The sequence below is a fragment of the Anabrus simplex genome, chromosome 8 (assembly GCF_040414725.1).
Source record: "Anabrus simplex isolate iqAnaSimp1 chromosome 8, ASM4041472v1, whole genome shotgun sequence".
Taxonomy (NCBI): Eukaryota; Metazoa; Arthropoda; class Insecta; order Orthoptera; family Tettigoniidae; genus Anabrus; species Anabrus simplex.
In genome coordinates, this window is record NC_090272.1 from 177,882,981 (window position 1) to 177,955,069 (window position 72,089).

Genomic DNA, 72,089 nt, shown 5'->3' on the forward strand with positions numbered 1-72,089 from the left:
CCTAGCCCTTCCTTGTCCCATCGTCGCCATAAGACATATCTGTGTCGGTGCGACGTAAAGCAACTAGCAAGAAAAAAGAGTATTAGATACACCACCAACAACTGCGAATCATTCCACAGGAAGACAACTTGTCTTTTCAACGCCAGCCATCCAAAAATAATTATCACTTCATTGAAGTTCTTAAACAAATACAGAGCGACACCTACTGTATGTGTCAATTAGAAGCCAGGGTGAAAAGAATAAATCCGTGTTTGTGCAAAGAATTATTTTTACTTGCGCTTCGGAAAAAAACAGATTATCCTCTTTGAGCTTTAAGGCCCATTTGTTTTAAATTCCTCCCTGTTTAAGGTACACATTTTAAGTTCTATGGTGAAGTATTTCTAAGTCTTTCTATTCTACGACCGCAAATACGTTCCAAGTACCGGGATTATCCCGGATTTGAGAAAAGAAAAATTGTCGCGGCTAGTTCAGTAAAATTCATATAAAAGTTCCGGATGTTTTCAATTTTCGCATTAGTTGTGTATTATGATACGAAATATGTATGTATGTATGTATGTATGTATGTATGTATGTATGTATGTATGTATGTATTATTATTATTATTATTATTATTGCCAGTTGTCCGACTCATTGGCTGAATGGTCAGCATTGAGGCCTTCGTTTCAGAGGGTCCTGGGTTCGATTCCCGGCCAGGTCAGGGATTTTAATCCCGAGTGATTAATTCTTCTGGCTCGAGGGACTGGGCGTTTGTGTTTGTCCCAACACTTTCATCTTCATATTCAGACAACGCACTACACTACCAGCCACCACAGAAACACGCAATAGCGATTACATCCCTTCATATAGGGTTAGCGTCAGGAGGGGCACCGGTCCTAAAACAGAGCCAAATCCACATGTTCGACACAGTTCGGACCCGCAACCCCACAGATGTGGGGAAAAGCGATAGAAAAGAAGAAGATTATTATTGCCGGTCGTAAATGAGAATAGGCTATCCTTTCACAGGAAAAAATCCTGTAAAATTTTGTATTATAATATGATATAAATCAAACTTTCATCTAGAGTCACTTTCCTCTCCATTCTCGAGTAATCAATCTCATGTTGTACAACAGATGCCAGAAATACCATTGCCGGATCCGCTTGGAATACCATTTCCGATTCGGTTTCCTCTTTGCTTGATGTACGTGTTGGTGTGTAGATTCCTTTGTGTGAGGTCCATACGTGTACTTCTATTTATTATGAGAATAGCATAAGAGTTTTATGTCTATGAGAATCTTTTAAAGATATGTAATAGCTTTAGAAGGAAAGACAATATTTAAGGATGATTGCATGCAAGAATTTCCGTCAGTAAAGAAGGAAGAACACAGCTCGAACTAAGATACCTATTGTGCAAGTAAGTTTATCCCTGCTGCAAAACACGTGAGTGCTGTATTCATGTTTTTAGTGTGAAAGAGGTTTATTTTTACTACTTCACTTGCAAGAAAACTCTTTCGTCAATAATCCGTCGACTTTTGTTACGTATATTCCATTTAGTGTGTAAGATGAATGATACAGGAGAAGTGCCATCCTATTTTAGGTAGAATGTGGTTATAAGTATCCCTAAGAAAGCAGGTGCTGACAAGTCTGATAACTACCGCACCATTAGTTTAGTAACTTACGCCTGCAAAATGTTAACACTATTATTTACAGAACAACGGAAAAACAAGCTGAAGCTGAATTGGAAGAAGATCAGTTTGGCTTCAGAAGAAATGCAGCAACACGTGAAGCGATCCCCACTTTACGTCTGATCTTAGAGGACCGAATTAGGAAGGACAAACCCACGTACATGGCGTTCGTAGATCTAGAAGCGACATTCGATAATGTTGATTGGACCAAGCTATATGAGATTCTGAAGGTGATCGGGATCAGATACCGAGAAAGAAAAATTATCTACAATCTGTACAAAAAACAGTCTGCAGTGATAAGAATCTTTTTTTTTTTTGCAAGTTGCTTTACGTCGCACCGACGCAGTTAGGTCTTATGGCGACGATGGGACAGGAAAGGGCTAGAAGCAGGAAGGTGTGAAAATGGGAAACCACGGAAAACCATCTTCAGGGCTACCGACAGTGTGACTCGAACCCACGATCTCCCTAATACTGGATACTGGCCGCACTTAAGCGACTGCAGCTATCGAGCTCGGTGTGATAAGAATCGAGGGTTTGGAAAACGAAGGAGCAATCCAGAAAGGAGTGAGGCAAGGCCGCAGTTTTGTCCCCCTCCTTTTCAATGTATCTATAGAACAGGTGATAAAGGAAGGCAAAGAGGAATTTGGAAAGGGAACCCAAGGAGAGAAAAACAAAACCTTGAGATTTGCTGATGATATGGTTATTTTATCTGAGAAGTTGGAGAAGTTGTTGAATGTCATGGAGAGAGTCTGAGGGAAGGAGCACAAGATGAAAATAAATAAGTCCACAATAAAAGTAATGGAGTGTAGTCGAACGAAGTCAGGTGATGCAGGAAATATCAGATTAGGAGATGAAGTCTTAAAGGGATATACTTCGGTAGTAAAATAACTAATGATCGCAGAAGTAAGGACATAAAATGCAGACTAACACAAGCAAAGAAGGCCTTTCTTAAGAAAAGAAATTTGGTCACTTCGAGCATTGATATAGGAATTAGAAAGATGTTTTTGAAGACTTTTCGTCTGGAGCGTGGCATTGTATGGAAGTGAAACATGGACGATAACTAACTCAAAAAGAAAGAGAATAGAAGCTTTTAAAGTGCGGTGTTACAGAAGAATGCTGAAGGTGAGATGGGTAGATCAAATCACGAATGAAGAGATACTGAATCGAATTGGTAAGAGGAGATCGATTTGGCTAAATTTGACGAGAAGAAGGGATAGAATGATAGAACACACCTTAAGACACCCAGGACTAGTTTCATTTATTTTTGAGGGCAGTGGAGACGATAAGAACGGTAGGGGTAGACCAAGGTATAAATATAACACGCAGATTAGAGCACATGAAGGATTTAGTAGTTACGTAGAAATGAAAAGGTTAGCAAAGGATAGGGTGGCATGCAGGGCTGCATTAAACCCGTCTATGGACTAATGACTCAAACAACGACAAGAACAACAACTACAACTACTACTACTACTACCACTGTCCCGATTTTGTGGAAGAGAATGAAAATGTGATTACTAGGGCTCGGATGTTTAGGAAAAGTCATATTTCTTCTTTGTCTCTATTTTCTTGCCTGACTGGATTTTGGTGCAATTCAGGTGAAAATCATCGCAATTAAGTGACTTTTATTTGTCATATAAATGCATATTTTGGCTATTTTTTGTCAAAAGGTCATATTTTGACCTATTTTCGTAGAAACGTCATATTTCGGTCACATTTCGGCGGTCTGACGACAGATACAGCTGTGCAAAATCATCTTCAACTTATCGAATGCGAACTAGTGTTCACAAACTGCTTCTCGGTATCACATCTGCAGTTAATACAAGTGGAGTACCGTTTGTATAGAATGAAGGCCATAGACTTCACTGCTCCTTTTACATGATTTAAATATGCACCAATAATCTTGTGATATAGAAAGGAGCTTCTGTTCTTACAAGAATGTGTTAAGTGATAATCGGAGGTCACGCCTGATTATTTGAAGATTAATCTTGTCATACACTTCAGTTCTCCCTACGGAGAAGAATGAAAAAGGTATGTTAGTTTGCACTATAGGCCCTGCCGCCCTACCATAATGTATTGAAAGAAATCTACTTAATTCGTTTTGTGGTGCTCTATTTAAACTTAAACGCGTGTAATAATATTAATGAAATCTAGGCTTGAACGTTCCAAAATTTAAAAAATAGATTGATTTCTAGTTTTCTCGTTTGCAAACATGTTTTGACTTTTAAAATAGTGTGTGATCTGATAATCTTAGCACCGGTACTTTATAGCTATGTATTCACAAATGTTCGATAAGTGAACCAAGGACAATTCTTTGTAGGCTGTGAATAACTGCTAAACATGTATATTCAGAAAACTAGTATAATATGAAAGTAAGAACAAAGAATTAAGTTAACAAATATGTATCAAAGGAATTGCCCTTTCGATTTATAATTTATTAAAAAATGTCTATATTAGGTTAATAATTTTCCGGTCATATAAAAGTCCTGCGTTGATGGGGTGAAAGTTCCCTTTGGGGATCATTGTAGTTTTTACGTCATATTTCTCCACTTTTGAGGTCATATTTCGTCTCTTTTGAGGTCATATTTCATCACTTTTAAGGTCATATTTGCTTGCTTATTTGCGCTATTTTTAGGTCTTAAACATCCGAGCCCTAGTGATTACAATAGTGCTCGTACAAACGGGAAGTATGTTCGCTTTCGTAGGTAAGGAAGAGGCGATTTACGTATCGTAACTCATGTAAACAGCAGGCAATTTACGGTTTTTCTTTTTTTTTTACCTGGGGAGTTAATTTACCGTCTTCGCTTCGAACTCATCACTTTTCAAATGCAAGCCTACAGTACTAGACGCGTACCACGCAGGCAACTCGTTCGGCAAGATTTTTAATGCAATACATGTTGTATCCTGTTCCTTGGCTGAATGAACAGCATTGCGGCTCTCAGTTCAGAGAGTACAGGGTTTGATTCTCGGCCGAGTTGGTTAATTCCTCTGGCTCGGGGACTGGGAACACAGGCCCTACACCTCCTCATTTCCATGTACACATCACATTGACAGCTACCACAGGAACACGCAACCATTGGACACACCCCTCCACTTAGGCTACGTCCAAACAGGAACCGTTCCGCTGCGTGCAACAACACGTCATGATGCGTTTTATACAACAGCGTCTTATCAGTCATATAAAACACAGGATCAGTCATACGTTTTGTCAGTCTTCACCAAGGATAGGCCGGAGGTTATTGCTCTTTGAAAATGTTGAACTGAAATTAATTTTGTGTGAAGAAAGAAATAATGCCGCCTCTGTAGTGTAGTGATTAGTGTGATTAGCTGCCACCCCCGGAGGCCCGGGTTCGATTCCCGGCTCTGCCACGAAATTTTAAAAGTGGTACGAGGGCTGGAACGTGGTCCACTCAGCCTCGGGAAGTCAACTGAGTAGAGGTGGGTTCGATTCCCACCTCAGCCATCCTGGAAGTGGTTTTCCATGGTTTTACACTTCTCCTCCGGGCAAATGCCGGGATGGTACCTAACTTAAGGCCACGGCCGCTTCCTTCCCTCTTCCTTATCTATCTCTTCCAATCTTCCCATCCCCCCGCAAGGCCCCTGTTCAGCATAGCAGGTGCGGCCTCCTGGCCGAGGTACTGGTCATCCTCCCTAGTTGTATCCCCCGACCCAGAGTCTGAACCCCCAGGACACTGCCCTTGAGACGGTAGAGGTGGGATCCCTCGCTGAGTCCGAGGGAAAAACCGACCCTGAAAGGTAAACAGATAAAAAAGAAGAAGAAAAGAACTATGCCTGGTAGTCGCCCATGCCATCCTCCTGTGGGTGGGGGCGGTAGAATAACACCCACGGTATCCCCTGCCTGTCGTAAGAGGCGAACAAAAGGGGCCCTAGGGGCTCACAACTTGGTAACGTGGGATGGCGAGCATGGTGCACTTAGTTGAGTCCTGACATTGCTTCCACTTACTTGTGCCAGGCTCCTCACTTTCATCTATCTTATCCGACCTCCCTTGGTCAACTCTTGTTATTTTCCGACCTAGAGAGTCTTTCATTTTCACGCCCTTCGTGACCCTGGTCTTCCTTTGACCGATCTCTTCATTTTTCCAAGTGTCGGATCCCTTCCGTTATTTTCTCTCTGATTAGTGTTATATAGATGATGGTTGCTTAGTTGTACTTCCTCTTAAAACAATAATCTCCACCAAAACCATCACCCGTATCAGCAACACATCACACTACCGACCACCACAGAAACACGTAATAGTGAATACATCAGGGTAGCTTCAGGAAGGGCATCCGGCCATTAAACGGGGGCAACCCAACAATTTTCGCCGACCCAAATAAATTGGGTGAAAAAGGCCCTCAAGAAGAAGACGAAGAAGATTACTTTCATTATCTTTATCAAATCTTCTCAACGTAAAAAAAGGAAATGTTTCTGGTGACATCGTAAACAACCGAGCTCATGGGGAAAAGGACAATGGTGTCAATGGTGCTGGTGAAATTACTCTTGAGGAAGTGGAAAGGGTGGAAAATAAACTCCATTGTCATAAAGCAGCAAAAATAAATGAAATTAGACCTGAACTGGCGAAATATAGTGAGAAGGAAGGGATGAAATGTCTTTATAGAGTAATAATATTAGCATGGAATGTTAGTGAGGTACCTTCTGATTGGACGAAAGCTGTATTTGCACCAGTCTTTAAGCAAGGGAACAGCAAGGATTGTACCAACTAGCGAGGTATTTCATTGATGAGTAGGCTATACCAGGCAAGGTGTTCAATGGCAGTTTGGGAGGAAGAGCACCATTTACGGTTGAGACTAAGTTGGATGAAAACCAACGTAGTTTCAGACCACAGAGAGGCTGTCAGGATCAGATTTTCAGTATGCGGCAAGTAACTGAAAACTGCTACTAGAGGAATAGACAGTTATGTTTAAGTTATGTTTCGTAGATCCAGAGGAGGCATATGACTGAGTAGCGAGGGGAAAAAATGTTCGCCGTACTGGAGGACTATAGGATTAAGGGTAGATTATTAATAAACAATCAAAGACATTTAGGTTGACATATTGGGCTTCGGTTATAATTGATGGTAAAATGATTTCTTGGTTCAAGGTACTTACAGTGGTTAGATAAGGCTGTAATCTTTCACCTTTGTTGTTCATAGTCTACATGGATCATCTAGTGAAAGGTATGAAGTGGCAGGGAGGGATGAGGTTAAGTGAAAAGGTGGAAAGGTGGTAAGGAGTTTGGCCTATGCCGACGACTTGGTCATACTGACAGATTGTGCTGAAAGCCTGTAGTCTAATATCTTGGAACTTGAAAATAGGTGCAATAAATATGATATGAAAATTAGAAGTAGCTAGAATGATCTGAATGAGATAAAGGCTGTTAGGAATGAACTCGCTTGTTGATGCTGTACACACAAACCGGCTTCGGTTGTGGGGTCATGTGAGGTGAATGGAGGAGGATAGGTTACGTAGGAGAATAATGGTCTTGGTCATGGAGGGTAAGAGAAGTAAAGGGATACCAAGACGACGATGGTTAGACTCAGTTTCTAATGATTCAAAGATATTAGGTATGTAAGTAAACGAGGTCACAGCGCTAGTTACAGAAAGAGAATTGTGGCTGTGTTTAGCAAGTTACACATAGGTTTGCAGACTGAACGCTGAAAGGCATAACACTCTATAATGAAGATGTATGTTTGTATGTATGTATCATATTTCAGAATATTAGGTTAGGACTGGTAAGTGTATTATATAGACTAAATGAAACATATTTTCTTATCTTAACAGTTGCCATCTTTCTTTTGTCGTGAGGAGTAGGCTTACAGACACTCTCGCTGTTAACGTCAGTTTATTTGATGCAGTTCAGTTGTCCTTAATTTTCTCTAAATATTCCGGTGACTCTTGTAATTTCAGCGCTGGTAGTTGCAGCCCTAGTCAATCATACTCGTGAAATGGAGTAAACCCTCATTTTTCTTCCTTGCGTTTTCCCTATTTATTGGGGACGGCACTTAATGTGAATCTGGCCCAGTTCTACAGCCTGACCAGCCAGGGAATCGAACCCGGAGCCTGCTGAACCGAAAACCAGAACGCTGAGCATCCGGCCAAGGAACTAGACTGAGTAAACCCCGTTGTAAACCCTGAAAACTTCCTGCATGTCCATGTTAGAACTCATTTTCTACAACTCTGCATAGTACAGTAATCATGGGAAACAGACAGGAACAGAACGGTACCAGCATACCACATGAAACTCTCTGTTACCGGTATATAAAATGTTCAAAATGCGCACGGTTAGCACTGATATGATCTTGTACCTGCATCAACCGGTTACATCAGCGCATCAGGGATTCAATACGACAGTGGGTTGATGCATATATCGATGCTAACAAAGGGCACGTTGGACATTTCAAACATTGTAAATACGTAATATTGCATATTGTTTATTATTATTATTATTATTATTATTATTATTATTATTATTATTATTATTATTATTATTATTATTATTATTATTATTATTATTATTATTATTATTATTATTCATCCAGTCATTCACTTATTCGTATAGACCACTAATGGACCACGTCAAGCGTTTTCTTGATGTGAGATTTCCTAAGGCGCCACAACTTCTTTCATCTTCTGACTGTGTGCTTTCTTCCTTTCTTCACACCAAGTTGTTCCAGTCTTCAATTCCTTGACCTCCCGGCCCACTTTCCACTTACGTACTTTTTGTCTGAATATCCGTCTGTCGTGTATGTCCGAATCTGTGATGCCAGAATCCTTCAAGTCTTCTCTAACTTCGGCGATCCACTTCATGGTCTTTACGCTTTCGGTGTATTCCAAGATGTGTTTAGTCAGCCGATTGTCCGGCATTCTCTTGATGTGACCATAGAATTTCAGTCGACGTTTCATCATGTCGTGTACTATGTTGGATATCTGCTCAGTCTCCTGTCTGCTTTGCAACCGGTATCCTTCTTGTGTCTTTTTGGGTCCTAGAACTTTCCTGACAATTCCTCTCTCTAGTTTCTTGATGTTTTCTAGTTCACCTTTTCGATTAAAGACCAATGTTTCAGATGCGTACAGGGTTTCAGGTTTGTCTCACTTTGGTGTTACGTGATAGACATGATTAATTGTAGATGTTCCCAGTCTTCCAGAATGCTCTGGTCATCTTTTGTCTTCTCTGCTCGTAAGCTGATTTCTCCATCTCATTTGCCTGTATCATCTCTCCGAGGTACTTGAATGTGTGAACCCTCCTGATATTCCCGTATTTTGTTTTAATTTCATCCGGCGTCCGACCCGTTGGCTGAACGGTCAGCGTACTGGCCTTCGGTTCAAAGGGTCCCGGGTTCGATTCCCGGCCGGGTCGGGGATTTTAACCTTAATTGGTTAATTCCAATGACACGGGGGCTGGGTGTATGTGTTGTCTTCATCATCATTTCATCCTCATCACGACGCACAGGTCGCCTACGGGAGTCACATAGAAAGACCTGCACCTGGCGAGCCGAACCCGTCCTGGGATATCCCGGCACTAAAAGCCATACGACATTTCATTTCATCCGGTGCGTCTTTCAAGTTCAACAGACATTGTGTTTTCTCGAAGGAAATCTGTAGACCCACTTTCCCAGCCATCTCTTTCAGAACTTCGATTTGTTTTGTTGCTGTTTCTATGGTATCTGCAAGTATTGCTAAATCATCGGCAAATGCTAGACAACTGATATCTATTCCCTTGTTCTTTCTTCCTAACCTGATGGGTTTGTGAAGTCATTATTATTATTATTATTATTATTATTATTATTATTATTATTATTATTATTATTATTATTACTATTATTAGCGAGCGAGTTGGTCGTGCTGTTAGGGGCGCACAGCTGTGAGCTTGCATTCGGGAGATAGTGGGTTCGACCTCCACTGTCGGCAGCCCTGAAGGTGGTTTTCCGTGGTTTCTGATTTTCACACCACGCAAATCAGTCAATCAATGATCTGCATTTAAGGCTGTCGCCAAGGTGGCAGATTTCCTATAAATTGTTTACCTCATATTTACATTTATTTACAATCGTTTAAGTTATCTAGGTTTTCCTTGAATATTTTCTACGAACTTGGGAATGTATTGAAAATTGCCCTTGATAATTTATTCCAATCCCTTACTCCTCGCGCTGTTTCCCCCTGTGGGTGGGGGCAGTAGAATAACACCCACGGTATCCCCTGCCTGTCGTATGAGGCGGCTAAAAGGGGCCTCAGGGGCTCTGAACTTTGGAGCGTTGGTTGGCGACCACGGGGCCCTTAGCTGAGTCCTGGCATTGCTTCCACTTACTTGTGCCTGGCTCCTTATCCGACCTCCCTTGGTCGATTCTTGTTCTTTTCCGACCCCGACGCTATTAGGTTTGCGAGAGCTAGGGAGTCTTTCATTTACACGCCCTTCGCGGCCTTTATCTTCCTTTGGCCGATACCTTCATTTTTCGAAGTGTCGGACCCCTTCCATTTTTTCTCTCTGATTAGTGTTATTTAGAGGATGGTTGCCTAGTTGTATTTCCTCTTAAAACAATAATCGCCACCACCACCTCGCGCTGTAAATGAATATTTGCCTCAATTTGTCCTCTTGAATTCCAACTTTGTCGTCATAATCTTTCCTACTTTTAAAAGGTCCACTCGAGCTTATCCTTCTGCTTTGTCATCCCACACCAACTCACCATTGACAGCTCGAAACATACCACTTAGTCGATCAGCTCGTCTCCTTATTCCCAAGTCTTCCCAGACCAAAGTGTGCAACATTTTAGTAACACTACTCCTTTGTCGGAAATCGCCCAGAACAAATCGTGCTGCTTTCCTTTGAACGTTTTACAGTTCTCGTATCAACCAGTCCTGCTGACTGTCCCACACACTGAAGCCATACTCTAACTGCGGTCTTACCAGGGACTTATAAGCCCTCTCATTTACATCCTTACTACAAACTCTAAATACTCTCATAACAAGAGAAAATGCTGGGGCTGTACCTTAATTAAGGCCACGGCCGCTTCCTTCCCACGCCTAGCCCTTTCCTACCCTATCGTCCCATAAGACTCATCTGTGTCGATGCGACGTAAAGCAAATTAAAAAAAAGAAATTATTATTATTATTATTATTATTATTATTATTATTATTATTATTATTATTATCTAATCTGTAATTGGAATATTACTCTGTTATTGATAAACAAATCAAATTAAAATCAAATAACCTGCTTTTGAAAAGCCTAAGCTACACTGATCCCAAACAGCAAAATCGAACTGGAAACAGAACGATGTACGAAAAATTCCTCCAACGAACTCGGTTCTTTCTTACAAAATATTAAAATTCCGTGTGGCAAATCGTTAACAATCCATCAAATTCATGAAAATCTCTACTCTACCGGTATGAAAAAAAAAAAAAAAAAAATCTGTCTGTAGGCTGGATATCCCAGAATACAGTACATAAAGATGGCGCCAGGCTACAGCCAGAAATTGAAGAGTAATCATCAAGCTTTCAATGGAGATTGAACAGTCAAATGGAATGTCATCCAACAAGTTCCTAACAATAGAGCGATGACAGTTCTCTCCTCCCCCGTCCAATCACTAAACCCCACCACCCTTGTGTGGTTAGATTTTTCTCTTCCGCCTCTCCAAGATTAATGTTTTAGGCTGGTTTAAGTTAATTATCACTTCCCCATGCCCGCACTGTATATAACGTAGACAACAGCTCCTCACGCCACGTGTTCTGACGCCCCAGTAGAGCATTGTTCACTTTGAAGTGGAGCGTGCGTGGTTTGCCTCGCCAGAGCCATCTGTTGGTTGTATGTGTTTGCGCAAGTAAGACATTCCTCCGCATGGTAGCAGCCCACTACAAGCACGCTCATTGAACACTGCCAACTTCATCACCATTCCCCCGTCAGAGTGTGATACAATAACCTCTTTTTTTCCATTACGAATATTAACTGATGATAACAGAAATACTGTGACTTAACATGAGTCCTTTACTTAATACAACATTCTTTCCGTTCCACGGTGTGGAAATATGTAAATGTGTGTGGTTGTTAACATATCTTCACGTCCTTTAATAATAACTGTATATTGAATCTGTTCTTCCATCCCCAAGTCGTTGAGATTTGATGTGTATATTGCCCGTGGAAGGTCCGTGACAAAAAGGCACATTCGTACAAGTCTGTATGTCACGTAAGAAATTATATATCACTAAAAAGTGAAAGGATTGTGATATGTTGTTCTTAAAAGATGTTACGTTTCCCATAAAAAGCTTCCTTATGATTTAAATCTTCACTGGTCTTCACTGAGATAAAAAAAAAAAGTAACCGACTTCTTATCGTCCATTTTACTAACAAAAGTCTCACAATAATCAACTAATGAACATATTTCGTACAAATTGAAAGTTTATTTCTAAATTATTGACGAGTCTCGAATACGTCTACTGAGCTATACCACGCAGTAACAAGTAAAAACTGAAAGATTATGAAGGATACGAACATCTTCATTACGGACCGTTATACCTTACAGCGTTCGGTCTGCAAACCTCTGTGAATTCATTAAGCGTCTCTACATTCCTTTAGTGGCTTCGTTTGGTTCCACAACTCTTATCATTAAGTCGTTAAAAAAATGAATCTAACTATCGTCGTCTTGGTGAATCTCTATATCTCTCAACCTCTATGGCCGAATTCATTATTCTACTAGGTAACATAACCTCCTCCATGCGCCTCACATCGAAGCCGATTTATGCGTACAGCCTCATTCATCGAGTTTATTCCTAACTTAGCCTTTATCACCTCATTTCAAGTACTTTCCTGGCATTGTTCCCACCTATTTGTACCAGCAAACATCTTCGTTACTTCCAACTTACCGGTACGGGATATACTGTGTCCATCCGGTTTCAGTCCCGAACAGCAAAATTGGTCTGAAAACAGACCTATGTAAAGAAAATTTCGTCCGATAACTCACTCCTTCAGAATTATTTTGTTTCCTTTCTCTCGAAGAGCAGTTTCAACAATATTTTCCTTCCAACTGGAGAAGTCTGGGATCAAATACGTAGCCTCTAACATCGAAGTAACAAAGGCACTTACATGAATAGCGTATCAAAACATTATTATTATTATTATTATTATTATTATTATTATTATTATTATTATTATTATTATTATTATTGGAACCATTTTGGTTGACTATCGTTGTCAAAAGAAGAGTTTGTTTCTTAATGAAATGCATTTATTAAGTTTTCAACAACGCACTAGTCCTTATAACAAGAAATGAAATCTGCGGGAGGTTCTCAGCATCTTCTGGCAGCATGTATCTTTGTCCTAAAATAAAGAAGGAACTGTGGAGGCAAGACCGACCTCCTACACGTGAACAAGAAGACATGTGATCCAGTCGCCAAGGCCATAGGAGCACGGCGCAACCAACCAGAAATAATCTCCAACGTGCTTCTTCCCTACTTCCAGCGCAACGGCTTCTTCGATTCTAGGCGGCGGTTACTCTTCAAACTGAGAACTTTCAAATCATTCCTGTTATTTCCAGCTTCAATGCAGAGACATATTTGCTCGAACACCTGATAACAGAAGGAAAAAGAGCAAGACATTCAATCGCATGTTGCCCGAGTTTGTTTTAGAAGCGGCACTGACAAATGTTACGTAGTATATAGCAATTTTTACAAATATTTGCGGTTGTATATCACTTCCTTTTATTTGAACAACATGTAAAACCGAAGTGCAATGTGCATGTGCTTTAATTTGCTTTTTTGAGATAAAAGAAACGCCAACTTATTTCTTTTTAAAAGGCAATGTTTAGATTTGGGATAACTCTTGAAGATTTTGTCCGTAAAGGCTGATTCTCAAATAATATGGACTAAATATAAAGTTGCAGATGCTACGACGAATGTTTGGAAAGTTCGAATAGTTATAAATCAGACCTCACGGCAGTTTTAGAACCGTCATTGTTTACCTCTGAGGTAGCGGAGGAAGGCCTTCGCGAATCGTTACATTCTTCCACTGTTGGCCTCGCTTCAGATGACATAAAAGTATGTCTGAACTCAGACAGTTCTAAAATCCTGTACTTAATTCCTTCAATGTAATCTGCAGATAACTGCGATTGTTGCGATTTTACATCCTAAGAGAAAAAACTTTTCCTAATAAGTTTTCTCGTAACTGAAAGTGTATCCAGTGACGTTGGGATATCTACAGCTATTTGTCTAAAGAAGCTTGTTATTAATAGTTGCCACAACGCTCCATAATATTTTAATAAAACTATTTCTGTTATGTAGTAAGCTATCACTCGCTTCTTTTCGCTTGATACAGTTCACTGCAAGATTTTGGGGAGGTGTCGTTGGAGGGCTAAACCAGCCATAAATGTAAATACTAACAACATACAATATTATAAGAATCAAGGTTATGAGAGGAAAGAATGATACTAGAAGAAATAAGTATTCACAAACAAAAGTAATCAAAATAATAAAAGATAATATTACAGAGATGCAGACGGTATGTTATCCTAAAACCTCGTGCAAGTTAACAGATTCCATGTAAAGCTTCAGATTTCTAAAGAAAGAGTAAAAAAAATAAACACCTGATAAAAACAAGATCTTCACCGCTTGCTAATAATATCTGGAGCTCCAATCCTAACGTAAAGAATTCAGTGTGTTTTGCTTTCATGGTCCTGCGTTGAATGGTATTTTGAGATTATTTGTGAACACTTTCGAGGAACCAAACCAATGCTCTTTGTTAAGAAATGTATGTTTATTTACCTACGCGTGTACATTACTTGTTTCTGGCTATCACCCTTGTTCACACTTTGTTATCTACTGTTAATAACTTACAGTGGCATTAGTGAAGACCAGATTTTTCTACAAACTGATGACATTTGTTACTGTGACCTGAAACAGATTGGTCAATTGCCTTATCAAGATCCTATTCTTCCACTTTATATAATTAAAACGGAAACTACTTTTTGTTCTACATTTGAACTCATTCACGTGTGTGTTGGGTGAGGAGATAATATTGACTTGAATGCGCTAGGTAGCGAGCGGGCCAGCGAACCAGTTTCTCTCAAAGTTCCAGTTTCAAACGTTGGCTGCCCTGCTTCTTGAGTGGTTTGTACAAATACAGTTTAAGGATTGGGGTTGTGGCTGGGTTGAGTATTGTCTGGTTATATCGCCGCGCCGTGCCGTGTGCTGTAAGAAAGAATAGACGAGAAACCTGCGAAGCAAGGAAGGAATGAAGGAGAGAGAGAGAGAGATGAAAGAGAGAAGGAATAAAACAAAAAAACAAATAGGATTAGATCCAGGGTGGAGGGACTCAGCGATCAAGCGTGCGAGTCAAGGCCAACAGAAGTTCAGCACACAAGCAAGAGTGGGGGAGGCAAGGGGGAGTGTTACGGATGAGAATACCACGCCCCTCTTTCCCCCTCTCTGCCCCTCTTTTTTACCCAGGGCAAAGTCCTCCCCCTCTCATAGGCCTATTGCTCGTTGACGTCACACTAACTTCGGCTGCGTTCGGAATCGTTTACTCGGGCGAGTTCGTATGGACAGCAGAGCAGTGGCTTTCGGTTCGTGTAGAGCAGCAGTACTAACGCGTACCTCAACATAGGAGATTGTGTTAAGTAACACAGGTGAGAGAGAGAGTTACAGTTAATGGAGGAAAAAAAGTGTAGTGTTTACTATTATTATTTCTCTCTATTTTACGTCGCGTGTGAGTGTTAAAAGTGTTTTTAAAATGTGGGGCTAACGTTTAAAAAGTATGAGCTCCACACTGAGTGTTCCACAGTGGTTCGGGGCTGGAGATCTTTCACGCCACGCCCGTGAATTTGGATTTACGTTTGTGGGTGATGACGATGACCTAGTGAAACAGGAATATCATCCTTCCCTGCCTCCAATCCCTCCGCTTATTCCATTGGGGGAGGCCGGTAGGATGAAACAGGTCAGTGTGGTTGATAATAACAACATTGATTCTGACGACAGTGGAGTTCGGTTCAGTGCGGACGAACCGGGGAGCTATGGTGGTGTTATAATGGTGAATAGTAGTGAACATGGAGGTGGTGTCGAGGAAGAAGAAGATGCCGAAAAACTACTCCGTTTATTCGGTGGTGGTGATGTGAGTGACTCGAGTGTGTGTAGTAGTGCTACTGACGGTCATCATCATCATCATACTAATAATAATAATAATAATAATAAAGTACCGTGTGCTGATGGTGGGAGTGGTTGTACAGTGGTTTTAAACACTCTTCCGACAGATTTATTACGTTCTCTTAGTACGGACGGGCGCATTAGTGTTGAACGGCTGGGCCGAACCAGTCTGAACGGTGACCAGCCGAGTGACAGTGCTAGGGAGGTGCGCTCTCTCTTGCAGGAGTTAGTGAGTGCTGTGGAGCGGGGAGAGAATAACCAAGCGGAGGCGACAGGCGCGCGCCAGCGGCGGAGACCGTTACTAACGCAACACCACACCAGGATCGATTGTGATGACGAATCACGTGATTCCTATTCTTCTCATCTCGCTGGTGTGGCGGCAACGACAGTAGCGACAACGGCGGTAGCAATAGAAACTCCAACGACAACAACTCGTGGTGGTAGTAGTAATAATAATAATAATAAAGTGCGTCATCGAAAATCAGACTCGCCGCGAAAAGCAATAAGGAGAAGAAGGGAACGTAGGTCGAGTAGTAGTGGGGGTAAAAAAAGACGAAAAAGATCAACATCGTGTTCGACAACTTCTTCAAACTGTTCTAATGCTTCAAGTTTGAGGCATCATCATAGGCATCATCGTAAACATCGTCACCGTAGGCGTAGCCCTGAGGTAGCTATCGAAGAACCTCCCCCTACCCCTCGTGTCAATCCAATCTTCGTGTGGATAAAACAGGACGATACACGTATTGTGGAAGTTTTATGTGAAGATTATGATAAGAGGAATCGTATAAGACTAACTAAAACTGCGCATGGGTGGCGAGCTATTCCGCGAACGGAACGTTTGGCTTCAGCTTCTTCAAGTGCGACCGTGGTTAGTGACGAACAGCAGCCTCCTGCAGTGGCAGCAGCGGCCGTCGTGCCCACTGCAGCGGAGAAGCAGCCGCGAGCGTCCGAGAGTGTACCTGCCCCGGCAGCCTCCAGCGGTACCGACAGTGGCCGCATAGAGGCGCCACCAGCTGAGGAGCAGCAAGTTGACTGTTCTCTCACAGATGGCGAGACCGCCGATCAAAACAATGACGAACTAGTCTCAACCATTCATGATAATCACATGTCAACCGTGATGGAAGAAGATGAATGCGATAATCAGGATGAAACCAAAGAAGAAGAAGATGAAGGAGTTTGTGAAGATGAAGAAGCTCTTCCTGAAGGTGATGAACAATTAATGGAAATGGCCGAGGAAGAAGAGCATTTTCCAGATGAACTCATGGAGGGAGAAGAGGAAGATGACATGACTACTGAAGAACAAATTGTAAATAACTGCGAATATGCTGATGGCGAAGGAGAAGCTGAATTTGAAGAACCTGTTATGGATGAAGATTGCGTTGAAGAAGATCTCACCCCTACCGATTTAAGTATTCCTAAAATCCGTGATGATAACCAAAGCACTCCTATACCTAAAATTATCCCTCGTTGTATGTCTACTGTGATCCCTCCTGTGGTTCAGTCCCCTCAACCCAGGCTCTCCCCTAGCCAGTCATTCCCTCCCGCGCCGGCGCATCAGCCTAAGACGCTACACAAATCCATGTTCCTCGAATCTCTGCTCTCCTCGCCACGGAAGTGCCATGAGGCGTCCCGACGACTCAGTTTGGATGTTGATAAGGGTCCAGAACCTCTCGACCTTGGAGTATCCTCCGCCAGGGGCGCAGGCAGCCCAACCGTCAGCTGTTCGGATGAAAGTAGGAAAACTGCTAGGCCATTGAAGGACTCACCTGAGGGCGAACCTAAACCTAAACGCCTTAAGGTGGAAGATATTACTTTAAAGAATCTCCTTAGTCGGCAGCCTAATGTGAGTTTAATATCACCTGAAATTGAACTCACTTTGGCTAGTAAAAAGGAAGAAATGACTGAATCTGGAAGGAAATCTCGACTCTTAGAACTGTTGACTTCAGAACCAGCACCTGCGTCTATTTCACCCAGCCCTACTCTGGATCCTTTAACACAGCTGAAGAAAGTTCTATCAGATCCAGACATTACTGTACCAGACCCGTTATTGGTACCGAGAAATAGGTTACAGGAGCTTGTAGCTAACCCTGCGAAAGAAATTCCTAGGCTATTAGCTCTGAGGCCTGAATTGCGACTACCAGAAGCGCTTGCGTATCCCACACTCCTTCGGGATCCCGACCTGCTGGTTGTATCACTTTCGCATTTACAACATCTTCTGCAGAAACCTGATAAGAATAGCAAAGAGGATGACACATCAACTTATAGTACTCTTGGCACTTTCTTGGAATGGCAGAGGTATCAGAACCAGCAACAGGCAGCAGCTGTAGCAAAGGAAATTCTTGACTCTCAGCTTAAGCAGCAGCAGCATCATCAACATCAACATCAGCAACAACAACAGCAGCAACAACAACAACAAGAACTGGATGCTGCTACTGCTGCAGCTTTAAATCAGATGTTGTGGATGCCATACCTGAGTCAACTAGAAGCAGCAGCAGTTCAGTGCGGGAATAATCAGGAATTTCTTGCTATGCTAAATGCTGTTTTTCCTTCTAATTATCCTTCTAATTCAGGGCAATATCCATTTGTTGCTGGCGCGAACCCTGCTGCCTTTAATATTGCATCTACTGATTATAAAAGTCAGATGGAGCTACAGCAAGCTTTAGCCTTATGGCATGAGGCTATGATTCAAGCGTCTGCTAGTGCTGCTAACAATAACAACAACAGCAGCAGCAATAACAATAATATTAGACTATCAAAAGCAGCGCCTGTTACTAACAACGTAGGTAAAAATTTTACTAGCAGTGGAAGATATCCTCAAGCAGCAAGAAAATTCAATTCCTCGTCTGCAAGAACTAGTCCTGTAATCCACAACAACTTCCATTCTTCACATCCGTTGCCACAACAACAACAACAGCAGCAACAGCGAAATGTCGGGAATAACCATCTATATATGCCATCGAACGGCTACGGAACTGCATCTCAACTGCACCAACAGTACAATTTACAAAGGTGTCGAACGAACGGTGGTAGTAATGCCAACTTAGCCGCTGCAGTGAAACATCTTAAACACGAGGACAAGAGTGCCACTCCACGATCATCAGTAAATGGTAGTTCGTTAATGAACGTGTTATCTATTCCAAGGCGACAGGACGTTGTGTCATCCCAACATCAGTCGAAGCAGCAACAACAACAGCACAGCCACTTGTTAGCAGCGCTTGGTAAATCTAGCAACTTACATCAGCAGAATAATGATGGCATCCCGCAGTTGGTACCCCTGCCACAGCCGCTCGATCTGTCAGGGGCGACGCCGGCGCCGTCTCGAAAGCCCGCTCCGAAGTTGAAAGTGAAACAACATCTGATCGACCCTTCCATCACCCCTAAGTTACTTCTCAAGGACGACCCACCGCCTGAGGTTGGCAGCACGACTAATCATCCGCACCTGTGGCATCCACTTTTTGGGAGGTGAGTACCTACAACATTTCAGCATGTCTGAAAATCTTGTTTACTTCACATTATTAATCTTAAATTTCTTCTCATTTTAGTATCTGAAGTTGAGTGTTGTAGGGTTCTCAGTTTAATTATGCAGTTGTTCATCACTCTTATCTGCATTGCTGTAGTGTTTGTTGCTTTGTATTGTGTAGGAGTATCAATTCACTGTAGTTTGTGTGATTATTTTTATACCTTCTGATAGATTATAATTTCCATGCGATAATTATAAAAATAGTCTCATCATTCTTATTTGTGAAAGGTCAAGCATCAGGGAATTTAACAACTTGTTTTTTAACTGTTCAGTTATAGACAAAGGGGGATAACATTAACTTTTCAGTTAACTTACTTGATATTATTGCATAGAATTTACTATCTGTAATGCATAATTTTCCCGTGTATTATTATTATTATTATTATTATTATTATTATTATTATTATTATTATTATTATTATTATTATTATTTCCGAACTTCAGTGTTGTTGTAGATGTCAGTCAGTTGTATCTATTATACTTAGTTCAGACATCATATATTTCATTTGAATGGAGAGGATTTAAAAGTGCTGATTTCTTTAAAAGTTGGTACTCAATGGTTCTGTGTACTGCCATCTCAAGTCTTCATTGGGAAGGGTGAAACATGATTATTTTTGGCCTTTTATTTGAGTAAAGATTATCTCCCATTGTAAATATCACAAGTCCTCTTTTTGTACCTGAGCTTATGGCACTTTGATTCAGCATGGTATATTGTTCTACTCTTGAATGCCTGTCATTCATTTTAACATGTGGATAATTGGTTTTTAAAATTTCTGCTGTTAGAAACTGATCATGACAACAATGTCTTATCATCCCTTGACAATTTATTTGAAAAGACCTTTAAAGTATCTCATTTCTTGATGGTATGTTTTAATTAACGCTTTTGTATGACCTTCATATTCAATTTATTGCATAAAATGGTTTAATCATTTGCGACCACTTAATGCTGAAAGTAATGTAAAAATATGAATGCCGAAATTAAAGTAAAATGTATATAGATTATAATGAAAACATTAGGCTTGTGACTTTCTACCCATATTGCCATGTAAGCAGATCTGTTTTCACAGCAATACATCTTTCAGGTAGCATTTGGGCATCGATAGGTTCATTTGTCGAATTTATCTTAATATATCATCAAAAGAATTGTGTTATAATTAACATGTAAGTTCTAGTAATCAATAAGTAGGGCCTATGCTGCTTTGTCCAGGTTATTGTATTACACTTCCTGATTACGGCAGCAAGCTAAAAGAAAACGTAGGGCCATTTTTCATATATAAGCTTACATGGTACTATTATTTTGGATGTTAACGATACCCTTTACAATTCGTATTTTGCCTATCGTCTGTACTCAGTGTGCGTGTATATTCTTGTGCCACCAGTAACTTCCAATGTTAAAGGTAACATCCCGACGAAATGTTTAAGTTCTTTGAATTTCATTTTTATTCTAAAGGCTCTCCATTGCACAGCACATGGCTCTTGAGATTGTTTACCAACAAGTCTGGGACAAATGAAAGTCAAGAGTGGGGGAAGGGGCGGGGGGAGACAAAAGACGGTCTCATAGCATGGTGGCGCTGGCAAACGAGCGCTCTGTGAACTACTCATTCTGCTCTCCTGTGAGACGTGAGCATGTCAGGTTGGCGATGGGATTATCAAACGTTCTAGAAAACTATAATATACCGTTTTGAAACAATAGTCTGTAAAGACTGCACGAGTTTTTAACCAATAATAGTATGTTGTTATGAAAACTTTACACCACCCTGCGAGATATTCTTTCTTAGTCAGTTTGAAAATGAAAACAATATTAATAAATGGATGTAGCTTAGTTACTTGCTTTCTTTCCAGACAGCCAAAGTTCGAATTCAATTCTATCCTTTGGTGAAATTTTCACTTGAAAAGTCACATGGTGTTAGGAAAAGCATCAGGTGTTATACACCACCGACCAAGGTCCAAAATGAGCCTCAGTGGTTCAAGCAACCTCAAAAATATCTGGGATGAGGTAGCATTATATTTTTTGGAATATGGCTGTTGTAGGAATGCTAACTGACGTTTCTAGGTAATTTCTTTAAATATGTAGCCATCTGAATGAAGTACCTGAGTCTTGTTTGGGTACAGTTTTGAAGCTTTTGATGAAAGTGCTGAATAGTTTATCTCACTTCGCAGTTCATAAGAGGATGGAGTATTGAGTGAAAACACACATCGGTCACTGTATGATAATTATTTCACCAGGGATGACGTAAAATGGCATTCGTTGTTGCTCCATTTTCTCGTCGTCCAATTGACCCAGTGCTAAGTATTGTTCTGTTCCTACTCCTGCAATATATACTATGCAGGATATTATTTAAATTATTCAGAAAAAATGTTAGGAGGGTGACGATCTCAATCTTTTTCTAAACTTCTTATGAAAAGTAAATGTTAGCCAAGAAAATTGTAGTCAATGGAAGTCAAAATGCGGAACTCCCATATTTGGGGTTCATATGATCTCTTATCATCTTTCAGTTCATGGACAGGAACTGAATCATGAGCGGAGATTGCTATTAATAATATGTAGACCTAACTGAATTTATACATGAGAGTTGCAGAGGAAATTTAAAACTAAAGTAGCGTGTAAATATGTTGGATAAATTTACCTTAAATGCCATAACATCAAAGAATGCTTTGTATCGAATATATTAAGACTACTTATTAGGATTAATCATTCAATTTGTTCTGTACATCTGTTGACAGTGAAACAGTCCATGTGAAGTAAAACACAGTTCGTGCTATTCTCGTATTTGTTCAAAAAATTATAATAAACTAAATTTTCCACGATCTGGAAGTAACTGCCTTATCAAGAATTAGTGTCGTCGTTTGTAGTAGGCTATATCTTGAATCTTCGGCAAGAGCAAATCCGTTAACTGACCTTTCAAGCCGAGGACGGTCAACTTGTTGAGATATTCACTTTTGTTTCTTTCTACTAATTTCGTTTTTAGTTGATTTTTTAAAATAGCGTTTCAGGTTTATGTTGCCATTTCTAAAGTGTTTTACCTATTTAGAACATTATAAAATAAAACTGTAGAAAGCAAACACGTATAAACAATAAAAAAACTTCGTGTGGCTGTTCTTAGCCTGGTGCAGCCCTTGTAAGGCAGACCCTCCGACGAGGGTGGGCGGCATCTGTGATATATGTGAAACTGCCTGTTTTTTACGTCGCACCAACACAAATAGCCTATAGGAAAGGCCTAGCAGTGGGGAGGAAGCGGCCGTGGCCTTAATTAAGGCACAGCCCCAGCATTTTCCTGGTGTGAAAATGGGAAACCGCGGGAAACCATCTTCAGGGCTGCCGATAGTGGGGTTCGAACCCACTGCCTCGTGGATGCAAGCTAACAGCTGCGCGCCCCTAACCGCCCGGCCAACTCGCCCGGTGCGTCTTATTGTAGCACAGGGTAGTGTTGTGCGAGTTGCAGGGATGTTGGGGAAAGTACAAAGATCGAGTCCCCGAGCCAGGGGAATTTACCAATTAAGGTTAAAATCTCCGACTCGACTGGAAATCGAACCTGGGATCACTACGCTGACCATTCAGCCAAAGAGTTGGAGATAAGCAAAGCTGTGTTAAAATGATAAAGTACAAACCGTCTTTTTTATAGTGGATGGATACTAACTTCGACACTGGCCGAAGAATTTTTTTTTTTTTTAATGCATATTCCATTCCCAAAAAATTACTCAGCAGGAGGAGGTAGACGTAGACAAGAACATTCTAAGGACATCAAATGAAGTTAGACAAGTTTTTATTCCAACTACAAAATAGGTCTAGTGTGGAACGCATTAACCAAGGAGGATAGTCTCTAGTCTCTTACCAGTCTCTGTCACTGGAAGTGGATTTTTTTTTAAAATGAAAAGTACCGAGCAACTTGACTACGCGATTTGGGTCACGTAGCTGTGAGATTGCATTCAAGAGATAGTGGGTTCGAACCCCAGTATCAACATTCTTGAAGATTTCGTGGTTTCCCATTTTTACACCGGCCAAATGCTGAGGCTGTACCTTAACTAAGGCTACGGCTACTTCCTTCCCAGTCCTTGTTCTTTCCTATCCCATCGTCGCCCTAAAACCTGTGTCGGTGCGACGCAAAACATACAGATAAAACTTAATAAATGAAAAGTCACGCCTGTGTGGTTCGAAATTCGGATAACGTTGGAGATTCCGTGGCTATGAACTTTATATCACCAGTCACATAAAACATAAAACTCAAAATGATCCGATTCTTTCTGTTTGAGTAATAAATCACTGAAACGTATTTTCGATCGTGTGACCCGGTCAAGTGCAGTGAAGTTTAGGTGATCTTCTTCTTCTTCTTCTTCTTCTTCTTCTTCTTCTTCTTCGCGTTTCATTGGGATTTTTAAAGGTATCTTGTGACCACTGTAACGTGAGGTAGACTATGCTTCAATGGTCGCAAACCGCAGGTAGGCTGTGTGTTAGTGAATGCGTGGACCACATCACAGGACGGCGCCACTGAGCCAAGTCTCAGATGTGAGAGAAAAATTTGAGCTAGATTAGCCTCAGAAGGAGAATGGCTACATCGCAATTTCCTATTCACTGCTTGCTTTCTTTTCCTTCGCAGTACAATGAACTGAAAATGACGATGCCTTGGGAGCCTTGACTTATAAATTGTTTAGTACAAGACAAACACTAAAATAAATCTTCAACGAATGCGTACATTGTTAATTTCGATCAAGAATATAGTTTCTGCATTCTAAGGGTTTTTGAGGGAGAGCACTATTATTTTCATGTCTCGCCGTGCCCTTAGTTTCGAAATTGCATTTCAGCATAATTTCTATCAGTAAATTAAATATTACGTTTGTTTTTAAATTATCTACTGTCAGCTGCAGAATAGAAGCCAGACGCAGTCGTTGGGCACTTAAAAGAAGTTCGAATCTCCTGTCAGCAGATAGCACCTTACAAGGGGAAAGAGTCAGTCTTACGTATAGTTCGTTAATTCATAATGACTGACACATCTGATTAAAACTGGTAGATGGGATGGTGAGGAACTCGTCTAGCTCTTCCAGGTTAACAAGCTTGTCACGTACATAATCAGCACAGAAACAAATTTTTAAAAGAGGTTCATCGTAAACCGAAAGAAGTGTTGCATCTGTACGAGTTGCTTGTTTTAATATCATTAGCCTATTGAATATGTACTGAAAGTATTGAACCACTAGATCATTTGGAGTTTTCCATTTCTATAGTACCGGTATATGCTTATTTTTACTGCTCCAAATTAGTTGAATAATCTTGAAACAGAACAGCCAAAGGGAGTTAAACATATAGCATTATACTGTATTGGATTATTAGGCAATTAATGTGTCAGCACAATGTGCAGATAGGTTCTGCACTGTTTCCCACCTTAAAACAACAGTCACAATCTCTTTGAAGATGAAACAGGAAAGTGTTAGTGAAAAGTTGTTAATATCCGAGCTCGATAGCTGCAGTCGCTTAAGTGCGGCCAGTATCCAGTATTCGGGAGATCGTGGGTTCGAGCCCCACTGTCGGCAGCCCTGAAGATGGTTTTCCGTGGTTTCCCATTTTCACACCAGGCAAATGCTGGGGCTGTACCTTACTTAAGGCCACGGCCGCTTCCTTCCCACTCCTAGCCCCTTCCTGCCTCATCGTCGCCATAAGACCTATCTGTGTCGGCGCGACGTAAAGCAAATAACAAACAAGTTGTTAATACCTCAAATTCGTAATCATTGTTCAATCCAGAGGGTTGTATGCTCATTAGAACCATGTAAAGTTCAGACGCTATCCTAGTTTCATTCTCAGTATTCGGTAGATAGTGGGTTTGAATCCCACTGTCGGCAGCCCTGAGGATGGTTTTCCGTGGTTTCCCATTTTCTCACCAGGAAAATGCTGGAGCTGCACCTTAATTAAGGCCATGGTCGATTCTTTCCCGCTCCTAGCCCTTTCCTTTCCCATCGTCGCCATAAGACCCGTGTGTGTCGTTGCGACGTAAAGCAGTTTGTTTAAAAATAATAGTTTCATTCTCTCCACGTTGTCCGGGTTTGATGTTTTGCCGATGAGACAGTTTGGAGAAAAGTGTGTCTGGCCCCCAAGATACCTACCTCCAGTAACAAGAGACAGATACTGTGTTATTAACAACTTTGCCGTGACGGAAAAGTATGAAAAGGTTGAACTGAGCATTCGATCAGCTGCGATCAACGGTATTCTGTCCGGCTCCATGGCTAAATGGTTAGCGTGCTGGCCTTTAACCACAGGGGTCCCGGGTTCGATTCCCGGTCGGGGATTTTAAGCATCATTCGTTAATTTCGCTGGCACGAGGGCTGGGTGTATGTGTCGTCTTCATCATCATTTCATCTTCATCACGCGCAGGTCACCTACGGGAGTCAAATCAAAAGATCTGCACCTGGCGAGCCGAACATGTCCTCGGACACTCCCGGCACTAAAATCCATACGCCATTTCAACGGTATTCTGTATGAGTTCTCGGACAAAATTATCCTTGCATCGGTCTGTTTTCCGACTGACTTTGCCGTACGGGAGTGAAAGCTGTGTGAAATGTGGATAAATCGGTTTCGGTGGTAGGTTCATCTGAGGCGAATGGAGGAGGTAAGAGAATCAGGGGGTGACTAAGATGACGATGGTTAGACTAAAATAAGAATTTCCTGTAGCCATTTTTAGCATGGTGTAGTCGTAAGGCAGACCCTCCGACGATAGTGGGCGGCATCTGCCGTGTATAGGATATTCCGTGTTATTGTAGTGGAGGATAGTGTTGTGTGTTGGTTGCAGGGATGTTGGGGACAGTACAAACGCCCAGTTTCCGGGCCAATTTCAGGTTAAAATCTCCGACCCAACCGGGAATCGAACTCGCGGTCTTTTGAACCGAAGAGCTCTACGCCAACCATTCAGCCAAGAAGCCGGACAGACCAAGATAAGACGTGTGAACTAAACGAGGCCAAAGAACTAGATGCAAATAGAGGATTTTGGAGGCGATTGTCTATATACAATGTGTTGCAGACTCTACGCTGTAAAGCATAAGTGTCTTTAATGAAGTTGCACGTAAGATGTTAGGCCTGCTTAGCGAATGGATATATGTAACAATCCTCACATCAATCAACAATCAAATTAATTGACTTTTTGTGCACCAGCAGTACACGTATTCAAGACTAATTATATACCGAGATGACAATTAAAAAGAGACTAATATTAGACTTTAAACGCAACTCTAAATCTATCCCATAAAATAGTAATGCCATCATCATCTGGTACAAAGATTACTTTATATCCGCTGCGGTAAGACGATCGTGGTTGTTATGATATGATAGGAAACCGCAAACTTGGCTATCTTATAGTGTGACCGCAAACTTGTTAAACCTACTTTGGAGATAGGAATGAATTCAGAAACGTGTTTTATCTCAAATTTCCCGGATATAAGTCTGATTTTTTTTTAGCATTTCGTGGGACGTGTTAGCCAACTTTGGCACTGGTTTGTGACCAGGACGGCCGCGGTTCCAATCCAGACTAATACATGTACGATTTTAAAATGAAAAACGATGTTCCGGTTTCTAGAGTCAACGTAAGAATTGCGATATCAATAGTCACGTAAAACTTTCCTTGAGCATAGTGTACCTGAGGAAATGTATTCATAAGGCAGTTATTACATGTTGGTAACTTCAATTTACTGGCACGTAAGAGAACTCCTGCGGGACTAAATTCCGCCACCTCGGCTTCTCCGAAAACCGTAAAAGTAGTTAGTGGGACGTAAAGCGAATAACATCATTATCTCCCTTTCAATTCGGAGGATCGTGATCTCCGAGGAGGCTATTAGTCAGTCGTCTCCATCTCTTGAGGTCCTCAACCAGACATACTGCACCAGAGATGTTCAACCCGGTTATATTCTTCATAATGTTCACCCATTGAGTGGGAACTAATTGTGGTATAAACAATTGGTAGACTGCTGAAATTGAAAAACTCTGGCGTACCCTGCTTAATTTTCAAACTAGAGCACATACATTTTACAACCAGATTTTTTCATACGTTTCACACACATTAAGTATTTGGAACTAATGTCGTTATTGTCCCTAACTCCTTACATGTAAAACCAGAACAACCTTGGAAAACCACCAACATTTTTAATTAATACTTTTTTTTCTGATCTACAGTAGTTTAATTGTGACAGCCTCCCATATTCTTACCCCCTCATGGGCCTCTCTCTCTCTCTCTCTCTCTCTCTCTCTCTCTCTCTCTCTCTCTCCCCACCTTGAGGCGCCCCCGTCCGTACATTAGTGCCATGTGACACCAGACTAACAGTCCGAACATCCATAAAGATTTTATGGCCTGAGCTGTGTTGTTGGTTCGTGTAATTCTCTTTTGTAGTGTATTTTGTCGCCGGTGAACAGAAGTCTTGTAACGACACAAATGATGTCACCCTTCGACTTCAGGTCGTTGTTGTGGATGGAAATGAGACCCAATTACTTTTTATTTGTTTCAGGGGCATAAAGTCATTGGTGCATGATATTTTTGTATAAAGGGAGAACGAGGATCACATGGAAAATGTTGGACTACAAATAAAGAGATAAATGAATCATGTTGGTGACAGGAGGAAGCTTTCGGCCAAATTTGACCAAATGAAGAGATAGATTTACAGGATACATCTTCACACACCCAGGACTAGTTCAGGAAGTGTAGACGGTGTAGAGGTCAACGATGGCCTGATAATGACAACCAGATTGGGTTAGATTTCGAATGTAGGGTAGTTATGTAGAAATGAGAAGATTAGCACCGGATAGGGTGACATGGAGAGCAAAATAAACTTGTCTATGGACTGATGACCCAACATCAACAAAATTCACTTACAGCTCAAGGCGTTTAGGAAGAGGGGAAGGTAAAGACTTCCGTTATTCGTTAGCCTCGGAAGTAAGTGAGATAACCATGATGCCAAGTCCTCTATTAAAGCAAAGCAAAGTCACCTCCGTACAGGCCATTAAGGCCCTTGGAGGAGTGGAAGGTAAAGGCTTCCACCATTGTTAACCTCGGCACGTGATGGGGTAGAGTGGTTAGCTCTACACCCGGCCGCCTTTGCCCCCAGGAATTAACCTGGTACTCATTTTTGGTGTAGGCTGAGTGAACCTCAGGGCCATATGCACCTCCGGAAGTAGAAATCTTGTTTCTTAAATTTTACGACTTCCTGACGGGGATTCGAACCCACGTCCTTCCGGGCGAACCGAGCACGCCTTTACCGCCTCGGTCATGCAGCCACCAGCTGAAATTATTTAACACTGTGCCTTTAGTTCTTTCTATGTTCTTTTTCTTTTCTTGCTATTTTGCTTTACGTCGCACCGACACAGATAGGTCTCATGGTGACGATGGGATACGGAAGGCCTTACGAGTGGGATGGAAGCGGCCGTGGCCTTAATAAAGGTACAGCCCCAGCATTTGCCTAGTGTGAAAATGGGAAAGCACGGAAAACCATATTCAGGGCTGCCGACAGTGGGATTCCAACCCACTATCTCGCGGATGCTGCTATGCTCTTGGTATTTGCTGTTTTTCTTACTCTTCTTCATTTTTTTTTAATCCTTGTTTTCTGGAGCCCTGACTAATTGCCATGCACTCCACCCCCCTCGTTTACACTCTCGTGGCATTTCAGAAACTATTACGACGTTATCTGCTGCGTATCACCTCGCACATGCTCCTACGTCCTTGTTCGATGTTTTCAGTATCGCCGCTGCACTAGATTCCCTTTCAGATTCCGTTAAGGCAAACAGTTTTCCATCTCTTCGCTCGGGAACAGTCGTTGCGTTGCTAATACAAATCATTCAGACTTCATTACAAAATATAATAATAATAATAATAATAATAATAATAATAATAATAATAATAATAATAATAATAATAATAATGTTATTGGCTTTTCGTCCCACTAACTACTTTTTTACGGTTTTTGGAGACGCCGAGGTGCCGGAATTTTCTCCCGCAGGAGTTCTTTTACGTGCCAGTAAATCTGACGTATTTGAACACCTTCAAATATCACCGGATTGAGCAACTCCCCCTGTGGGTGGGGGCGGTAGAATAACACCCACGGTATCCCCTGCCTGTCGTAAGAGGCGACTAAAAGGGGCCCCAGGGGCTCTGAACTTTGGAGCGTGGGTTGGCGACCACGGGGCCCTTAGCTGAGTCCTGGCATTGCTTCCACTTACTTGTGCCAGGCTCCTCACTTTCATCTATCCTATCCGACCTCTCTTGGTCAACTCTTGTTCTTTTCCGACCCCGACGCTATTAGGTTTGCGAGGGCTAGGGAGTCTTTCATTTTCACGCCCTTCGTGGCCCTTGTCTTTCTTTGGCCGATATCTTCATTTTTCGAAGTGTCGGATCCCTTCCATTTTTCTCTCTGATTAGTGTTATATAGAGGATGGTTGCCTAGTTGTACTTCCTCTTAAAACAATAATCACCACCACCACCACCACCAGGATCGAACCTGCCAAGTTGGGGCCAGAAGGCCAGCGCCTCAACCGTCTAAGCCACTCGGCCCGGCACAAAATAAAATTAACTTGTAACAGAATCCCTTCTTTCTTTGGCATACCATCTTATCGGGATTGTAAAACTTGTCAATGACTGTTGCAAGGATACTGTCGGATTTTGGATTTTATTCTCGAGTTGTAGACTAGGCTCAACACTGATCTACGAAACTTCAAAAAACCCTGATGGGTGGGCGGTCAAAGTAGCCGAAGTCTGTGTGAAATCACCGGAAATAAGAGATAATCCGATTGGGCACGTCTTGAGGGATGAAGGACTTTTTACTTAGAAATCCGATCTTGGAATAGTAGACGGGGACAAAGAGACTGAATATGTTACCCGGATTATTGAGACCTTATTGAGAATCAGCCATGTGGTAGACAGTCAGAATGAAAGTGAAAGATTTCAACAAACTGATAAACAAATTAAAGACTGGAACTCGTAGACAGTCTTCTTTTGTCAGTTTCTTGGCGGGAATATTTTCCTTTTTATGAGTAGCTTAACGTTTGTTGACTGCGGAAAACCTTAGAGGTTTTTGTAGCGTGGAAGATCAATGAAGGTACCGGTTCAGTACTTTTAACAAATGTGTTCAAATCTATTTCTGGCTTGGAAGGCTTCTCCAGATCCGATTCCATAACACTCTCTGCTGAATGCCCCCATTGTTAAATCGGGATTAGTGATATAATATCTATCTCAAGAAACTTTGCCTGACAGGATTAATTTCTGAGCTCCTTTTCAAAGATACTGCCATTCGGGAACACAGATGTGACTTCGGCCAAAAATTAGTACCAATGTATTAAAACATATTTATGAGTAGGTTTACGTCTTTATAGCAAAAATGAATTGAGGGGGAAAAATACAGATTTCAAAAATGTATTATATAAATGAACCTCTTATTATTTTAAAAGTACTTGCTAACAGTAATCACCTCAGTATTCTGTCTATGGAACTCCAAGTACAGTGAGCAAAATTCAAAAAGATTATACAGTACAACTTTCCATTTTTGTTCTTATTAGAGCTAAGAGAGGAAGGTTATCTCATTGTACTTGCCTTTAAACAGTTACCAGTCACCTTCACCTGGCTGAGTCTGACAAAGCTTCCACGTACTTACGCCACGCTCCGTACTGTCGTCTTTCCTGCCCAAGCTTTGTTCTCTTCCGACCCCTTCGAAACTCTTCCATTTTTTCCTCTTATTAGTGTTTGTTGGGGATGGTTTTCCTTTTGATCGCAACCTTAATGCATGTCTCCTGAAGTCTCTATTGAAAAAACTATTATATAGATACACTGAGTATTATCATTTAACTGTGACAATAATGCCTTGTTATGTGTATTTTAGGTGGTGCGTCTTGTTATATTGAGCCTCGGGTTGTACTAAACACTTTGGCCTTGTCCAGATTAATTCTAGATAAGATAACATCTTATCTGTGTTATGGAATGACCGAATGCTAGGATCGAGGGACTGGGAACGAAACGAGATTCCACTTTGAGATGAAGGCTTCCAGAGGAGTCTACATCAAGCTCGCTTTCTTCCCAATATTCGTCTACATTTCGAAGATACAGTGCGTGGCTGTTTAGACACACAAAACACTGGGTACATAACCTGTTTCTCTTACACAGTGGGCCTAAGTTACAGGCTAATTGCCTCAATATTACTAAAACCTATCTGAACCGCAACTGATATTCAGTTGGTACAAAATTGCAAGATAAATATTGCACGTAATTTGATTATTGTAGCTTGAAGATTGGTGATGAAGCTATGTGTTCAGCAAACCCCCATCGGCTAGACTCTGAGATACTAGAATTTTGCTTTGAATAGCGGTTTTCTGATGTGCTCGTACCGAACAAGTTAGCTCAGTGCGCTGCAGCACGACCAGTTACTGTATATGGTTGCTTGCTCTGTGACGTGGGAACAGGTGGATTCGAATTCCCTTTCGGTCATCATCGAGCTTTATGTCGTTTCCCATTTCAGCTCCGAGCAAATGCCGGGATGGTACCTTTCTCAAGGCCACGGCCGCTTCCTTCCCATTCCCAGCTCGTACAATTACACATGCACCCACAGAGAGCACCCTCACACAGCAGTGCATGCAACTCACCCAAGTAGGGTATATCGGGCCAGAAAAGCAGCTACACCATTTCATGTCTTCGGACACACACGGCATTAAAAAGGTACGCTATAAAAAGAATTGCCCGGACGAGTTGGCCGTGCGGTTAGGGGCGCGCAGCTGTGAGCTTGCATCGGGGAGATAGTGGGTTCGAATCTCATTGTCGGCAGCCCTGAAGATGATTTTCCATGGTTTCCCATTTTCACACCAGACAAATGCTGGGGCTGTAAATTAAGGCCACGGCCGCTTCTTTCCAATTCCTAGGCCGTTCCTAACCCATCGGCGCCATAAGACCTACCTGTGTCGGTGCGACGTAAAGCCACTAGCAGTATGTCAACCAAGTTTGAGCGTCTCCAGTAGCTATAGGTATATGAGTGGGTGGGTGTGTTTTCACCCATATATTCGCTCTCTCACAATAGGTAATGAGAGAGAGATCATCTGTTCCACTGATCTGTTTTGAAGCATTCCCCACCGTCCTTTGAACCTGGCAATACACCGGCCGGTTGCTATGGAGACTGCGTGGGAAGCTAAACGTACTACGGCCGTGTATAGACAGGCGACCGACCTTGCTATGAATGTAAACACGGCAGAGTTAGGCTACTTTAAGTTCCCAGCAAACATATTTTTACAAACTTAATCCCTTTTCTTTTTGGTTATACTGCATAATTGTTTTATAATGCGAGTAAATGAACATGTTTTCAGTTAAGAGGCATGTTAGATTACGAAACTGTAGTTGATGCCGTAGAGCTAAAATGTGCCGTTTGCTGAGGCCTTCTGCTTTTTGTTGCTCTATTTAAGGAGCTTAGAACGACTAATATACTTAAGAGCTGCCACCCCCAGAGGCCCGGGTTCGATTCCCGGTCTGCCACGAAACTTGAAAAGTGGGAACAGGGTCCACTTAACCTCGGAAGGTCATCTGAATAGAGGTGAGTTCGATTCCCACCTTAGCCAAACTCGCAGTGGTTTTCCGTGGTTTCCTACTTCTCCTCCAGGCAGATGCCGGGATGGTACCTAACTTAAGGCCACGGCCGCTTCCTTGCCTGCCCCTTCCTATCTTCCCATCCCTCCACAAGGCCCCTGCTCAGTATAGCAGGTGAGGCCGCCTGGGCGAGGTACTTGTCCTCTTCCCAGTTGTACCCCCGACCCCAAGTCTCACGCTTCAGGACACTGCCCTAGAGGCGGTGGAGGCGGGATCCCTCGCTGAGTACGAGAGGAAAACCTACCCTGGAGGGTAAACCGATTAAGAAAGAAAGAAATTAAGAGTTAAGACTGGGAACGAAGGGGCCGTATCCTGCAGTCTATATTCGGCTCCGGAAACGAAGAGACCGTATTCTTCAGTCTATATTCGACTCTGGGAACGAAGAGGCCGTATCCTACAGTCTATATTCGGCTCACACAAACCAGTGGTGCCCTTGGTGCCAAGATACCTGCTTCCCAGCCAGGTGAACTTTTGATGGTACAAGTGGCATGATCACTGCTGTATTATTATTATTTTTTTTTTTTTACCGAGTCCGCTGTCTTTCTTACAAACTGCTTCTAAGTTGACCTTGTGAGACTAAGAGGAACCTGTTTCAACCTCCAGTTCAGAATAAAATCCTTGAGCCAACCAGAGATCGAACCCAGGGCTATATATGTAAGCGGCAGGCAAGTTGCACCTAACCATTTCGCGCTTCACCTTCCGTCATCAAGGAAATTTGATATCTTTGAATTTCATTGCCCATTCTTTCTTCCTTTGACGACATTAATCGACTTCGGTTGTAATTGAACCCAACACCTTGGGCTCACCAGTGCCCTTCCCTCCCTACTCTAATGACACGGATGATTTGCCAATGAAACTAACTTATAGCTGTTGTCCGCCTCCGTAGCGTAACGGTTAGTGTTATTAGCTGCCGTCCTCGGGGGCCCGGGTTCGATTCCCGGTACTGCCAGAAATTTAAGAATGGCAGGAGGGCTGGTATGTGGTTCAAATGGTACACGCAGCTCACCTCCAATGGGGGTGTGCCTGAAAAGAGCTGCACCACCTCGGGATGGGGACACGAGTTTACTTTATAGCTGTTCTCCTTCTATTGCTATGCATTTACGGGGGAGTATGCCAGAATTTTCCAGCTTTTACAGATTTGAATCTGTATTGTCGTTCTGTCCTCACTGACATTATTCGTTGATGTTTATTTTCATCAGCGATAGACGTAACTTTACTTCGCCTTCATACGCACTAACAAATACAGTAGAATCAGAAAGAAGACTATCTGCTTACTTTGACGTTTTAAATAAACCAAACAAAACTGTTTCCCGATATCACTCAAACAGCTTTGTGTGCATATAATTACAGAGGCTACAGCTATAGCACAAAGCCGGGATATTATTTTTATTTGCTGCCAAAAGTCCATTAAACGGAAATTATGATGGCCGAGGACTGTTCCAATTTGATTGAATTTTCACCCTGTGAATCTAAATGACCAGGGAAAAAATGTGCCTATCAATAATGAATAGATTATTTTAAACCATGTTTTTGACAAGTTTTATTCACCATACAATTACATCTCTGGTTTATTACGCAACTTCCAAATCTAGGAAATAATTGAAAATTTGAGGCTAATGGTGGTTCTGTCAACCGTCACTTGTTATGCTACTATGCTTAGGGATATGCTAATAAAAGCTGCATGAAAGATTGAACATTTAACGATGCTTTGAAACGCTATTAGCTGTCTGATGACTAGGCGTTTAGTTTGTTATGTCAAGTGCATGTGTGTGCTCCTCCTGCTGAGTACTTACGGGCAAAAGTTTTTCATTGCACTTCATATCACTCCCTGTTTTTATAACACATTATCTTGAGCAGCAGTGTGTGACTGCCACACCTATTCCTTCCAATTCCTAGCCCTTTCCTATCCCATTGTCGCCAGAAAGCCTGTGTTGGTGCGATGGTAAAACCACTGGTAACATGATCCTGGAGAGCGTTCAACTAAGCCCAAAATACATTCTTGTTTAAGCCGTTCATGCCATTTAACAAACAATTACTCGAAGTGTGACGGCGATGTGTGACCTTCGGAGAGGTCTGGTTGAAGTCGTTCTAGTTAACCAGCGCATCTGGGTATGTGATGGTGGTAGTGATGATGATGATAATACTGTAATAATAATGAGATAGAGAGAGGGTGAAACGCGGTGTTAGTCTGCAGTTAGTCTGCTACTATAACACCAAGGGGTCTGGTCAAAGCTTAACGTCTCCATCCAACGGATTAATCACCATCAATAGCATTATATGCCCTCACTTCACTGCAGAGGGATTTGTTACTGACGTAGACCTTTGGAATGCAATCTAGTGATAAGAACTAGTATACTAGTATACTACCATCTTTTGTACCTTGCCGGCCAACATACTGACAGTGTTTTTATTTTAAAAAACAACGGAACTCGAACTAGTTGTCTACGGTGTCAGTCCATGAAAACTTGACGACTGAACATCGTTACCAGGCGAGCAGTATTCCAAAACAAAACCAAACCAAACCCCATGGCACTACAGCCCTTGAAGAGCCTTGGCCTACCAAGCGACCGTTGCGCAGCCCGAAGGCCTGCATATTACGAGGTGTCGTGTGGTGAGCAGTAGTCGCAATAGCAAAATATTTAGTCTTTGTTCACGACATTAAGATAAAAAGGAGTATTCTTTTTACCTGCAAATTAATTAAGAATAGTGGATGACTGCCGTGCCTGGCTCTTACCCGGAGGCCCCGGGTTCGATTCCCAGCCAGGTCAGGGATTTTTATCTTTATCTGAGAGTGGTTCGAGGTCCATTCAGCCTACGCGATTACAACTGAGGAGCTGTCTGACGGAGAGATGGTGGCCCCGGTCTAGAGAGCCAAGAATAACGGCCGAGAGGATTCATCGTGTTGACCAGACGACACCTCATAATCTGCAGGCCTGCGGGCTGAGCAGCGGTCGCTCGGTAAGCCGTAGCCCTTCGTGGCTGTTGCGCCATGGGTTGTTGTTTAGTGGATGACTGCGGAGACAGTGAATTTTGAAGTGAATTGTCTGTTGCAACCCTGTTTTATTTCATTTCCATCGCGTTTTATGTATCAGTCAGTAGAGAAAAAGCTTTCTTCTATACATTCAGCATATATCATATTAACTCTATTGAAGTGATACTGCCTGTACATTTAATTCTGCCGAAATAAATGCAGATGGACATCAGGAGAGATATGCTCTCGTCAGTGGCTGTATTTTACATGAAGTGGGTCCTGTGGAGGAACTTTTATGTCATAATTACATCACTTGGGGCATGCAGGGAAGGGAGGGAGAAAAAGCTTCCTTTGTCCCTCGGTAGTGTGGAGGGGTGAAATATAATGGCACAGGGGTATAATCCCATTTGGTGGCCCCCCTCACCGCTTTTAGCTCTTAACTCTATTACTGGGTGTGAAATTTTCCGGGGATTAGGTCTAGCAAGTGATGCTTTCTGGAGTTTTACGCCTTCAGTTGCAAACAAGGAATTTGTTGAGGAAGCGTCTTATTGCTTAGTTGCGACATTGTAGAGGTATGAACTTTTAATACTAGAACAGGGTACGTTTATCTCCTCAAGTGATATGATTTTTATTATTATTATTATTATTATTATTATTATTATTATTATTATTATTATTATTATTATTATTATTTGACATAGGCATATATGGGCTACAAAAGCACAACAGCCTTTCGTTATTTCTTCAGGGTGTTTTTCCTTGCCTCTTCATTTCCTACCAGAGATCTTTCAGCCTCGGACTTCCCCTTAGCCACTTTTCTGCAGAAATCTTAGCCCTTTCTCGAGGAGATATGTGGGTGATCCTTTACCTCTGCAACTTCACAAAATCACTCATTTCCAGACATCTTCCGATGTAATGTTCGTTCTTTTCAAGTCCTAGTGCACTTCTTCAAACCAAAGAGGTTGCGACTTTCTCGTGAAGAATGAGAATTTTGTTCGTCAGACTGTTGGTCCCCATTCTTTTGATATGTCCGTAAAACATCTCTTTCTCATACCGATTGTGATAGCCTTTCGTCGAACTTTTTCGTAGAGCTCGTTGTATGACCACAGATGGAAAGTGAAGCCATCTCCGGGAAATTACTTGGACTAGAAGTTTACGTAAGAATTTCCTTTACCGCCGATTTGGCCGTACGGTTAGGGTCGTGCAGCTGTGAGTTTGCATTCGGAAGATATTGGGTTCGAATCCCACAGTACCGGGCGAGTTGGCCGTGCGTTAGAGGCGCGCGGCTGTGAGCTTACATCCGGGAGATAGTGGGTTCGAATCCCACTGTCGGCAGCCCAGAAGATGGTTTTCCGTGGTTTCCCATTTTCACACCAAGCTGTACCTTAATTAAGGCCATGGTACCTTCCTTCCAACTCCTAGGCCTTTCCTATCCCATCGTCGCCATAAGACCTATCTGTGTCGGTGCGACGTAAATCCACTAGCGAAATCCCACAGGCGGCAGCCATGAAGACTGATTTTGGTGGTTTCCCATTTTCACACCAGGCAAATGCAAGACCACGACCGCTTCCTTCCCAGTTCTAAACCTTTCCCATCCTTGCGTCGCCGAAAACCTTCAATGTTGCAGAAATGCTTATTCTGAGTAGAGTGTCAGCTGCGTATAGACACTCTTGCTTGACTACTGTTTGATTGTGTTTTTATTTGACCCGACAGGTTAGCGATCTTGAGTTGTTTGCCTGAATGCCATATCTATTTTCTCCCTCTCTCGAGTTCTATATTACTACGGCACTGTTTGCACAAAACGTAAACTCCTATTTAGTATCATATGAATATGCTGAATGATTTTGAAACAAGTTCGGATTATTTATGCGGGTTATTGGAGATGGTTGCCTCTTTCGATTGTAAAAACATTCTCCCAATTTGAACAGGAGTTATTCGAGAAAAATGTTGAAATGCAAGCACCTTGTGCTCGCAGTTTTCTTCGTGTTATAACATAGAATTTAAAATAACGAACACCATGCAAATGCTGGGATTTTTCCTTTTGAAATCTACGACCGTTCCCTTCTCGGTCTTATCTCCATCCCATTCTATTGTCGCCAAAACCCTGCATGTGTCAGTGCGACATCACTAGGAAAAAAATTGAATGGAGTTCGTGATGGCAGCAAGTGTTATTTGGAAATGAAACAAGAACTTCGATATTGTATTAAATACATCGTAGAATATTTATGAGACAGGTTTCTTTTAAGAAAAGCTATATGCTCAGCCAACAACTAAGAGATTGTTCTATTTTGAGTTTTTAAGACTTATCCTCTGTGGTGTAGTAGTTAGTGTGATTAGCTGCCACCCCCAGAGCCCCGGATTCAATTCCCGGCTCTGCCACGAAATTTGAAAAGTGGTGCGAAGGCTGGAACGGGGTCCATTCAGCCTCGGGAGGTCAAATGAGTAGAAGGGGGGGGGTTCGATTCCCACCTCAGCCATCCTGGAAGTGGTTTTCCGTGGTTTCCCACTTCTCCAGGCAAATGCCGGGATGGTACCTAACTTAAGGCCACGGCCGCTTCCTTCCTTGTCTATCCCTTCCAATCTTCTCATCCCCCACAAACCTCTGTTCAGCATAGCAGGTGAAGCCGCCTGGACGAGGTAATGGTCATTCTCCCCAGTTGTATCCCCCGACCCAGTGTCTCACGCTTCAGGACACTGCCCTTGAGGCGGTAGAGGTGGGATCCCTCGCTGAGTCCGAGGGAAAACCAACCCTCGAGGGTAAGCAGATTAGGAAAGAACGAAAGACTTTTGTATTGACGGAACGATTGTGAAGGGGAAAAAAAAAATTATTCCATTGTAGCCACCCGAGCTGAGATTTTTTTTTTTTTTTTTTTTTTTTTGTATAAACCCTGTTGTCTTTCCAGCCAATTCTTTCCCTTATTTTCTTTAATTATTAAGAAAAATACTTAGCGGAAACACGCACAAAATGTCGTTCGTCGCGGCTAACCGAATTTTACAGTACCATAGCAAGTAGTGGAGACTCGGGGAGCAATGTGAAGAAATGTTCTGCGACGAAGGGTAGCAAGGTCAAGGTCACCCGCTTGCCGCGCGCGTTCGTCAGTCTGGCAGTCTCACCAGTCACTGTGTCTTTAGTTCTATCTAGTGTCTGTTACTTTGTTAATGTGTAATCAAATAATAAATGACTTTCTAACTGTATAATCATGCCGAACTTGTATTTAATTGAAATACATGCGTAATTATTGTTCCGTTGGTGAAAGTTGTGTTGTATAGTGCGTTTATTACCCCACTTAAGTCGGTAGACTGTCAATCTTTACGACTGTATCGAAATTAGCTCAGAGAGCATCAAAAACCGTTTTATAGCATTTTTTTTCAATTTTGATGTCTGACCCCCGCCACCGTATCTCTTGGACCCGGGTACATTTTGTACATCCCCACTTCTAATTCTCAATCGCCGCTACTGATTGAGTGGCCATTTTTCGTACCGGGTAATATAAAAGTTAAAATTAGTTTGACAATTAAATGAATGTAATTAATATTTTTATTTAGAGGGAAATTATGACAATACCGTGTTCTGATATACCACCAATATTTCAATGGTGGATGAGGAAGTTTTTGGTCAAAAACTTATATTTCCTAATAATTTGTGTGGAACAGAGTGGATATAACATGGTATTAAGGAACATTACATTTGTTATTAAGATACAGTACCGTAGCTCTGTTTCTGTGACGTCAGCCTTCATTATACGATGATGATGATATGATGATGATGATGATGATGGTGATGATGATGATGATGCTTGTTGTTTGAAGGGGCCTAACATCTAAGGTCATCGGCCCCCTTCATTATACGTAGACCCTAATTAGTATAGAGATGTTCATGCCTGAACCTGGGGTTTTTATGAATAATCGTGGTTTATTTACTACTTTCATCCACTTACAAACAAACTGTGGATTTTGTGCTGATATTAAATCGTCTCTATATCAGTAGGTTCCTATTCTTGATGTAATTGAAATTTGAATACTAATTCGTATTTTTACTTCGAATGTCACATAATTACCAGATTAAGGTTAGATTGTATTTATTTTCTTTATGATACATTTTCTTGACAGAAATAGAGATATATTTTCCTCTGATTGAAATTAAGATGAAATGTATTTATATGGAAACGTAGGCCTATATATAGTCACAAGTTAACATTTCGAAGTTCTTTCTGAGATGTGTATCTGAACATCGCATGTTCGCGCATTCTTATTGAAAAATCTGATTTTGATGATGATTTTGAAGGTTGATATTGGAACAATGATGTTTTGATGTTTGTTTCTTAAAGCTTGGGTGTGGATAACTTGTCATTTCTACTGGGGAACTTGTTCGCTATTTAATGGTCTTTGAACTGCTTTCCACATAAATCAAGATATTAATCAGTTTTCATTGTGCCCCTTGGCTCCTTTTATCCCATATTAGAAAATTTAATGGTCAGTGGCAGCCGTCGGTAATTTCCGAATAGGAATATAAATGTCCTACAGGCAGATCTTTCTTGGCATTATTTTATTGTGTATATTTCCATTTGTATTTACTTGTTCTTGTCTCTGTTTCTTACACATATTACTCAGATAAGCGTTGTATTACTCTGCTTTTGTTTGTTTATAATGTTGCGCAAAACCTTGAATAATACTACAAATAAATATGTGATTCCAACACTGTTACACATAATCTTCTTCCCATAACCTAGGCCAAAGCTGAAGATTACGACAGTACTCACTGTATGTTGTATGATTCCCTTTGTAATGGCTAATAAACAAACCTGAAATGTTCCTCATAACATGTGGACGTGTAATTGAATTATTAAATAAACCCTGTTTTGCGCGGGAAATAGGCTTGATCGATATATGACATCATTTTGACTGATGCACCTACAGCTGGTTTTCGAAGTTTTTATTTTTATTTTTTCTGTTTTGTTTTAAGCTTTTTTTAATGCTCTTTGAGGCTTGTGAGATGCTTGACTTTGTTAACTGGTGGCCACGTCTGAAGTAATCGATCAAGCCTGTGACCGCTGATCTGTCACGCTCATGTGCTACCATTCTTTATGTTGCTGTTCTTATCTGGGGCTTGATCGATGACGTGAAAGAGTGTGTACCTTTATTCTGGAAACGTAGGATTTCCAAGAAGTACTTTAATCCAATCATTCTCCGTGGTCATGGCATGTTAGTTCTCTCTAATGGCTTTCTTGTCACACCTGAAACTTCGTCTCTTCACGAATATTATATTTATCCCCTTGAAACCATCCCTATGTTTTAAAGTGATGTTATCATACAATAAATGTTAATACAAAAGTTTAAACATTATGCAGAAAATGCCTAAAAGGCTTAAAAAGACCTACAGTATAATACTCCTGTATTTGCGATTTGTGGAACAAAATTTCAACTATTATAATCTAGAGTTTTAGATTTGTGCTGATACAGTATCATACTTTAAATTCTTTGTAGTTTGTATTTATATCACGCAGTTGGCTCAAATATGGACAGAACTTTCATGTCTGAAACAGAAACTGTGATTACTACTACTACTAATAATAATACTTATCGTTTTAACTCGTTTTACACTTTAAAATTCACAATTCACGATTTTTTTGTGTAAAATGCATGAATATAAAAAACGGATTGTGCCAAAAACCTTTACAATTTGTCAAATACGGCTGATTTCTCAGTTCGTGAAGAAATTACACAGCAAATCTTCAAACTTGCTGAGACTTTTTTAACACCTTTTTCTTAGTTTAATCGCCATATTATTGTAAGTATTAAGAATGATAATCATATGTTGACTTCACTGTCATAACGAAATAATTTCTTCTGTTCAGTCATTACAGATTTGCCTAAAAGTAAAATTTACAATAATCAATACATTAGAATATTTTGTATTTGTTCCACAAACTTTTAGCTGTTTTAATTTTCCAAATACTTGAGTTCATATGTCATTCTTGAGTTGTAATTACATGAGAAAGAATAGTTGTGTGGTTTTCAGTTGAACAGTAACAGTAGAGAAAATAGACTTCAGTCCTGTAGTTATTGTCCAATCATTAAAAATGTGATGTGTGGCAAAAATTTGTTATTTTATTTTTTATTAGAAACGTGCGGTCGTATGGAATTGCCAGGCTCATTTTGTCTCGTGCTGCTCTTCATCAAACCAAGTTATAATCTATTGAAAATGCCTCATATTTCAAATGGTTTCAAATCTTTCAATTCCATTTTTCTCTGATTCACTCAGAAATAATGTTGCAATTCACATAGAAAGCTGAAATAAATGAGCAGGTGATGTTCTGTAGGTCAACTTTTAAGCATAATTTTTTATTAGTTATCATCTACTAAATTATCAATACGTACTAGGATGTTTAGAGTTAATTGATACTTCTAAATCACCTATAAATTCAACACTTCTTTCGATGGTTTCTTTTCACTTATACACCATTTGAGGTTGTAGCCATATACAGGGTTTACCAATAACATATGGCAAAAGTTTCAGGATAAATTCCTCACATATAGAAAAAAATATATTACATAGACATGCATCCAGAAAATGTTCATTTTGATGTTATGACTCATTTTCTACAACTCTACATAGTTTATTAATCATGGGAAACACATGAGAACAGAACATACCAGCATACCACATAAAACTTTTTCTTTAATGAAATGTTCAAAATGCCCTCCATTAGTGTTGATACCACCATCGCTTTGAATCCCGGATGCACAGAGTATTGTGTATGGTTTCATAGACTTCCACAGTATGGGCACGAAGATTCTCTATCTTGTGGTTCAGTACACAAAAACTTTCAAATGCTCCAAATATAAAAGTCTAGTGGGTTTAGGTCAGGATAGTATGGAGGCCAGAGAACCGTTTCCTTATAACATATTTTCTTCTTCTACATGTGAGGAATTTGTCCCCAAAGTTTGGCCGTACCTTATTGTTGCACACTCTGTGTTTGCTTAGACTAGGCTTGCATTGCTAATATCACATACTGAAATTCAGTATCAGCACATTAGCATTGCATAAGTTCCTACATTTATGAAATTACAGAACATTATGTGGTACTGGTCTTCCAAATTATTTTGATTCTTATAGCCGAGGAAGGACACGATATTAAGTACAGTCATTCTCATAGGAGAAACTATACAGTGTGTGTATTAATAGAAATAAGAACTCTTACCTTCAAAATTAACATAATTATATTTACAAAATGAACATTCTGTCATATTTCACAGTCATTGTATAATATTGAAATTTTGTCTTGCAAAAAAGTATCATGACAAAGCTTGTGAAGTACTATAAGTTTCATGCATGGTATCCTATCTAAGAACGTTAGTGAGACATTTAAAAGGTTATTTCTTTCTATTTACACCAATAAGAAACCGACAATCTCTGCAATCCAGTGTACTAAAATGATTGTTTAAAAAAATCAATGTATCATGCCATTGCCTAATACGAGACCACGGAGAATAGCCTGCTCTGAATAGCATAATTTGTGTTTAATTTCACTTTCAGAAATTGATCTCTAAAGTCAAAAGAGCTCTGTTGTATTTTATTAGGTTACTTCCATTTTTTTCCTAGCATAGAGAGCAAGACCCAACCAGCTGATCGATCAAGCCATATACAAACAATAAACCTACAAAGAAACTAAAAAAGAACTTGTTGACAACTCATTTTTTTGTCCCTTTCAGTTTATTTAACTCTTTTGTTTCTTTCTTTTGTTTGCAAGTCAGAAGACCAGTCTCAACAGCCCCTGGCGGTGGACGACGGTGACTGTGAACGGAGAGTAACCTCCCCTGAACCACCAACCACCCCCTTTCGCGCCCGCCGACTCGCCGCTGCGATCACCGTCAGTCCAAGGTACCACCAAACAACCAACCACAGTACACACACTCTTCGGATTCCAACTGATATTTTCTTACACACAAACATACAGTTTACTCAATACCATTTGTTCGTGGCGTTTGTTTTATCTCAGGAAACTTCTGACGTTGTGATTTTCTATGACACTACTACAAAAACAATAATGTTTTTATTGGAACACCTCAATATGGACAGTGCAAGGCCCAAATCGGTAGTTAGAAGCCTGAGTAAAATACGTTCACCTGTGTGCCATTCTGAAAAACATTTTCTATTAAAAAAAAAAAAGCTATGGCTTGTATAGTTTTCCACTACATAATAAATTGTTGTACATCTACAAACTTGAACATATCTGAAGAATTTAAAGGAGAGAGTTGTTTTTGAAAGTTGAAAATCGATAATATAGGAATTACATTCCATAAACTAAATCACTGAGGAAAGAAGGCTACTGAAAGCAAGAATAATGTTCCTTTTACTTGAAATGTCTGTTTGTTGATTCATGTTCTGAAAAATTGATCTTTAAATATCTATAAGGTTTTGAAAAGTGAATGTTTGATTGAACTGTTGATATATAAGCCGTATGTTGTTTTGTTGTTTTGAGTTTACTCATAAGTATTATGAAAGCAGTGAGTTGGGAGTTAGCAGAGACTGAAAATTATTGCATGGTTTTATGCAAATTGATGCAAACTTTATAGAATGTGATGAAATGAAGAAAAGAATTATGTTTTACTTGTTTAATATTTGTTTCAGATCACATCAATATTATGATAGATACTCTAGTTAGTATACTTGGAAGTTTGATATGTGAGAGCACAATAATTACAAACAAAAAGTTATTTTATTTTGTTAAAAACAAATAAGTGTGCAGTAAAAGAATTTTGTGTGTAGAATATTTTGATAGGAACTAGTCGAAAACAATTTCTGTATTATATGTATTATAAACAACTAAATTGAGAACACCTAGGTGCCTCCACTGTGCTGCCAACACCTTGAACAATCACTATCATAGAAATGTCCGTCTGTTATCTGTTTAAATGCACACCACAGATGAGGTTTTATCAAACAAAGAAGATTGTTTTCTAAGTAACTAGCTTGATATTTCTGTTTGTTCTATTGTTTCATTTAATGCAAATGGTTGTACCCATTGTTGTTATTTTTTTAAATTCATGTTTTATTTAGAACTTCATTCTCTTTCCTGTTTCTGTTTTTCATTGTTTTTTCTTTGTGTATAGGCCTACTGAAAATTTTTATTAGTTTACTATATCTTTCTGTATATTATCTTCTTTCTTCTAGGAAAGAGAGTGTTGCAATGTTAAAAATCATATACTTGATATGATGAAGTGTACAGTGTTTCTTATTGTTGCTTTTCTTTTGTACTACTTAATATTTTGGTACAAATACACTCTTCAGAAAATATTACTTCATATCAGTTTAGAAGAATATGAGTTTACTACGGTACAATTTGTAAAGTTTAGTAGATAAATAATACAGTACGTGAGTCTGTAACTATACCATAATATATGCTGTATCTGATATCTTTAAAGACATCTTGGAAGTTGATTGAAATATTTCTTGAAAGTATTCCAATAATCTGAAACAATTTGTGATGTCATTACAGGGTATTCTTGTTAGAAGTGAAGTACCTACTTTCAGAGATTCTGATTCTGAATATTTTCATTCTGGAAAGTGCATAGGCATATTGGAAGTAACATTTTAAAGTGTATTGATTTTCATAGGCTTTTTATTTAAAAATTCATAATTTAAAAATATTATCAGAATATTTAGCTGATCTATAATCTTTCTCTAATTGTTCACCAGACTGTATTGATGTGTATCAGATTTTTATACTGAATGTCAGAAATGTATGGTGCAATAATAATCATAATTAATACATAGAAATTAAAGCACAGTTATGGAAGGTACAGAATATTCATTTGTAAAATCTGTTCTTCACATAAAGAGAAAAAACATTTATAACTTAAACGTGAGTTGTTTTTTATATTTATTTATAATACATAGTCAAATACATAAAGTTTTTTCTTTTTATTTTTTGACAATTCATGCAATTTTATCAGTTAATTAATCTGTTCACAGAATACAGTTTATGAATATTTTCGAACTGTCAGATCATTGTTGAAATATAAAGCAAATAATGAAAATGACTTAAAAGTATATTTCATCAATACATTGTTTGGGAAAATTTGCTGATATTTGCAAATGCAGTTAGTATACACTAATAGTTGAACAAATCTTGTTATCTTTTTTTGTACAGGTTTAAAAATTTATAAGAAATGCTGTTTTCTAGTTCATAATAGGCCTACAGTTAAAATAAAATAGCCCTGTTGTTTAAATGTAATATTTGATGTTTTTCTTTTGTATATATTTTAGTTCTTTTCTTCCATTTTCAACTTTTAGTTTGATGTCATTGCATGATCTGTGTACAGATGATTAAGAAGAGAGTCACGTAACTTTTAGGGGTTTAACTGCCCAAAGTATGGTTTTTATATTTTCTAAACTCGTCTGTGGTATGCACTCTGGATAGTGATTTGATGGTAGTTTGTATACTTGAGTTGTCAGACATGCTATTTATATACACTTCAAAGTATGAAGTATTTGGATAGATGTGGTTTCGATTTGTACAAATGTTTTCCCCATTCAGACTTACGGTATGAAAGTATAATTTATTACTGAGCTCTTGGTATAATGGAACCACATTATTAGTTGCCATATTAATCCATTTTACAGTAATTTTGTTGGCAGACTACAAAGACAAGTTGCACAGCACAAAGAGGCACCAGAACCCCCACCGTTAACCATACTGCAGTCAGTCCTTTCTGCCTGGCAGTAGCTGGTTCATGGCTTCAGAAATTTACCCCTTTGTATACAGTGTATACATTAGTTTGTCTTTTGTTAATTAATAATATCAGCAACCATTATTTTACCAAAGATGAGTTATATGTGGAGTAATCAGCATGTAGAAATGTTGATTGTGAATGTGATGTGAATGAGAGAATGGTTTTGTAAAAAGAAATCCCTTGGCAGTGAAGATTATCATTATTAATTACTATTATTATACAGAACGATTGCATGTAAATATAGATGGTCACTTTTTATATTAAAAAGAAACTCAGTTTTAGAAAATGTGAGTTATGAATTACCATTTTCATTTGTTAAAATACAGTTATTATAAATATTCTAGTATAAAAGACAAATGAAATCCTTACAATGTACCAAATCTGTGATGATCACATATTAAAAATGAACATTACTTATTGTTCCAACAAGACTAAATTATTTGTCTTGCATTACAAAACAGAGTTCTGGAACACGACTTTGTACATAACTTGTATGTAAGTGGTTATAATATACATAAATATATATTGTGTACATATAAATAATAAGCACACTGAAGCGTGATTTTCTGAGTATCGTCTTTTTATTTTCATTTCCTTCCTTTTCTCCAGTGTTTAAATCAGAGAAATAGCAACTGTTGGTGTAGAAAGGTGTGAACTTAAATTTTTAAAATGAGTATCTACAGTTTGCCTGGTTTGACTTCATGAAAGAAAAATTTTTTAGTTGCACTCTTACTGAGTACTAGTCCTTTTTTTTTAAAGTTTTCATAATGTAAAATGAATAATGAAAAGAACATATTTTTGCACTTTTATTACTTACCCTTGTTTAGAGAGCATATTCTGAAAGATATTCTAAGCCCATTCAAATCCTGGAAAAGTTAAATTAAAGAGAACAGTAATGCCTTGGCCTGTGGTCTACAAATATGCTCTTAAATTTGTGCCACCAAAATTTATCTATGGGTGGTCCTTGTATATTTGAAGCTCAGTTCATAAAACAGTAGGTTTTCAAACTGAAAAGTAAATTGAATTATTTTCAATCCTTTAGAGGAGGTTTCTGCACTAGTGACGACCTGCCATTATTGTCAACGTGGTATCAAATGATGCTTTTTATTGCATCTTGAGTGCTCCAGGCCTCCTAGGCTAGGCAAACTCTTCGGTAGACTTTCAGAAAAGTCACATTCACCTACAATCTACACTGACAGCGGTTAAAATATATCATAGTATATTTCTGAATTAAACAATTTCAAAATCTCTGGAAGGATGAACATCAAAGTTAACTGTGGTCTATAAATGGGGTTGCCATATTTTGAAATGATGAAATGAAGACACCTCTCCCAGTGAATGATTCGCTATGCAACATTTTAAAGATGTTGGTACCCATTGTATATAATTAATTATGCCAGTATTTAGTAACTGATCACAAGAAATTGCTTTATTATTTTATAGAAAATATGCTGCAAATTCATTATGTGACATAAACACAAATCATATCAAAATACTTACTTTTCATTGCAATAATTTTGGATAGTATTTTATACAGAAACACATGATGCGTGGATGAAGCAATTATCACATTACTTCCTCGGGTCGGAACTGGCTAGAAGAAGATTGAATAGGCAGTTCAATGAAAACTGTTATATTACTGTATTGTAGCACTGATTTAACATGGAGAAAGCCATATATTTGTATTAGAGAAAGGTGCTTCTGGCCTGCTGCTCTCCGAGAAGACAGCGTGTATGACTTCAGTCTCAAAAGTGATGATCTTGCTTTCAATCAACAAATTTGCAGACAAACCAATGAATTTCTATAATTGTTTGAAGGCTGTCTTTTTTTATGATCAAAATGAGGACACATGGCAACCCTGTCTATAAATGAGTGAACGTACCCTAGCATTAAGTTTGTAATTTGGAGTACAGCTGCAATGAAATTAATTACGCTACATCATAAGCCACTGAACATCATAATACTGTGTTGTAAGTACTAAGAAAAGCAATTTCCCAGTTAGGGCAGATGGTTTTTGATAAACCGTACAGAGGAACAACGAGTTTTCATTGATCAATTGGTAAGGCGATATGCAACGGAAATGTCTGAGACAAGTGTAAACTTGCTTAATTAATTTCTTTATCACTCTGTGTGCTTATTTTCCTTTCATGCACTGTAATAATATTTTTTGAGAAGGTACATGTCGGTCAAGTTTCAAATCATTCAGAAGAAATTTCATACCATGAGACAAGAATTTAAGTGAGTTGCCTCAAGTACTTTGTTTTCTGACAATGTTAAGTCATTTTCACTTTTTTTCAATTTTGTGGATGCCAAAATCTTGTTTCTGCTCATTTGATTTTGGAAATAGAAAACTCTTCGGAATATAGACTACTTTTCTGTACCCCCTTTTTTTTTTTCGAATTTGCTTTACGTCGCACCAACACACACAGGTCTTATGGCGACGATGGGATAGGAAAGGGCTAGGAGTGGAAGGAAGCAACCATGGCCTTAATTAAGGAATAGCCCTAGCATTTGCCTGGTGTGAAAATGGGAAACCATCGAAAACCATCTTCAAGCCTGCCTACAGTGGGATTCTAACCCACTATCTCCCAAATGCAAGACCATGACAGTAAGATGTAAAATGTTGACTGTGACTCTTGATTCTAGTCTTCTCCAAGCTGCCATTAAATACAATGGGATCAAAACAAATAATACATGTTTATATCTTTATACTGCAAATTTTGCAAAGATATATTGTACCATACTTGATTGGATTGATGTGCAAGAATAAGGAACTAAATTCCATCTTTACATATCAGGTATTATTAGCTCAAAAAAAAAATACTCATACCCAAAGAAATATCCTGCTTCAGTGGTTATAATAGTTGATTGGTAAGCTTTTCGTCCAAACATTATTCACATTTACAAACATGCCAGTATAAATTTAGGTCTGCAGAACTTCAGTGTACTGTGTCACTTCGCTGAAGTATGGTATACTATGATCAAAATACTCTGATCATATCCTATTGTATATTTAAAATAGTAGATCATTTTCTCTGAACTTTCAGTACTGATAGGAAGCTAGTAATCTTCACATGAGAAATCATATGGGTTGATAACAGTTATGGTGGAATCCAATTTAGATGATATTTCATTATAATGAAATGACATGCACTCTGATTGTAGTCCCAAAATTCTCACAGGGTATACTCTAATTCAGGACATGACAAATTCTGGATGCCAGACCATTCTGGCATTTAAAATTAGTGAGTTACAGCTAGTTACAACAAACTTACCTCATAAATCAGGCATGTAGAAGACATTTTTTGATGACAGAGAATGCACTAGTTTGTAAATAATTTGCTAACACAGCAGTTTTCTACTGAACCTACTTCCAGCTATTTATTAAAAACCAATCCAAGGTGCCTCTTTCCATTCACGATTGCACTTTTGACTTGAACTAACTCTTGAATTGATGTATGTTGCAGCCACGTCTTCATATATTTCTCAGGCTTAAATTGGCCAACTGATTACACATTTGAATGTATGAACATATGGCTGGAGACGTAGGTAAGCAAGGAACAGCAATAACCTTAAATAAGTGATGGCTGGTTATATCGTCCATCACGCTGAACCTTTACGTGCATAGCTGGAGAGTTAAAACTCTCTGACAGAATGGTGAAATTAAAGAGGAAAGAAGCTAAAGCAGAAGGTATATTCAAGAAATCAGAAGGCAGAGGGCATACGGCGTGTACCTGTGTGTACCTTTGACTACAACCCTGCACGCACTAGATGCAACATAATGTGTTAGTATCTACCTGGAAAACAAAGTATTATGCACAATGAAAACATGCTGTTATGTGGGTGCTCATTAGAAGGAATGAGTTCATCTGATGGTAATCTTGATAACTCCTGTGGTCCTGAGCTAATGAAATTTTAAGTACAAGTTAATGTTCAGTTATTGAAAGTATTTTCCCTTCCCTTAGCTGGTTGTGATGCACTCCTGGGGGAAGTAGACACTATGGCATATACAGTACTTGTTCTTAATTGGCCCATACATGCTTCACAAATTACCTCAAGCATGGCTGTTTTCTTACAAATATTTCTCCTAGTTGAGGAAATTCTTGTAGGAAGCGCATATGAATATGTCATGACTACAACAACTACTATTGAGTGATAGACAGAATGTATCCCAACACTTACTGACAGTTCAAAAATGCCTCAATCTCAAAGTAAAATTCAGGAACAAGTCTATTGTTAGACACTGTTATAGGAATCTCAGAGAATTATTACCATACCTTCAAACATTGCAAATGTAGTGTTTGGGTTTCTAGATACAGTATACGTTAATATTTTCAAACACGTATGAGTTGTTCCCATTCTACAACGTAAAGTTTAGATCAATTATTAATGAAATGCAATATTTGTACATTAACAACATTTAAGATATCTACACGAAATTCTTGGAGTTCTAAAAATTCATATTCATGTATTAATTCCGAAGTTCACCATTGTGTTGCCATATCGGGTTATTTTTTATTTGATTAAATGGACCTTTTACTATGCAGTGATTGGTTTTACCTCGATTTCTAATTTCTTTACATTGGGTCACTTTTTGCAGAATTCAGTGCAATAGTAGTAGGCTACCCCAGTACTTATTTCAAAAGGCTTGAAAATCTTCTGTAAGTTCAATTATAATCATCTTTATGTTCATTTACAGTAACCAATTTTATGCAAATGGACAATTAGTGTTTGACACAGAGCAAGTTTATACTTAAAGTACAGTCTATCTTATGCAAGAACCATACCACCTTCAAATTTCAGTAAGTCTAGTTCAAATTTTTATAGCTGTCAGTCTGGTGGGATGTGTGGCTATGTAAAGGTTATATTTGTTGGTGAGTAACAAATTGTACCTATTACTTAGAGTGGTGTGGCAATGATACATTCAAAAAGATTAAATAAATAATGGAGTAACCAAGTGACTATTTTTATTGGTGAGTAAAAGTTAAACTTTAGTGTAATTGCAATATGATACAGACAAATATCTTTCCAAATTAACCTACTACCAAGTTGGCATTTACAAATATCATATTTCTGAAATAAGTGAAAGGTTTTTATAAATTTTATCAAGATGAAAACAATGATTGTTAGTGTCAAATTGGTTAATATAACTTTTTTTTTTTTTTTTTTTTAGTTTGTCGAACACAAGAGAGAATGCAAGTACCATAGGCTACACACTTGAGAAAGAAAACAGCAGTTTAATAATAACAGAATTACCGTACATGTCTTGTTCTATAAGAACATCCTCAGATTCTGTCAAATAGCCTGTATATCATGTTCATATATGTGCATAAGTGAATTTTTGCATTTGCTCATAATCAATGAGTTGTTAACACAACTCAATCAATGCAGTATTGCACATATATATGGTATGCATGATATCCAAATGATTTAATTGTGTTTGACAGACTGAAAAACTTTGAGGTTATAATAAGTAAAACTGACATCTATTACTTGAAAAACTCTCATATACATAGCCTACCTATCATACTTCAGCTTATCTCTGATTCATCTTGCAAGTACAGTAGTCTAACTAACTGATAAGGGAAGTTATCTCACTGAGATCTGAAAAAAATTGAAAGATAAGTGCACAGAGTCTGCTGGTCTATTTAGTCTTAGAACAACAGATGTAAACATTGTCATGCAGAACTCTGAGTTTGCTTGTATTATCTGAATGCCTCTTACAAAGAATAATATATTCTCATAAAATACATCAAAATAGGCTTACTGTCCGATCCCTTGAAAGACTAAAGAAAGGATTACAGATACTAACATTCAAAGGAACAGTAAAGAAACTATAGGTCAAGTTATGTTATCAGTAATTTATCTTCAGACTTCAGGCTACTATTTATACTTGGCTTATTCCTCTGAAATACAGGATTATATTGAAATATTCTTAACAAACCAGTAACTATAGATGATACTCTTCAATTATACTGATAAACCAAGGCCACAGCTTAGTTGGTTAACCTAGTGAGTTATTTCTAGGTTCCCCTCTGGAAATTTCAAGGATAGTGCCTATATCAATTCCACGCTCAAATAATTGAGCCCCTAAATTGAATCAAAGGCAAAGGAATGTTTACATTTTATATACTTTGTCCTTGGAAAGTTCTTATTCTAAGTACTATCGGTACTCATTTTTCTAATATATTCAAGTGAGTATCTTGAGAGTACATCGGTAGCAGACTTGGTAATAAATCCCAGTTCTGAAGTAAATTTGTTTTGAAGTCCTTGTGAGGGTTCATTTTATATTTTATTCTCAATTCTCCTGACAAGGAAATGACAACCATTCAAATGATCACACAGAAAATGCAGAGTTTTGTATAAAACAATTCAAACCAGCCCTCTAAAATCATAGAATTGTATTTTAAACTGGTTTTAATTGAGATATTGATGTTTAAGATGGGAACTTCCCTATAGCTATTTTCCATGATTTGTGATGTCAAATTATACATTTTGACACTGATGGTGCCTGTGGTAAAGGGCAGGAAGGTAAACAGAAGTGAGATCCAATATTGCTAAATCACATAACAGCACAGAAATAACTTAGCCTACCCAACACGATTTTTGTTACCCCACCAGACTAACTAGAGAGTGAAAATATACATGTAACTCAATGTAATTAATGGAACTGCCACTATATCTTGTGTAATTCTATTAAGACACCACAATGATACATATACTTCTCACCAAAGTTAAGTGTCCTTTGCCTAACCCATTTCTTCTGCTGTCATTCTCAACTCCATATCTATATTTGACTATGGGATGTCATATCTTCTGACAGCAGCCATTCCAGCTAATTTTGCACCAACGGGCCTGGAACTGAGGCTGCTAAAATTTGGTAAGAGGTATATGTTGGAGTGGGATTGAGGTACAGTTATAATTTGAATTTTCTGGGACATTTTTTAAAAGTATGTCAAATGAAATTTTAGATTCTGGTTAATTCGCGCCACTTTATATGAAGCAAAGTGAACTTCTGTCGTATTTCAGATATTCTACAGAGAAGTGCGATATTATGTAAAAGCTACGTAGGTGGTTCAATAATTAAGGAATCAAGGATTCTAACATGTGTAATTTCTCTCTATTTGCCCATCAAACTACTCTGAATCTCAGAGAGTTTGCTTGAGACTAGTGAAGTGAGAAAGACAGACTGAGGAAGGAGTTAGAGAGATGGTTTATCACTGAAATATAAAACTCCTCAAGTTAGAAAATGTACAAATTAGTTTTATTTGAATGTTGTTGGTCCCGAATGCTATAATGTTCACGAAGAATATTTGTTTGGTTCTGTTTTGTTAATAACTATTGAATTATATTTCTTTAATCAATTCGTACTCATGAAGAAATTCATTACAGTAACTACGAAACTGCGACGACGGGAACGCACGTCATTACCGGTACGGTACCCAAAAACGACGTGAGTTATTAAACTAACATTGCGGCATATTCAACCATCTACAAATGAGGTACCGGTATTACGACGCTACCAGTGGGAAATACTGGACCATTCTACTATCACCTTGCACTGACTGATAGCCTTCTTTTGGGTTACTGAAGAAACATCGAGGAACCGACGGTGAAGTTCAACAAGCCATGCACTCCTACAGTACATCAGGCGCTTGATCCTAATTTTGTTTTTACAGTTGGCTTTACGTCGCACCGACACGGATAAGCCTTATGGCGACGATGGGATAGGAAAGGCCTACGAGTAGGAAGGAAGCGGCCGTGGCCTTAACGTACAGCCGACAGTGGGGTTCGAACCCACTATCTCCCGGATGCAAGCTTACAGTTGTGCGCCCCTAACCGCACGGCCATCTCGCCCGGTAATCCTAATTTGTTGTATGCCGAGAGAGATGGCGTGATGGACCTAGGCTTCCGAAATCAACAAACACACTGGAAAGTAGAACTCGAGCTAAAGAAAGTGAGGTAAAAAAAATAGGACAGGAGCTTCAAAAAAGTAGGGGGGAAAATCAGATCGCAACCTGATACAAGTTCCATTTATAAACTAAACAAAGATGTTCAGTTCCTTCAATAAATTTCTCGGTGGAACCTAAAATGTAACCATACTTTTATGTGGTTCTGTTTTTCTACAAGGGAGCATTATTGTTACTAATATAACACAAATCTGATGCCAGATTAAAATTGAATTTCTCAGCAATAATAGAATCAGTGTACGCCCGATCACACTCACCGGTGATTTATAATCGAGGTCCTGTGTTCATTTCCATTATGTGAAGGTAAAGAGAACTGTGCTAACTTCTGGAGTTCACTGCAGCGTGCAGTTTTTACCGTGTATGTACAGGAATATTAAAAATTGTTCATCTTTCAACTGCTCTGAAAAATGTTTGTATATGTTTGCAAAGAGTTTAACCTCATCAGTTCTAATCTCTTTTCTATATGAATGATGCACTAAACTCTACAGTATAGTAAGGTAACTTATAACTTTGCTTCTGCAGCTTGTTCTATATTTTGGAACTTGATATCTTCCGTAGCGAAATGCTTCATTAATTTCGACCTGGGACATTTTGAACACTAGCTCCGAACCACTGATGATGACAAGTTTAAAGAACTCATCTTTGTCATTGTCATCGATGCCATAGCCCACAGTAGATGATGTTGTCAAGCACCGTATCAGTTTTGTTCGGGTAAGCTTAAATGGGGATCACTAGAACGTGTCTTATGCGACAGACATGTCCATAAATTTTAAAGGGACCACCTACAGAAAAGTTTGTTAGAACTGCCCTCATTTATGATTCCGAATGCTGAGCAGCGTGATCAGCAAATGTACGCCAACGAGAGGCGGACGCTGGGGTGGTCTCGGGTATTACAATGACCGATCGAGTTCGCAGTGAGCACGTGCGATGATTCTTCGGCATCACGGCTATCAGTGAGGAAGGAACTGTAGGAGAAGAGAACTCCGCTGGTACGAATATGACAAATTGTGCGATGATTACCCTGCCCAGAAAGCTCTTGTCATCAGAAGAGGTCGACGACGCCCAATGGATGAAACTGCCTTGAAGAAGAAGAAGAAGAAGAAGAAGACGAAGAAGAATCCAGTGGCCCAGATACAGAAGCGAAGGGAATGCACTCTTTGTTTTAGAAGACCCGATCAGGGAAAAATATTGTTTTCTTTTTGTTTTTGTTTTTTACAAAAATAAAGGTCTGAAGAACCACGGTTAACAACAGAAATGAAAGTTCCAGATTCTACCATTCTGCTATTGCTGCTGCTACTTCTTCACCCGATCGTCCTCTTCTAAAACATCTGAATTTATTCCCCATATCTGACGAGTATTTGTATTCTTTCTTTCGCTAAAAGTACAAACATTTCTATAATTTAAACAAATACATACGAGCGGCCGAACAACATACGAAAATACGAACATATCCTCCCAAATACAGACATTTCTTAACCCTTACTGTTAAATCGAATATTTGGACAAATGTGAGGACTTGTTTCAAGTCCGTATGGTACTATGTATGATACTTGTATGTAAGTTACTTAAATATATACGATGAGAGGACTTGTTACCAAAATTATTGAACCTCCTTCGTGCTACAGATAAGTATGGCATTTCAGAACTAGACAAGAAACGAAATTTAAAACGAGAACTATGGTTGTTACTGCATAAACACAGGCAAAGTCTGCCTGCTACGTCGCTAGAAAAGGAAATAAAATAATTGTTGTGTTAACGTTTGAGACAGTGGAAATACTATTGGCCTTTGCAACTCGCAAATTACACTTTGGATGAATTGTTAAGTACCTATATTATTGCTTTGAATAAGCTTTCACCATTCTGCATTAGTTCAGTTGATATTTTCTTTTTAAATACAGTATGATCCATTACCTACCGTATAAGGTAGTCATTCTGGACATTTCCCTCCTCGGTTAATTTTTATGACAATTGGAACTTTGATATGTTAAACACGGTGTCTTTCAGTCTGAGGGACAAATTACTCGGACCGCCTGGAGTGAGACCTGAGTAACCAGAATGTGTTTAGAACCATAACTTAGAGTCGATCGACCAATCATCTTATTTCCAGACTGCTGCTCTCGAATTGTTCTTTACAAAGGGGCGCATTACCACACTGTATACCACTGATAATTTCGAAGTATAGAAATCCTTGACGAAGGTTCCATCATCTGAACATATTTTCTGGTTAACTTGCCAGTGAATAAGCCACTAGAATTATTTTCGTTTCTCAGTGTTATAAGCTTGTCTTATGATGCATTCGCCTAAAAAAAGGACATTACACCAGAAATCCCAGTTCAGTATTGTTCTTTTATTTACGAAACAGAACATTAAGATGCACTTAAATAGTCAGCTATTGTTTTTAAATGGTAATTATGTGCACATCTCAGCTCGCTTCATGAACAAATGTTGTACGTCAGTGCTAATGAAAAGATTCGATGACGCAGGCTACTCAGAGACGAGAGATAATCACTATGAATTCTAATGATTGTTCATTAGTAGGTATCGCTGATGATTACGCTTCTAGTATGTAACCCAAGAACGTTTAGAACGAAAGAAGTGACAAAGATGAGGGCGGTTTAGCAGGTACTGCTAATAACTCAAGTATGAACACAGATTTATTTCCCTCAGGTTTGCAGAAGGGAATATTTAAGTATTAACGATTATCTTCTTTCGAACCAAGTCTACTTCCTGTATTCACGTTAGCAAGGAATTTTGAATTTTTCCTACTTTGCTTCGTCACTGTGTAGATAATAGGGGAAGGAGTGGAACGTTCCAGCCAGACTGTGCTCGTAATCACGGATCAACGTTTGCCCACCTCTATGCTGGGTGAACTGATCTCTTTTTAAACAGTTTAGAGAGGGGGAACAGTTCATGTTAACAAGGACTTCCACCTTACACTGTCTCAAACGTTAATGTGATGGTAATATGATCTACTGATGGTTCCAGTAGATTACTGCGATCTCAAGAAAGTTGAAGAGTCAGAGCTCAACGGATTAATGTAATTAAGTAAAAAGGTTAAAAAATTCTGTGATCTCAAAATAAAGTAGACATAGAGGTAATAGGAAAGGCATAGAACAATTGAGGCTGGAAATGATATCAACGTGAAATGTGCAATCCCCGATTAGTGTCTGAAAGTGCGATGGCCGTAAGAAATTGGTCATTTACTAAGATCATCGTTGTGGTACATACTAAGCATTCACTGCTCTGTCGTCAAGACGTATACAATACTTTACAAAGTTCTGTAATCACTAGGTATAGTAACCGAAACAAGGAAATGTATAACTGGAAGGTGTAAAATGACTTGAGGTTGGACGTGATGTCATCGTAAAGGGAGCAACCTCCGGTTAATGTCTGAAAGCATGGTGGCCGTAAAATGTTGGCCCTTTACTATATCAAACGTATGGTGCTACCTGCTCTTGTGGTAAATTCTAAACATTCACTCCTCTTCAGTTCGTCCCTGGCAATGATTGGGAATCAGTCTTCAGTTATTTTTCTGTGTTTAAAGTGTGTTACTTTAGTTTTGTTTGCATTGTATTTGTGCCTGGTGAAACTCTGCTCGCCCCATGGCAGTCTTTGTGAAACATAACTTTCTTAAAGTTTCTTTGTTTAAGATATACCACAAAAGTAAGTATTATTTGCCTTGTGCTGTTTTGTGTTATTTTGTGTTGTGTCGTGTTATGTTGTGTTGTGTTTGTTGTGTTTAGTTGTTGGTGAACTACCTTGAGAGTGATCACAGAGGTAAGTGACCATTGCCAATGAAGTCATCAGCTCAAAATCGCGACTATATTCAGCCCATTGCACGACGTCATCCATGCTTTCAGTTCAACAACTTCGAATCTGAAGTGCAGAAAGAGAATTATTTGTTAAGACACAGCATTGTACAAGTATTTGAAGGGTGCAGTGGATTAAGGGACTCACTGAATAATTTTCTACAGATGAATAATTGTTTGATGATCTAAATCGGAAAAAATGAGCTCATTTTTCATTTACTGGCGGATGAAAGAAATTTTGCTTTCGTAAATCGTGATATAAAATATATTGACTATATTGAGGGCTTGGGACGTTACAGGGGACCTCCATTTTTATTGGAAAATAATTTTGATCTTTAAAAGCGACATTCTACAACTTTGTTCCAAATAACTTTGTACTTTGTCATTCTAAGGGATAACGAAACAAATATCAGTGACGTGAACTGTACAACAACCGAAGCAGGGCATGCAATTCTTCATATTATCCTAGCGGAGGAAGGGGACAGCTTTAGGTAGATGCTACCACATGAAGAAAGGCATTAATTAATGTTTTAATAATTGGCAAACTGTCAAAAGATAAAAAAGGAGATTTGATCAACTGAAACCCTCCCGGTTCCATTTATTAACACAAACCAATACAATGACATTACCGGTACAAGGTTAACATGACAGAAATAGCAATATTTAAGGAATAAAAGTGTAGTATCTCTTCAGAGAACAAGTCTACCAGATTATTCAGACACGCATTCCACTGCTTCAACAGGTGTCGAATACCGTCCAAGCAGAAGGGTCCAAGAATTCAGCACTGCAGCCATCATCACCGTTGTAGAAGCGTTCGCCCTTCAGAAATTTCTTGAGAGTTCTAAACAAATGTTAGGCGCTAGGTGGCAGATAATGTCCATACGGTGGGTCGTCAAAAGCGCCCCCCACTGTTTCTTCACAGTCGCCTCTTTCAGGATCCTCGCAACATGCGGACACACGTTGCCATGAGGAACAAATGACACCACAAGACAAAGCACCGTTATGATTCCTCCTGATGGCTTGATTTAAATTGTCCAGTGTTGGACAGTATCCGACGCTTTGCGATGCCCTAAAATGCAGATTGCTTTGTTCACCTAACACGGTACTGAAATTCTATTCCTAAAACGTTTCTGTTTACTATACGTTGGTTGTATTGATACTCGTAAATGGTTACGCGCAAGTTTCAATTGGTAAGGCCTCTTAAAAGAATTGCTAATTTGTTTGTTTCTTTCGCAATGTGGAATACAAATTGAATATAAACGATATTTGTAAACCTAGACAATTTTCTGCGACGTGTCACAAAATGAGCGAATTTCTCGTCTCATGATACAGTAAAGATAGAAAGAAGCATTACCGTCCAAATTGTTCTCTAATTTATTAAATACAGTTTGCATTTCTCACTTCCTTATTCATCGATCTCTGTGTGCATTGCATGCATTTACAAAATGACTCTGCTTTAACTCAGAAATTATTCTTTATATGTCACTGGAAACTTCTGCCATGCTTGAGTCTTTGCAGTTTACATTTACTGTTATTGCAATGAGCTCACTTCTTTCCGATAAATGAAAGTTCTCTCTTTACATTCCTTTTTTTTAAGCCATAGATTATTGACACAGTTTCTTTGAAGAAACAAATTATTCCAGAAGAAAAACAATCTAATTTTGTAATAAAAACATTATACATTAATATCTGAAGACCGTGTGGGAAGAACGATCAAAGTCATAGCTCTCAAGTTTGACTTAAAAGTTTAAAGAGCATTTTTTTTTTTTTTTTTTTTTTACATATATTAGAAAACTAAACAAATAGCAAATGCTCATATTTAGAAGCTTAATTGACCCGTTTATAAGTTAAAGTTACTTAAAAGTAGGTGGTGTATGGAATTTGTGTTGAAGATCGACCAAAGTCACTAACAAATAATGCAATATTTTTATTACAGTTTCTATTGCAGACATTAACAGCACAAAAACGTTTTTAAGTTCCTTCATGTAGAACTTCAATGCACCTCATTTTTGTCCCATAAGAATTTTGTAAGCTGAATTTGGCATTCTAAATGTCTTAAATCAAACATTGGAATATTGTTATTCCAGATAGGATACAAATATAGAAAACAATACAAAATTGTTTAAAATTCCTTCAAATAGTGCTTTGTATTAACACATTCAGAATCGCTACCTGAATATATTATGATAGGATTAAAGCAACTCACATGCACATAATACAGAGAAACTTGAAATAATAAGCGCTGTTAACAATGGAAACATACTACTAGCTAATGTTTTTTTCTAAACAAGCTATAACGTGCAAAGTAGCTTAAAAGGAGACCATGGTCACTGTATTTTTGTTGAAATTTGGATCGTTTTTTCACACAGTACGATCATTTTAAACATCTATATTTCGGATAACGATCGAATTTCTGATAAACCTCGTAATTAGGATTATAACATAACCACAGGAAACACCAGATAGCAATGTCAACTTTTTGTAAAGAATGGACTTCGGTCATTTTTCCGAGTGGTTTACATCTGGTAAATTCACTGAGAAGGCGGAGTTTCTTTTCTGAGGCAGCTGTAAAAAGGTTGTACATGAGCTTCATTTCCACTGCATCCTGCATTTGCTATCACAACCAATTATAGAAATTGTTTTTACAACTCTTAAGAGTGCTTGAACGCTATTACAGCAGCCTATGTCAGTTCGTGGATGATCATTATTTGAACTTTAATATATCAGTTGTTTTTATCAATACTATGGGTTGTCCTATTGTTAGAGGTAGTTATGTATAATAAATTTCTTTCCTAAATATCATTACAAAAAATGGTAGAAAGTTGCTTTTAAATTAATAGAGCTAAGATCGTAAAATTAATAAACAGAACTAATGATATTCTTTGTGAAACAACCATAAATTCGTTTTATAACTGTATTTTGTTACTGAACCAGATTTCTTGGTACGTTTCTATTTGTCTAATATATTTAATCAGCTTGTTATCATAAATCATAGCGACCTCCTATAATACTTTCAACTGGATTCTGGTAGAGTTAATGTAATTACGTAACATTTTGTTAAGGAAGTGAGGGAGGGATCTTGCCATCATCGCAAAAATTAAATTTATCATTATGAAGACATGACATTTGCCCGCATATGCGTAAGAAACACACGGCTATCAATATCAGCTTCACAAAATCTCCATAACTGTGTGATATTAACCCCGTAACTGACCCAGAAAATCCTCCCATCACACATAGGAAGGCATTGTGGACATCAAACCCCTTCACGAAAACTATATTTCCACATTTATGTTGAAGAAATCCGTGAGTTTTACTGTTGTATAGGGTTCTAAAAGTAATTTTACCGGGCGAGTTGGCCGTGCGGTTAGGGCCACCTAACTGTGAGCTTACATCCGGGAGATAGTGGGTTCGAACCCCACTGTTGGCAGCCCTGAAGATGGTTTTCCGTGGTTTCCCATTTTCACACCAGGCAAATGCTGGGGTTGTACCTTAACTAAAACCACGGCCGTTTCCTTCCCACTCCTAGCCCTTTCCTATCCCATCGTTGCCATAAAACCTGCATCTGCAGGTGCGACGTAAAGCAAATTGTAAAAAAAAAGTAATTTTAAATATATTAAAAATAGCTTAGGGGACAACTTTTCTTAAGTGGAACGTGATTCTCTTGTGCGTCGGTCGTCTTATTGAAGTGGGTTAAAACATTCGTCTGGAGAAAAATGGATTTGACGTGGAGTTCCGAAGCCGGTATAATTTTCTGCTCTTCGTTCCTCATGTGATATTTAAAGAGTTCGGTTTCTGGCATCCTCCTTACTCGAAGTAATTTAATACCTCATGGCGCGCAAGTCCAGTAGGCTCAGTAACCGCTGGTTTTTTTTTCATTGAATCATTATGTCGGATCTCACCTACGTTACTGTTCGTTGTGTAGGTCAATTAAAATAATAATCACCTCCCCCACCCCCCGCACTACCTCCAGAACTGCTATCGTTTTGTACCAAAGGCTCCTCAATTCCCTCACGACCTGAGTGATCCTAATCCAAGATTCCCTAGGATAGAAGGCGTGATAGACGAGTGACATTGTCGCTGGCTTTTTCACCAAGGCGGCTGCGGTTCGAGTCCTGGTCACCGCATACGGAATTTCTGAAATGAAATGTCTCATCCCTTCTGATCCTGTGCCGTGGCTATGATTATGATATCAAGTAAGGTAAAACGCCATCTTGTTTTGTTTTGTTTTGTAAGTTATTAAATTGCTTTCAAAATCGAGGGTCGTGACTTATTACCTCAATATAACTCTATTAAACCTAACTCTCCAATAAAAATCATTGCAACAAAGTCAAAATAAAGTTATAAATCCCTAGATATGTGTTCAAAATTATTTTTCACACCGACAAAGAAATATCTCTGATCTGAAAAAAAAATTAACAGTGGTTAGTAGCATCCACTAGTCATACCTTTCTCTACTAACAGGGCAGCTCATTGTATATCATGTTCTTTATAAGTATGTTTAAATAGGCTTCAAATCTTTGATTAATATAAAAACACTTTTAATCTGTTAAGACATGCTCTAGTTACTTTTTGAGAAATGAAAATGACGTTTTTCTTTTTAACGTTTGATAACTAGGACTGTCACTTAATTCAGCTCACGGACATAAAAACTTCTTTTTCATGAACCTGCCTATATTTTAATAGAATATTAAATATATACTTTTGAGATGGCGCATCAGATTGGTAAAATATGTCATTTTAAGCAGAAAAAGATTTCAAAATGGTTCAGAATTAAAAATCTAGACTTAGGAACAATTTTTTTGTGGTCTTAGTTTCCTAAGTGTACCTACTTTTTGGATTATAAGAATGTGAATTGTCAGAGTGATATATCTGAGGAAATGTTCACAATATTTTTCAAAATGTAACTATTCCACTTCATAAAAGACAAAAAATGTTTTAATACAATTCCTACAAAGATTTAATGTTAATTTACTTACAAATAATGTATGGAAGCCTGATTTATAGATATGACTGACAAAATTGAGTTCAAATACTGGCAACTCTGATGCAGATATTGCGCTAAAATATCGTCCATGTCCTCTACAGGTGAGAAAGATCTGAAAATAAGACCTATACTAGTAACTTGAGTTTTTAATTCTTTGCCCAGAAACACTATATAGTGCATTTTAGAAATGGTTCTCTAATTAACTTTCAGGTATTGTACCAGTAACTGACACGCACCCATTGACGCGTGTAATTTAGCATGACGGTTTCACAGGGCGTGTGCGGTCTTATGTTAGGAGATTGTACAGAGAGGGAGTAAAAGGTTGCACAAGTTGGCCACATAAACTTTATTAAAATCAGTCAAAGTAGACGAACGGCCTATCATTTCCTTGAATATTTTTGTCAAATTGGACTCTCATCCACACTTAATACTCAATAAACTGATAATAGATTGTGTCAATCTTATTAGCGACGGATATTTAGAATGAAGTTCACCAATGATATAAATAAAATTTCTTCTTGATATAATTGATTAACTTGGATAAAGAAAGTTAATTCTTGAAGTTTATAAATGGCAACATATATAAGATCACCTTTAAATAATTAGTTATTTTAAATGAATAATGTTCATTCTTGAAGTTCATAAATAACGACGTTAATTAAGTTCACCTTGAAAAATAAAGATAATTATTGAAAATGGAACTAACGAAATTAATTAGAGTTCCTTTCTGAAATGAATAATTTGTGCGAGCAAATAAAGTTCAATCTTGATATGCCTATCAGATTTCCAGCTAAAGTTCATTCTTCAATTAGCTAACTAACGAACGTAATATGGAGATAAACAAAGTTCTAATTCGTAGAAATGTTAACGGAGTGGTTAAGTTTCAGAGTTCCCACTCGTTAGCAAGTTTGTCAGTACGACTTAATAATGCACTGGCTTTAAGAAATAGCAAGTCATTTGAAAAATTGGAATGTAGGAGTTCGAAATCATATTGAATGAGAATTAAAGTTGCTGGAAAGTTTTAAAGTTACTTGCTGAATTGAAAGTTACTTGATAAGACACAGTTCACACTATTTTTTAATGACACAGATGCATATCATCTTATTGAAGAACTGGCTCCGTTTGACTGTGTCCTCACAAACTTTAGTACCATGTCTACCATGGATCAGGAACATCATCACCGGAACACCATGATCACATGCCTCGATGTTACCACGTCCACCATAGACCATCAATACGTCCCTCGAAGTTACCACGTCCACCATAGATCAGGAACACCATTACCATGTATCCCTCGGAGTTACCACGTCTCCATCGGTGGGAGTTCACATAACAATACGGGCGGTCGGAGTATGCATGGGGCGTTTCTTTATCTATTAAAATGATTTTTTCTTTATTATTAATGTCCGCCTCTGTGGTATAGTGGTTAGTGCAACTAGCCGCCACCCCCGGAGGCCCGCGTTCGATTCCCGGCTCTGCCACAAAATTTGAAAAGTGGTACGAGGGCTGGAACGGGGTCCACTCAGCCTCGGGAGGTCAAGTGAGTAGAGGTGGGTTCGATTCCCATCTCAGCCATCCTGGAAGTGGTTTTCCGTGGTTTCTCACTTCTCCTCCAGGCAAATGCCGGGGTGGTACCTAACTTAAGGCCACGGCCGCCTCCTTCCCCCTTCCTTGTCTATCCCTTCCAATCTTACCATAACCCACCAAGGCCCCTGTTCAACATAGCAGGTGCGGCCGCCTGGGCGAGGCACTGGTCATCCTCCCAGTTGTATCCTCCGACCCAGAGTCTGAAGCTCCAGGACACTGCCGTTGAGGTAGAAGAGGTGGGATCCCTCGCTGAGTCCGAGGGAAAAGCCAACCCTGGAGGGTAAACAGATGAAGATAAGATTATTAATACAGTACATTGGAATTATATATTTTTCATTCGATTGATTAAATTTAATACATAGATAACAGCAGAAAATATCTACAACAACTGAAGAAAAGACAAAAAAAAAGGCATTATACTATCAAATAGGCTACGGAAGCTAAAATAGGCACACAAAAAAAGAGGCAAAATAATGACTGGTTCTACCGTTCCCAAACGTACGGAAACATGTTTGTCTGTATGTGACATTTTGATATATCCTCCCAGATAAAAAAATGCATTTTGCCTAAACGGGCTCTACTCATAACCTTTGATGTGAAGAGTGATGGTGATGGTGATTATTGTGTTTAAGGGGAAGTACAACTAGGCAACCATCCTCTATATAACACTAATCAGAGAGAAAAAATGGGAGGGGTCCGACACTTCGAAAAATGAAGGTGTCGGTCAAAGAAAGACAAAGGCCATGAAGGGCGTGAAAATGAAAGACTCCCTAGCCCTCGGAAACCTAATAGCGTCGGGTTCGGAAAAGAACAAGAGTTGACCAAGGAAAGTCGGATACGATAGTTGAAAGTAAGGAGCCTGACACAAGTAAGTGGAAGCATTGACAGGACTCAGCTTAGGGCCCCGTGGACTCCAACCCACGCTCCAAAGTTCAGCGCCCTTGCAGCCTCTTTTAGTCGCTTCTTACGACAGGCAGGGGATACCGTGGGTGTTATTCAACCACCCCCACCCACAGGGGGATTGATGTGAAGAGCCTCCCTTATGTATTGGCTTTGCTGATGCGACTAGCTATTTCTCTTTTACTCTTTCCATTGGCTGTTATTTTACTGCCCAGATATGTGAACTCTGCACACTCGTTGGCTGAATGGTCAGCGTACCGGCCTTCGGTTTAGAAAGTCCCGGGTTTGATTTCCGGCCGGGTAGAGGGTGTTAATCGCTTCTGAGTAATTCTTCTGGCTCGGGGACTGGGTGTGTGTGCCCGTCCCAACACTCTCCTCATCATATTCAGACACCATACTACACTACCAACCACAACAGAAACACGCAATAGTGATTATATCCCTCCATATAGGGTTGCCGTCAGGAAGGGCATTCGGCCGTAAAACAGGGCCAAATCCACATGTGCGACGCGGTTCGCACCCGCGACCCCACAGGTGTGGGAAAAGCGGTAGGAAAAAAAGTGAACTCTGCACACTTTTCAGGAGTTCACCGCTTAAAATTGCTCAGAAAAGTTTTGCATACCACAATTTCGCATGGTATATGTCACAGTACCACAGACTTGATTACAGTATACTTTGTAGGCCCCAGTCTGAGACACGTTAAACCCTGATTGGGTTCGATATTTGTCCGATAGGAGGTATTTATCGTATCGGTCAGTTTAACATCACTCGTAAGTTCGGTTGTGTATAGACAAAACTTGTAGGACTCAGGTTAACATGGCTAAAATACCCATTTCTACTATTGACCGTTTTCAAATTGTGGTATTGCTGCAAAAAGGACGGTGACAAGTGGATGTCGCCGCTCGTGTTGGAGTGAGTTAGTTGAGTGAGTGAGTTGTTTCCAGAGTTTGGGAAAAGTTCAATGATACACAAACGACTGCTGTTCGACATCGGACGAGACGCCCACACAAAACAATCTGCTCGAAGAATCTATATTTGTTGCTATCTGCACAATGTAGGCCCATTGGTACTTCCATCTTGTTCCGCCAGGATATGCGGAGGGCCATTGGAGTGAATACTTCAGATCAGACAGTGTGAACTCGGCTTCACGACAGAGGACTGCCAAACGCTCTTCTTGAACGACACCATAGGGCAGTTTGTGTGAGGTGGACAAATAACTGTAGATGACCGAAACTGCTATACTAGAGTGGCAGAATCTGCCCCCCTCCCCCAAGTTGGATTATTTGGTATTGAGTATGACTGGTCATGTTCAAATATGCCTCAGAGCCCAAGGTTGCTATACACGGAACTGATCTGCAACACAAACGATAATTTCGCTATTTGCTTTACGTCACACTGACACAGATAGGTCTTATGGCGACGATGGGATAGGAGAGGCCTAGGAAGTGGAAGGAAGCGGCCGTGGCCCTAATTAAGGTACAGCCCCGGCATTTGCCTGGTGTGAAAATGGGAAACCACGGACCACCATCTTCAGGGCTGCCGACAGTGGGGCTCGAACCCACTATCTCCCGATTACTGGATACTGGCCGCACTTAAGCGACTGCAGCTATCGAGCTCGGTAAACGATAATTTAGTGTTCAAAATTCCGCATTAGCAACTTCGTGATTTTGATGCTTTTCTGTTCTTTTTGCAGAGCTGACTGAATGCTGTTTTACTTTGTATGTACCCTGCGCAGTGAATAATGTACGTACATACACACAGCAAAATAAAACCAGCACTAAATCAGAATATGCAAAGCTGTTCTTAGTCACTATTACATTGGCTCCGTCTTATTTTACTATATGTTAAAAAACGGGGTGTATGGGAGAATGTTCATAAATCACTACACAATGCGAAACAAATTTTGATAATTAGTTTTATAGTACAATATGGATTTTCATGAGGCCATGAATTAGTAATTCTACCTTTCCGTTTTCAGTGGAAGTGACTGTTTTAAGGAATGGTATCAACAGAAGAAACTGACATGTCATATAGGCTTCGAGAAAGTTGTAAACGCATAGCACTATTCGCTCGCCGTAGGTATGTTCGAGAAACAGACACGCGCAAAAAGTCCTTGTATGATTTTATTCAGTCACTGTGTCATTTTAAAGTTTATTTCACGTTTTCCTAGATTTGTGAACTTTTATGTTCAGAAGAAACATGGGCGTTGAGGATGTAACAGTTCTCTAATACAATGAAATCATTCAACGATCCATAATTCACACCTTGGAAAGTCTTAACAGCACTAGGAAATATAATGTATAAACTTTCATCATTTTATGATATATTCTCCCATAGTGTTAACATTTCTACTTCAGACACACTGGATATGAACATTTTGGAAAGTACATACTTTTGACATGGTAACATTCTTAAGTAAAATATTAGTTAATACATTTTTAGAAAATTTATGCTAACAACCATTTACTCTATCTGAGAAAATGTACCTATGGTGTGTAAAATTCACACGAGTTAAGTAGAAAGATCTTTCTTACCTGAATCAAAGTGAGTGGAGGAAAAATGTATATGATGAGTTGATATTAAATAATCCTTAATAATTAATAATTCATATTAAGTTTTTAGCTTATAATGGTCAACAGGATTATTTTAATTATCAAAACAATGCATACATCAACTTCTTCTTATTTTGACTGAAGTGTCTAAATGATTGTCTGTAATTGTACCAGAAGGGTAAAGATGATTTTTGTTTCATCTTTTCCGAAATCAGGTAAATGAAGCAGTGAAATATTCATGTTTTCGGAATTCCTAATTATACAATTTGTTGAATTTTTATAAACTAATTGAACATACGCCTTGTTTTATTCATATGAAAAAGATTTGGTATTATGTTTACACTCACAATATCTCACAGTTCAGATTTATGGAAGCAGTAAATTACATTCAGAAATATACTAATTTCCAAATTATTTCATGCTAAATGGATGATTTTTGAAAAGAGAAACAAATTACTTTACAATACTTTGTTTTACAATGCTGTTCTGTAAACTCTTTTCTAGCTTGCAAGATCTCTTTCAGTCAACAAAAACTTTTGAAATACAGAATTTACTCCATAATTGTCAGTTGCTTTTATATTAATGTATTATTAACTTGATGCTCGTATTAGAGAAAAAGGTGGAATAGACAGAGTTAATACATTTCCTTTTTTATCGTTGTTTACGTCAGCAGGGTTGTTCGTGAAATTAGGAACCAGACAAATGGGATATAATTTCCGTTTTTCTTTGTTTAAACGCACTAACGAAGTTCTTTTTTTTTTTTTTTTTTTTTTTGCTAGTTGCTTTTCGTCGCACCGACACAGATAGGTCTTATGGCGACGATGGGACAGGAAAGGCCTAGGAGTTGGAAGGAAGCGGCCGTGGCCTTAATTAAGGTACAGCCCCAGCATTTGCCTGGTGTGAAAATGAGAAACCACGGAAAACCATCTTCAGGCCCGCCGACAGTGGGATTCGAACCCACTATCTCCCGGATGCAAGCTCACAGCCGCGTGCCCCTAACCGCACGGCAAACTCGCCCGGTAAGCGAAGTTCTAAGCAACGTCCTGTATGTAACTTATCCCTCTTCATATTATTGCGACAGGCTTCTTTTAGTGAATAATTCAATAAAACTACTGTACGAAAAATGAATATTACTATATGCACCATAGAGTTGAAGACATGAGCTACACAAATGGTGAGGAATATTTTCGATTTAACTGTGCTCGATTATTGCTTTCCAAATATATGAAGCAGCATTTATACGCAATTGTATTTCTGTTCGAATTTTTGTGTCATAGTTCGTTTTGAGGAAAACGAAAGTCAAATTAGATTCAACTACATTATTTTAAGGAACTCGGTGTTATGGTAACGGAGATATTCACAATTTTATACTTACATGTTGTCCTACATTCGATTCCTTTCGATGGTTAACGACCTAGAAGCAGACATCGCTCGAGATGGGTCAATGAAATCACGGAATGTTTAGGGAGTAAGTGGTTACTTGCAAACTCTAAAAGAGATTTGGAGAGGCCATCATCCTGCAGACGGTAAATTGCCTCCCTAGGTCAATAAGTGATGTAAATTGCCTCCTGTTAATATGATCCAGAGTACGTAAATTGCCTCCTGTTTACATGCTCTAGGGTACGTACATCGCTTCCTGTTTGCATGATCTAGAGTACATAAACAGCTTTCTGTTTACATACGCTAGAGTACGTAAATTGCTCTTGTTTACATAAGCTGAAGTATGTAAATAGCCTCCTGTTTACATGAGGTAGAGTGCGTAAATTGCCTCCTGTTTACATGAGCTAGAGTACATAAATAGCTTCCTTTTTACATAAGCTGGAGTACGTAAATTGCTTCCTGTTTACATGAGCTAGAGTACGTAAATCTCTTCCTGTTTACATGAGCTAGAGTACGTAAATTTCCTCCTGCTAACATGAGCTAGAGTACGTAAATCTCTTCCTTCTTTACATGAGCTAGAGTACGTAAATTTCCTCCTGCTAACATGAGCTAGAGTACGTAAATCTCTTCCTGTTTACATGAGCTAGAGTACGTAAATTTCCTCCTGCTAACATGAGCTAGAGTACGTAAATCTCTTCCTTCTTTACATGAGCTAGAGTACGTAAATTTCCTCCTGCTAACATGAGCTAGAGTACGTAAATTGCCTCCTGTTTACATGAGCTAGAGTACATAAATAGCTTCCTTTTTACATAAGCTGGAGTACGTAAATTGCTTCCTGTTTACATGAGCTAGAGTGCGTAAATCTCTTCCTGTTTACATGAGCTAGAGTACATAAATAGCTTCCTTTTTACATAAGCTGGAGTACGTAAATTGCTTCCTGTTTACATGAGCTAGAGTACGTAAATCTCTTCCTTCTTTACATGAGCTAGAGTACGTAAATTTCCTCCTGCTAACATGAGCTAGAGTACGTAAATCTCTTCCTTCTTTACATGAGCTAGAGTACATAAATCTCTTCCTGCTAACATGAGCTAGAGTGCGTAAATCTCTTCCTGTTTACATGAGCTAGAGTACGTAAATTTCCTCCTGCTAACATGAGCTAGAGTACATAAATTGCCTCGTGTTTACATGAGCTAGAGTACGTAAATCTCTTCCTGTTTACATGAGCTAGAGTACGTAAATCTCTTCCTGTTTACATGAGCTAGAGTATGTAAATCTCTTCCTTCTTTACATGAGCTAGAGTACGTAAATTTCCTCCTGCTAACATGAGCTAGAGTACGTAAATCTCTTCCTTCTTTACATGAGCTAGAGTACGTAAATTTCCTCCTGCTAACATGAGCTAGAGTACGTAAATCTCTTCCTGTTTACATGAGCTAGAGTACGTAAATTTCCTCCTGCTAACATGAGCTAGAGTACGTAAATCTCTTCCTGTTTACATGAGCTAGAGTACGTAAATTTCCTCCTGCTAACATGAGCTAGAGTACGTAAATCTCTTCCTGTTTACATGAGCTAGAGTACGTAAATTTCCTCCTGCTAACATGAGCTAGAGTACGTAAATCTCTTCCTTCTTTACATGAGCTAGAGTACGTAAATTTCCTCCTGCTAACATGAGCTAGAGTACGTAAATCTCTTCCTGTTTACATGAGCTAGAGTATGTAAATCTCTTCCTTCCTTACATGAGCTAGAGTACGTAAATTTCCTCCTGCTAACATGAGCTAGAGTACGTAAATCTCTTCCTGTTTACATGAGCTAGAGTACGTAAATTTCCTCCTGCTAACATGAGCTAGAGTACGTAAATCTCTTCCTTCTTTACATGAGCTAGAGTACGTAAATTTCCTCCTGCTAACATGAGCTAGAGTACGTAAATTGCCTCCTGTTTACATGAGCTAGAGTACATAAATAGCTTCCTTTTTACATAAGCTGGAGTACGTAAATTGCTTCCTGTTTACATGAGCTAGAGTGCGTAAATCTCTTCCTGTTTACTTGAGCTAGAGTACGTAAATTGCCTCGTGTTTACATGAGCTAGAGTACGTAAATCTCTTCCTGTTTACATGAGCTAGAGTGCGTAAATCTCTTCCTGTTTACATGAGCTAGAGTATGTAAATTGCCTCGTGTTTACATGAGCTAGAGTACGTAAATCTCTTCCTTCTTTACATGAGCTAGAGTACATAAATTGCCTCGTGTTTACATGAGCTAGATTACGTAAATCTCTTCCCGTTTACATGAGCTAGAGTACGTAAATTGCCTCCTGCTAACATGAGCT

At 39.2% G+C, this 72,089-nt stretch overlaps 1 protein-coding gene across 2 annotated transcripts; it reads left to right on the forward strand.

Moving 5' to 3' along the window:
* The first annotated feature begins 15,222 nt into the window (after positions 1-15,222).
* Positions 15,223-46,085, forward strand: LOC136878921 (homeobox protein prospero). 2 transcript variants are annotated; one of them, XM_067152534.2, is made up of 2 exons: positions 15,223-19,241; positions 43,599-46,085. In XM_067152534.2, exons 1-2 carry the CDS (start codon positions 15,394-15,396, stop codon positions 43,657-43,659), a joined length of 3,909 nt encoding a protein of 1,302 aa, XP_067008635.2. In that variant the 5' UTR covers positions 15,223-15,393; the 3' UTR covers positions 43,660-46,085. The 2 variants fall into 2 exon arrangements, with proteins under 2 accessions (XP_067008635.2, XP_067008636.2); XM_067152535.2 differs by having other exon boundaries at positions 43,603-46,085.
* Positions 46,086-72,089: the final 26,004 nt, after the last annotated feature.

Excerpts from the sequence above, each read along its gene's own strand:
- LOC136878921 (XM_067152534.2), top strand. The coding sequence starts at position 15,394 with ATGAGCTCCACACTGAGTGTTCCACAGTGGTTCGGGGCTGGAGATCTT. Across the intron at positions 19,242-43,598 it reads TGGCATCCACTTTTTGGGAG|TCAGAAGACCAGTCTCAACA; the intron begins GTGAGTACCTAC and ends TTTGTTTGCAAG.